This window comes from Lactuca serriola, chromosome 7, assembly GCF_051521515.1.
Source record: "Lactuca serriola cultivar US96UC23 chromosome 7, Lser_US96UC23_V15, whole genome shotgun sequence".
In the NCBI taxonomy this organism is placed as follows: domain Eukaryota; kingdom Viridiplantae; phylum Streptophyta; class Magnoliopsida; order Asterales; family Asteraceae; genus Lactuca; species Lactuca serriola.
In genome coordinates, this window is record NC_136414.1 from 63,197,893 (window position 1) to 63,269,981 (window position 72,089).

The following is a 72,089-nucleotide window of genomic DNA, read 5'->3' on the forward strand; positions in this document are numbered from 1 at the left end:
CACAAAGATACATAGTATACAACATGGTCATTGGGCCCGCATGATAAGTATACAAGTACATAACACATGAAAGGGTCACACAGACAACTAGCATACTAACATAGCATAATCATGGGTCGGCATTGGTGCCTTCGACCCGTTAAACATAGGGAGGAAACTCACCTCACACTGCTGAATCACACTGATAAACCCTTGCTACTCTTCCAACGAATCCCCGAGCTAAACAATACCAAAATTGTCCCACCCCAAAGCCAGAACGACGGAAATGTTATGGGGTGGAGGACGTCATGTCAAGTATCACAAGATATGCAATATAGTAATCAAAGTACAACGATCATTGCATTAATAGTAATAATTTTACATAGGTTACATTTAGCAACAACATCAAGAGTAAAATACAGAGAACAACATAAAGTGCAGCTCGGTACAAGGCTATCTTCGCAAAAGCTCCCGGAGTGTACCTGTCTATCGATGACCTGAGAATACAAGTTATTTTGAAAGCGAGTATCAGCATTTTTAAATGCTGGTGAGCTCATAAGTATTTAATGACATTAGTATAAATACAGGTTTCTCTTCAAAATAAACTCATAAAAGGTGGTGATTTAGAATCTACTGAGTGTTAGAATTCTTTCCAGAAAATACTACATTTTCAAATTAAAAGCAGTCTTCTACCAAGACCTAATCGTTCTACATTTAAACCAAGGAGTATCTCTATCCAAAGCAGTCTTCCACTAAGACCCGACGGTTTTATGTTTTAAGGAGTAATTTCCCCATAAATACTATCATTATCAAAATATAGTTTTTACTTTAAAGGAGTTATGAGAAAAATCACAAGTAGAAACAATAGGGGAAAATAATATTATACCTCAGCAGTAATATTGCTGGCTAAGGTAAATAAAACATAGACTCCAGGAGGGTATAGAATGGATGATACGCCTGGCTCAGTCTAAAGGGAGTAAAACATAGACTCCAGGAGGGTATCCAATGAAAAATACGCCTGGCTCAGTCTAAATGGTGAATAAAACATAGACTCCAGGAGGGTATCGAATGAACAATATGCCTGGCTCAGTCTAAAATGTGAATAAAACATAGACTCCAGGAGGGTATCGAATGAACGATACGCCTGGCTCAGTCTAAAAGGGAACAAAAGGGTTGAATGTGAACTCGTATGTAACCATGCTGATTGACGATCGAATCCTTAATGACCCTCCAGGTCATGCGTAGAGTTAGTAACATTATTCACCCATGGGCCTTATCGGCTCGGACTGTAGCTAGCAGTCAGGATACGGGAGTGTCTGTCACGTATAGATCTATACACATGATGTCCGCTCTCCCTCCAGGAGACTCTGGTTACCCGGCGATGGCGCTATGAAGTGTCGTATCGGGAAATAGTGTGTCACGTTCTATTTAAAGTATTATAAGAATAATAGTATAGACTCACGAATGAATTGACTCCTGAGTGATTCTTCGTACTAGAGAGAGAGAGAGACTGAGAGAGTGAGGGTGAGAGAGAGAGAGAGAGAGTGAGAGAGAGAGTAAATAGAATCTCCTAACTATTCCTATAATTGTTACTGGTGTTCTAGACATATGAATAATGGAAGGATGCATTTGCTACCCAACGGAGATGAACTGGCTGAGAGAACTTTTATGACTACATATGTATACATGATATATAACCAATGTTTAGATGACCTTCGGACGGATAACCGATGCTCTAAATCGCATCCAAACAAGGAAAAGGAATTTAAGCGAAGTTAGCCTTCCTAAGTCCTTCAAACATTGCTTATATAACTATACATATATAGGCATGCACTTTACAATATACAAGCATAAAAGAACTTTTGGTAAAACCTTTGGAAAATCTATCAATAAGAACTTATGACTTGATGTCAATTTATAAAACAAGCTTTGAAAATCTTTGATAATCTAAAAGAGATATTCATGCCTTTAACGAGATTTGAAAACGAGAGTCAAAAACCTTTAGCTGAATAAAGCAGCTTAACAAGCAAAATCTATTTTGCTATACAGTTATTAATCACATGTGATTGATCTAATAACTCTATAGTTCAACTTGTATCCCCCCCCCCCCCATAAAAGCATTTAAAATCATTTAGAAGGTTGATTCAGGGGTATGAACTCACCTGACTTGGGTGATTCGGATGAACGGACGGTATAGGATGCTATGTGTCAATTGGGGACTTGAACACACACTCGGATCCTATTTAACAAGTAATGATACATTTAAGTATCTAATTAGTCATTTAACAACCAATTATGCAAGTAAGGACATCCTAAAGCGTGGAAACACTTTGCTACAAGTGCTAGGAATACCAAGGGTTGCATATAAAGAGAGTATGGCCTCACATTGGAGTTTACTCCACAAATGGTGGCCCTTAGGGGTGTTTACTGTTTTTGGACCATAACCCCCATGAGTTTACAGCCGTAAACTCATGGTAGTGGTGCCATGGGGTGTTTAAAGGTCTTATCTCACTCAAGGAATTATGCTAGACTCAAATTAAAGGCTATGGAAGTGACTAGAGCTCAAAATGGACACTTTATGGAGTTTACGGTCCTTGGACCACTCCCTTGGGTGTTTACGGTCGTAAACACATGGGTTTACGGTCGTAAACTCATGTTTGTCCATTTCTCTTGTGTTTTGGTGGTTCTAACTCATGCATGCAAGGTTCTAGTCACTTATACGAGCATAGGAAGGTGTTAAGGGCACTTAAACACCCTTTGGACGTGTTTACGGTTTTGGGAGTCCTCCCCAAACCGTAAACCCATATGAACATGTGGAAATGATATTTTTGAGTGTAAAAAATATCATACTAAGCACACAAGAAGCTAGGGCAAGTGTACTTACGTTCTAGGAGCTTGAAGGATCGATTTTGGCCAAGAACACTAGTGTGTTCTTGGTGTTCTAGAAGAACACTTGAAGATCTAAACAAAAATCGAAATCCATGGATGAAATGATGTAAAAACATTAGATTAAGTGTTATATGAATGAATCTAGGCAAGAAACACTTACATTTTGGCGGATTTGACGGAAAAGAAATATGATACTTGAGTGGATTTCTTGAGTGTTCTTGAGGTGGAAGTTGGAAAAATGAGAGAAAATGACTAAGTGTCATATTTATACTCTCGGGGGTTTGCGGTCGTAAACTCTGAGTTTTCTCCCGTAAACTCCAAATTTTTGGAGTTTCACGACTTACGTTAAATACGACAACTCTAATTTATACTTCCTTATTTTTGGTTCGCTTGACGAATATTATTTAAAATATTCCAACGGGATTAAATCCGACCAAAAATGTTTTCAAATAAATTTGGCTAATTTTTGGATTGCTTAATTGTGGAGTTTATACAAATAAAAATTTTCGGTTGTCACAAAAACAACACCTAATTAACATTTGGGTTCCAATTAATAACCATAAATCCATGCTTGGGGGTAGAAAGACCATTTTACCCCTAACCTAGCTTGGTCCAAGACTAAGGCCCAAATTCACAATCTAAACGGGCCAAAAGCCCAATAATCAACCAAATCCGAATTATGGCCCAATTTTCCAAACTGGGCCCAAACCCCATACATGGGCCTTACCCTAAAGCCCAACAATTTTCCTAGTCCAAAACACTTGCACTCAGGTGGCCCAATAAGAACTCAAACACCTAAGCCCAAATTCGAAGCCCAAATGCAAAATCCCACCTGACTGAGTATGCGAGGCATACTCAACTATACGTTAAGCGTACACGCTATTTGGGTTTTACGATGTGCGTACAAACTTATACGCCAAACGTACTCATCCATTAAGCCAAACTCTTCATTAAGCTCTTAATGCTTAAGCCCAGAAGTCCAAACCACAGATTTGAGTCCTAATAAGTGTTTATAACCATAAAGTCAATGACTTGGTGACTTTACATGCCCCATGAAGACCCAACTTCAAAATATAACACTCTACTTTCATTAAATGGACATAAACTCATGCATGGGTGGATATAAACCTTAAAGGTGACAACTTTATGCATCTAGAACATCATAAACACCATAAGTGGCAACTCAAAGCTCCTGGAGTGGTATCAAACCACTAGATCCCACTCTTTGGGCCAAAAGGGACCAAAACTCACAAATTATAGATCTAAGATACTAATGAGCAAGATCAAAGCATTTTACCTCAAACAAGCTGGAAATGAAACAAATAAACAAGATCCACAAGCTCTTCCTTGATCCACCACCTTGCACTAAGCTTCTACTACTTGAATATGAACCAAAACACACAAAAATGAACACAATGAGCTCAAAACACAAAGGAGAGGCTTAGGGTTTCATGCTTGAGATTATAGGGACAATGCAGGCTAACAAATAAGGGTTTCATGGTCTCATGTTCATGTTCGGCTGATCCGTGATGCGTCTCAAACTCTTGTGGTCCGTGTATATGAACGGACCCCATAGAGATAATGTCTCCAAATCTTGAGAGTGAATACCACCACTCCCAACTCCAGATCATGAGTAGGGTATCTTGTCTCGTGCAGCTTCAGCTGCCGCGACGCGTAGGCTATCACTCGTTCTCTCTGCAAGAGGACCGCTCCCAGTCTTGTGACAGATGCATCACAGAACAGTACAAAATCCTCAACTCCCTCCCGGAGAGTCAAGACTGGAGCCTCGCATAGTCGCTACCTGAGGGTCTTAAATGCCCTTTGTTGCTCAGGGCCCCACCAAAAATCCACCCCCTTCCTCTTCAGACGAGTGAGGGGTACTGCAATCTTGGAGAAATCCTGTATGAATGTCCGGTAGTACCCTGCCAATCCCAAGAAGCTCCTAATATCCGACGGAGACTTCAGAACCTCCCACTGCATAACCGCCTCGATTTTGGCCAGATCGACCAAAATCTCCTCCTAGTTAACGAGTTGTCCAAGGAACTGGACCTCTCGTAACCAAAACTCGCACTTCAAGAACTTAGCGTAAAGTCGTTCTCGTCTCAAAACTCCAAATAGCTCCTGAAGATGCTCCTCATGCTGCTCTCGGGTCTTGGAGTACACCAAGATATCATCTATGAACATGATGACCGAGAGATCGAGCATCAGTTTGCAGAACCGATTCATCAGATCCATGAACACCGCCGGTGCATTGGTGAGCCCAAACGACATCACCACGAACTCTTAATGTCCATAACGAGTCCAGACGTGGTCTTCTCCACGTCCTCCTCCTTAACTCTAACCTGATGGTACCCAGACCTTAGGTCTATCTTGGAGAACCAAGATTCTCCGTTCAACTGACCGAAAAGATCATCTATCCTTGGCAGTAGATAATGGTTCTTCACCGTCAACTTGTTCAACTCCTGGTAGTCGATGCACATCCGGTGTGAACCATCCTTCTTCATGACGAAGAGGATCGACGCTCCCCACGGAGAACTGCTCAGACGAATAAACCGGTTGCCCAGCAGTTCCTGCAGCTATTATGACAGCTCCTGCATCGTTGGTGGTGCCAACCGGTACGGTGCCTTGGAGATAGGGGCCGCACCTGGCACTAGGTCGATCCTAAACTCGACCTGCCTCTCCGGAGGCACTCTGGGTAACTCCTCCGGGAACACGTTTGCAAACTCCTTGACCACTAGAACCTCTAAAACTGATATCTGATCCTTGACCCGCGTATCCACCACATACGCTAAATAACCCGCATACCCATGCTGAATATACTACTAAGCCCAGGCAGCTGAACAAAACCTTGATCCCAATCTTGTGCCCTTGCCATACACAATCAGCTCTCCCCCACTTAGGGTTCGAACTACCACTCACTGACCCTCGCAGTTGATCATGACACCGAAGCGACTAAGCTAGTCCATATCCACAATCACACACACACCCCCCATGGGAATCGGAATCAAGTCTATCGGGAAAGATACCCGAAGATCTCCAACACGCAACCCGATAGAATGAAGAAGCGAAAACCCATGTTCGTTGGCGATAGAGACTCGCAACGGACAATCTAGATCTCCTATTGGCAAACCGAACTCCCTACTGAATGATTGAAAGACAAACGACTGAATCGCTCCCAAGTCAAATAATACCAAACCAGGTAAGGAGTTCACTAAAAACGTACCTAATCACAGGTACAAACATATAAGCATAAAACATATATAATCAGTAAGATAAGGGATATAAACATACCATCAACCATGTCTGCTGCTGCTTTGGCCTCCTCTAGTGTAAGCTGGAAGGCACATCCTTAAGCCCTCGGGGGCGCTGCTCTACTCTGAATCCCATCAGTAATCCTCAGTGTAGCCCGTGTTGGAGCCTACGCCGGCCTAGCAGCAAGTTGTGGACAGTTCGTCTTCACGTGACCAACCAGATGGTAGTGGTAATTGATCCTCTTATCCTGAATCGGGACTGTCTGGCGACAATCCCTCACAAAATGCTCCTCCTTGACGCATTTGCAGCACGCACTAATCGATCTACAAACCCCCGAGTGACCCTTCCCGTACTTGCCAAAGAGCGAACCTACTGTCCTCCCGTCCTGGAATCAGCGGTCTTAAACCGCTTTGACGCGGGCTGTAACTGCACCGGGGCCTGCCTCTGCTCTCTCAGCTGTAACTCAATCTCAAGATCCCACCGCCTAGCGGCCTCCTGTAACTCCAACAAAGTATCACATTGTTGGGTCACAACAAACTGGCGGATCTCAGTCTTGAGCATGCTCGGATAATGTGTCATCTGAGCCTGCTCATAAGTAAACTCCGGGTAGAACATCACCCTCTTCTTGAACATACAGGTGATATCCGTCACTGTCTCAGTACCCTTTCTCAAATCCAGAAACTCCTGAGCTAACTGCTCCCGCTCGACCCGTAGGAATGTAGCGAGCGCGGAACACATCCCCGAACTGCTCCCGTGTAACTGTAGTTCTTTAATCATCAGTATAAGACCAAGTCATCAACCTCCACCAGTCCTTTGCTCCGGGCCTCAACAGGTTTAGGGCACATCTGACCTTCTGGTTAGTAGGACATGAGCATGTGAAGAAACAACCCTCCACATAAGACAGCCACCTCATGGATCTAATCGGATCCTGAGTCCCATAAAAAGTCGGGGGCTTCATGTTATCGAAGTCCTGGTACTGAAAAGCCCGACTAGCTCCTCCCCCTGTCGCCGTTACAATTGATGTAGTTGTTGTGGCAGCCGTCTCAGCAAGTTCTGCATAGCGCTCTTCGAAATACTTAACCATAGCAGTCTTAATAGACTCAAACATCTCCGGCAGCTGTGCTCGGAAAAAAGTAGCAACCTCATCATGCAGGATCTCTCAAATCCTGGCGTCCAGCTCATCCGACCTCATCTGACCAACATCCTCGGGCACTGTCGGTCCCTCCTGACCGCTATCTCCTCATCCTGATCCGGATCCAGTCACAAAACGTCTCGTAACCACCATACTAAAAATACATCAGGAAAATATCAGATAATCTGTATAAATAACAGGGAACCAACTCCCAACTAAACCCTAGGGGTTGTGACTTCCTTGCTACGCGTATGGGTCCTGTGCTTTCAGTAGTATGGGCCCATACTACCTTCCACACCTACCCATATTTGTCTCAAGTATCATAACAACACCCTAACAAAACACATAAACATAGCGAGCGCCCAATCCTCACTCATAGAGGAATGCTAGAGATCTCATACCGGCCTACCGACCTTGAACAACCCACCCATGAAACTTCTACCAACCCTACAACACTCACGTATGCTAGCCATAAATAACGTTGGACCCTATAGACTTTCAAATACCTGATCCTACCCTAAGCCCTTCATTAAACAAGAACATGAAATAAGGTCAAACCAAACATTCTCAGGCTATAAAATCTTAATTACGTACAGTCGTGATGCATACACTAAGTAACTACAGTAATGATGTCAATTTCATATAAGGAAAAACCCTAGGCTATCAAGAATCATATAATCATGCAATTCCTGAAGATCCCTAGCCTAATACTAGCATGCTGTTCTAACATATCACAAAATCAAATAATCCGTAAGGTATTTTGGGGTCTACTTACTGGCTCCAACTGATCGTACACTTGCATCCTCCTTTATTATTTTGAAAACCATTTGAAAAATCATTTTAAAATTCTTGTCCTTAGTTTGAGACTGGAGACACACGAGTGTTTCCTCCAATTCACTCAAACTAAGGCTCTGATATCAACTTGTAACATCCATAATAATCATGCCAAATTTAAACTTTTTAAAACATTTCAAAACCAATAATTATTAGAAAACTTGTTTTCAAAAGAATATAGTGTCAGAGTATCCCAGAATCAAATCACAAAAACATTAGGAGGTGTACGATCACGACTTCACCTTCCCGCGATCATCAGAAGTACCAGAAACAAAATCAACAACTATAAGCCCGAAGCTAAGTATTTTCCCCCAAAATACCAACGCCATACAATCATAATCATATCATATAAACAAACAGCATGCATAATGAGCCATCAACTGTAACGCCCGTAGATCCGGGCTAGTCAATTTAGTGGCGATAAGTGTCGAAAATAACTTTTTGGCAAAAGATATTTATAATAAATAGTCTTAACCAAGTTTTATAATATGTCTCAAGGTTTCCGTACATATAAAGAACACCGAAATCCGAGTTATAACGAAGAAGTTATGACCCGTCGAAGTTTTACGGCAAAATCGGCACGACACTGGGAGACGTAAATAGTGAATTTACAATAGAGTGAGATTTAGCCTTAGTGATCTAAATGGAAGTCATAGAATATGTTAAACCAAGAAAATCCATAAAAAGAACGCCCAAATCTGACTTCGTATGAAGAAGTTATGATTTTTCTAAGATTCGGCTTAGCAGTGCACGACCCGAAACTCGAATTATAGTTCGAGCCGTTTTTGGCTTACGTGACCTAAATGAGAGTTGAATATCTCATTAATAGGAACTCAAAGGTAAAAATATAGACGAAAACGAAGTCCGTATGAAGGAGTTACGAATTCTTCGCGGTCATTTAACAGTCTAAACGCCTCCTACTGTTGAATTTGAGATCGGTCAAGAATTAGCCGACGGAGTCTAAATGAAAGTTGTAGATCTTGTTTTTACCTACGCATAGAAAAAAATAACGTCAAAAACGGAGCTCGTATGCAAGAGTTGTGATTTTTCTAAGTTTGAAGGCTGATACGCGATAGGGGGTGACGTGGCACCACCAAAATTGGACACGTGGCACCACCAGAAGGCCACCACATGCACAAACTCGGCGAGTCCATCAGATATTTTCACTATAAATAGAGGTGTCGGGTCTAGCCTCTTCTTCACACCTCCCAAACCTTCTTTCTCTCTCTACACACACTCTCTCTAAGCCTCCTTAAGCCCCCTAAAGCCTAGGCAAACCCCCTAGCACCCGAAGGAAGCCCCGAGGCTCCCGGAGCGCCTGACGGCTCCGACGAGAAGAGCATCCGGCTCAGAAACTCTGCTCCGGCGGAGCCCAGTCTCGAAGGAAACCTGCTGTAAGTGAGTTGCGCCTAACCTATCTTTAGTTTAGCTTATGTTTTAATATAGTAATGTTATTAGGACCTTATAATAAGTACTTGGGCTATTATTATGGGTTATATAAGTATCGTTTAACGATTATATAATAGTAATAATAGCTAGACTATTAATTAGTCGCAGTGAATATTAGACTAAACCCTAGTGGCAATCATACTAGGTTTTGCCGAAGGAAAAATGTGTTAAGAGTAATGAAGTGTTGACCAAGCGCCGAGTCACCACCTACTCAGGTGAGTGCATAGTTACTTTCAGCTTACACATTGATATGAAGTATTTTAAATAAATTACGTGCTATGTGTGCATATTATCTGAATACTTGCTATCTATGCTGGATGAACATTTTTATACATGTTTTCAATGATTTAAATTGTATATGTATTTTATATCTACGAAAATGTTGGGGTATGACATGGGTAGATGTGTTAGTTGCGGTATGATAAAATGAAATAATGAGAGGCCTCGTTATAGATGTTATTGATGATCCAGTCATCTAGCGGAGTATAGATGACGACCACAGACTATTCTAGACAGTCCAGTGGAACACTAGCAGGCTCGCAACCTGTAGGTGTTTATTTGAACTATGTGTTTATTTGAACTGTGTGCTCACCAGGTGTACTTAATCCCCCACATGGTTGCCTTAAGGACATTTATTGCTGAGGAATCCCCTTAGCAGTAGTGTCCATCCCGATGATAGTCCTTAGACTAGGTCCCTTGTGTTAGATGTTTTAGGGACGTAAAGTGAGGATAACGGGAATGGGTAATCGGGTTTGTTTGGTTTGATAAAGCTAATAACTTATTTATTGTGGGTTGAAAACTCTATGTGCTCACCAGGCTCCCAAGCCTGACCCACTCAGTTTCTTGTATTACAGGTAGTGGCGCATGAGCATAGATGTGATGTCTTGGGATGAAAGATTAATGGATTTTAGGCCTGTAAATACGGAATAATGTAGTAAGGCCTATGCTGTATTGTTTATGCTTATGATCTGTATCGAACATGACATCCCGAGTCTTTTTAATGAAATACATTTCTACGGAAATGCTTTTGATAAATCTTTATCATATTTTGTTTTGGGACAAATTCCGCAACAGTTTTATTTAAAATGTTACTCTAATTTTTAAACAAAGCATAAACAAAATCGGTCTTTTCTGGCCGTGAAAATGGGGATGTCACATCAACCTAACTGGACCGCCTCGCAGGGCCATCAGTCTATCTGGACAGCTCTCTGATCCATCAGCATGTCTGGACCTCCTCTCAGGGCCTTCAGCCTATCCAGATCGCTCGTCGGGCCTTCGGCCTGACTAGTATGCCCTCTTGGGTCTGCAGTCTATCCGGTCCGCCCAGGGTTTGTTGGCCTTCAGCACAAAGCAGGTCTGCCTCAACCCAACCCCCAAATCAAACTAACATGTGCACATAAATATCATACACTTGCATATATAACAGTCAAACCGATCTAACGGATCAGTAATCATAGCAACATCCTATAACCAGGATACCGACCTAACCGGTCACTAACATAGCATTATCCTATATACCAGGATACCGACCTACTAGGTCACTAAGCATATCACCATCCTAACTACCATGATGCAGATCAATAAGCATATCATGTAATAAACCCGGATACAAATCTGAAAGGGCCGACATTGGTGCCTTAGACCCTGTTGATATAGTGAGAAGAACTCACCTCACAAGTAGCTCGGAGTGATAATGTCAAACTCCTCCAAATACAGCTCCAACTCCAACCCTGTATTCACCAATGATCCACTTCCATAAATTCCCAAATTACTAAAATATCCCTAGAAGTCAAATTGATCAACCCTTGGTCAAAGTCAAAGTCAACAGTCAAGGTAAACAGTCCATGTTTACCCAACTCTTCGAGTGCAGCTCACTGACTCGTTGAGTCCTTCCAGAACTTGAGAAATCGTGAAAACCCTAATTGACTCGCCGAGTTTCCAGACAACGCACCGAGTCCATGCGTGTCCAAAAGTCGGGAAAATCCTAAATGACTCGTCGAGTCGCCTCACTGACTCGTCGAGTCCATGCAAAAACCCACCACGACCAACCTTCATCCGACTCGTCGAGTTGACCATGCAACTCATTGAGTCCCTTCAGTCCATTTCTCATTCAGACGATTTCAAGATACCCCAAAGCTCTAATTGTAGATCTAACCTCCTAGGGCATGGTTTCCACGTAAAGTTGCAAACTTTACGTACATGCATGGTCCTAAATGCCAAAACCAAGCTAAGGGAAAGGTTTAACCTAAAGAGAAGGGCCAAAGTTTACTAAATATGATGACTTTATGACTATAGGGACTTAGAGGATTCCAGATCTAAGGTTACAACTTCAGATCATGACCAATACCCGAAATGCTCCACATATCTACTAAAAATGGCCTTAATCCCAAGAAAAAGGGGATCTAATGCTAGAATGATCAAGGTAATGACTTGTTACCTTCAAATAGATGCCCAAACGTTGTAGATGCTGGATTTACAAGCTTCTTCCCGTTCCAAGCTTCTCAACCTTCAAACTTCTTCAACAAGATGCACCAAAAACACTCTTTTAGTCTCACAAGCACAAGGAATCAACAAATAATGGCTAGGGTTTCTTCTTTGGGTAATGAAGTGGTTAGGGAGGCCATAAGAGGCTAATTAAGTTCTTTATATAGGGGCAAATCCAAAAAATTAGGATTTCATTTTCTAGCTCCTACTCGTCCAGTCAGGGTCCTCAACTCGTCGAGTAGGTTCAATAAATTACGCGGTCTGGTTTGACTTCTACACGTAGAGTTGGGGGAACCAACTCGTCGAGTAGATCCATAATTATGAGTATAAAACTTTAAATTTGTACCTAAGACTCGGGGTGTTACACTTTTGCCGTTGGCTCGATCATGTACGCTATTACATGTACTCGCCCTAATGTGGCTTTTGCGTTGAGCATGGTTAGCCGATATCAAGGGAACCTCGGTAGAGGTCACTGGACAACAGTTAAGAACATTCTTAAGTACCTACGAAGGACTAAGGACTTGGTCCTTATTCTTCATGGGAGTGATGACTTGAGAGTGACAAGGTACAATGACGCCAATTTTCAGACCGACAAAGATAACTTCCGTCTCATTCGGGTTGGGTGTCTACCCTAAATGGAGGATGAATGACTTGGAAAAGTTCCAAGCAGGAGACCGTGGTTGATTCTGTTGGATTAATGTCTAAGTCCATAACTATATTTGGTATGTACTTGACCCGACCCGGCATGGTCCATTTGGGTTGCACTTCACCGACACAATTTATATGGATAATCTTTTGAGAATAGTATGTTTATGATTAATATTAATATATTATAAGTTCTAATATATTAATATGGAATCATATTATTTAATTAGTATTGATCAAGAATTAATTTAGAATTAATTAAGTGATCAAAATGAACTAATTAAATATGGACTCTTATATATATGGAACAGGCCAAGTTCATTTAGGTTGGGCTAAGCTTTCATGGATAGTCCATGGAGCTTTAACCCATGGATCCTAGGAAATGAAAGGTCATGGGTATTAGGGTTTAACCCTAATCCTCCACACTATATAAAGATGTCCTTGGTTGGTGAAATTGACACTAGTGTGGGTACACTAAGAGGGCTAGCCAATTTCACTAGAGAGAACCAAGTATCCATATTCTCTAAAGTCTTTCAAGGTGTTTTGGTGATTTGTGATTCCATTTGAGGCTTCCACACTATTGGGGCTAAGCTTTTAAAGCTTGAAGACATCAAGCTACACCAAAAGGTATGTCATCTAACTAGTCTGTGTAGTATAGTTACCTCATAGTATGCTAGTTAGGATTAAAGCCTTGGAAAGTTCTTATTTGCATGTATAATAGAGAAAACATAGATCCAAGGTTTATAGGGTTGCATGTACACCATAGGAGTGTTAGAATGCTCAAAACACAACAGTGGTATCAGAGCCTAGGCTTGTTTTATTGTTATACTTGCAAAAGGAGCAGAAAAATTGAGTTTTGATATTGTCTGCCCAGCAGACTCGCCGAGTCCAAGGCAAAATGCATCTAACTCGCCGAGTTGGTTCGTGCACTTGACGAGTTGGACCCCCAGACATCATAAATTCAACTTTTTTGGCTGGAATTGGACTAGGAACATTACCCTAAGATGTTTTTGGACTTATAAACTTGTTTTTGATGTGGTAATGTTCATGCTAATCCAACTTCAAAGAGATAATTTTCAATAGATTCATGTTTTGTATTAGTTTAAGGTTTAGACTAATTACATGAAAAAGTTTGATTTGAATTATCTTGTTCTTATGAGTTGCTTAGATTAATAGAAAAGTTGAGTGAAATAGTTGTTTTCAATCCAAATTAATCTAAGAGTTGATTCTAAAATGTGTTTTTGTAACTTATCCTCAAGTTATATGAAAAGTCACATTTAAGTTTCATAAAACTCATAAAAGTTGGCAAAGGTTACAAAATGAAGAGTCTAGTTCTAATTAAATGGTTTTATGACTCCATAACTTGTCCTCAAGTTATGGAGGACCAAGAGTCTCTTCATTAAATAATAAAAAAAAAGTGTAACCTTAATTAATTCCATAAGTTATAAAATAAAGAAAAGTTAATTCTTTTATTAGTTTAAAGTCTTCCATAACTTGTCCTCAAGTTATGGAACTTGAAGAGTTTTTTAATTAAAACTACTTTAAACACATAAGTTATGGAATAGAAAAGTTTTGAAAGTTACAAAACTTGCCCTCAAGTTTTGGAATTTGAAAAGTTTTCACTTATGAATACTTTAATTCCAAGTTAGCCCTTAGAATTTTAAAAGTTAAAATTCAACCCTTATACTTTATAATATTATAAGTTAATAATATATATGTATAAGAGTAAAGTCAGTCTTACCGCTAGTACGCCTCATTCACGAAGCCGGTCTATAAGGTGGGTATAAGGTTGTTGCCTATAAAATGGCAACTTAATGAGTGTCCACTCTCACCCACCGCTTGCTTGACTGGTGGAGGGTCGTTAGCCGAACGGATTTGACAGGACTATAATTCTCCCTTCATTAAAAGTATTAATGATATATACTAAGTAACTAAACTCTTAATAATACCCAATCTTAGTTACTTAGGAAAATGTGAATAAGGTGCTAATCCATGAAATTACACTTTGCACTTTGTTTAAGTCGGTTAGTGGAGCGTGTGTGGTTAACCGGCACACTAACTCGTATTTAACAAGGTAGGCAAAGGGCAACTTAATGTTTATCATAGTATCAATGGAGCGTTTGTGGTTAACTGGCACATCGATTGAGGGGTAAACACTTAAGGGTACCCAGTAATTTGCATGGTTACTTCACACCTTGTTTTGTGATCCTCGACATCCCAGTCACAAAACCTGAAGGGTACACTCGAGATTGAAACATGCCATTGAACCGTTCAATGAATCTCAAAGATCTAGGAGTTTCAAATCCAATTAAAACCTAATTAATTATTTCATTTTCATGGTGGAAATTGGTGAATCGTCATTCACCTACCTTCAAATATTCTATATCTTGGATTACGGCATCCCTCTTCCAAGTTATAAAATAGTTTGTTGGGTCCTAGCCTTAATATTTCATATTGGGTGTTATATTAAGGACTTTAAATCAACTATCTTGAGTATCTCCCAAGAGATGTCAAGTTCAGACATCTATGATCTTCCCAAATATCTTGGAACTTCTCTTCCTCCACCTCCTACAATTATTCTCCCTAACCCAGAAGTTCAAAGTCACTCAAGCCCTATTGGCAAGGCAAGGTCTAGGTGTGATCACATCTTGGAGATGAAGTCACATGCTGACAAGCCGGGAGAGTTGGGTGTCAAAATTTGAGAAAGTTAGTGGTTCAATCACTTTCTAAGTCACATAGTGAGTTCCTTTGGGACTCCTGTGAAATAGACCATGACAAGACCCTTAATGATCTTATCTATTTGCTTGGTGCTGCGAAATCAGAAATGATTTAGTGTACTAGTAAAGCAAATTTGATTAGGAGATCAACTTCCCAAAAACTTTATGGACAAGGACAATAGTGACACAGGAAATCCAGAAATGCATTCTCTTCCAAATGGAAAGGGATTGGCCATAGTCAACTTGGTTGACCAAATGGTAAAGAGAAAGGTTAAGTCTGAGATAGTCGCATGTACTATTACCTAAGGGTCCATATATTTCTATTGCCAAAGGAAGGGGCTTTGGTTATGAAGCTGCCAGCTTACCTAAGGATGGTAAAGTCAATAATTTTGACTTTATTTCAGGTAAATTCCATTGTCTAACTTTATTAAGTTCCTACTTGGATATTCTTATTACATGATGTGGCTGGGTCACATGTTGATGTTATAAGAATCAAAGAAAAGTAAAGAAACTTAAAGGAAGTATATGCTGATTCTGATCGCGAAGATGGATCGCATGGTTCGGTGATCAGAATTTTGAGCATGTGCTTAAGAGTTATGATAGATTGCTTAGGAATAGATAACAACAAGTTTTCATATACATTTGCATTGTAAGGATTAGTTTTCCCGCAAAGTTTTAAAATAAAAGAAAAATTTTTATTTTTGTTTATTTTAAAATATCCTTACAATGGCATTTGTAGAAAAAGGAAAAGATGTTGTTTATATGATTCCATTGATAGCAATATTGGAAATATGAATTTGATTCTTTCATTTGTGGTAGTGTCTAAATTTACCAAATAAGGAAAGATTCTCATCACCCAAGTTTCAGTTGGATAGAAACTTGGAATCATGCAAGTTGGATAGTATGATGAATGAGAACTTTCGAGCATTGGAAAATTAAGACGAATTACTTGTTCACATGGATGTGTGAGTCAAGATAAGGACTAAGGGATCAAGTACATTTTCTTATGCACTTGTCAAAGTCCACCACAAAAGATGGATAAGACTATTCGTCATGATTTACTAAGTTTTAGTAAATATGATTATACTTACAAGCTTAAGTATAATTCTGAAACATTGGAAGATTTTCAATGTATGACAGAACGAATAAGAAGAATCAAATTAGGCAAAAGGATAAAAGTTTCTCAAATCTGAAAAGATGGGAGAGTACTTTAGTATCATGTTTTAAGATCATCTTAATGATTTTGAGACCTTATCAAAATTCATCCTCTAAGTGCATTATGATAGCTAAAAAGAGGAGCTATGAATTGTTGAAGTGGTCAAATCAAGAAGATGAGTCATACTTCGTTTCAAAACAAGTCTTAGAGTCATACTCCAAGACTGTAAGTTGAGTGACATATCTTAAAGAAAGGTTTAAAACACTTGTCAAATGTAAGAGTAAAAGTTTTCTACTCTTGTATATTTGAAATTGGTAAGTTGTGATGTTTTGGATAAAACAAAGACCAACTAAGGCTAATTGTGTTAAGTGTTTGTCTTGATTAGAATCCACACACTATCTCTTGAATATTTGGCAAGAAAGTCTTATAGGTCAAGGAGACAGTGGGAGTCTAAAAGATCCTGAAAGGGTTCAAGAAGCAATCAAGAACAAAAACCTCTATTTCTTCACTAGCACACGACTTGAGGTTTATAACCTATCGTGTTGACATATTCTGTGCCCATTCCAATTAAAGTTGGCTTTGCATATGAGTTCTTAGAGTTCTCAATTGGTTGCACAACAACTTGGAAGCAATGGCAGGCCCTTGAGCTGCCAGGTGGCAAGAAATTGAGATTGCATGTAACATCCCAAAATATCAAGAGTAGAGTTGAAGGGATAAAACAGTAAGTTGTGAAAGAGTGACTCGGCGAGTCCATGGATGGACTCAGCGAGTAGAGTCGCGACTGGGTCGCGTGCTAAGTAGCCGACTCGGCGATTCAGTGAAGAGGACTCGGTGAGTAGGCGCTGATTGGAGAAAACCCTAATTCTCGGGGTTGAGCCCTATATAAAGAACATTATGTTTTCCTCCCAGCCTCCTTATCACCCCTTGAGCCCCAGAAAACCCTAAATCGCGGAGAAGCACCATTGTTGAGTGGATTGGAGCTTGGAGAAGTAATTGTTGAAGGAATTTTGGGAGATTGAAGGCTTGGAGCAAGGGGCTTTGCTTGGATTCAAATTACATTGCAGTTGGGGCATCTCTTGGAGGTAATATCTCGTTCTTGGGCTGTTATTATGTGTTTCTTCATTTTGGGGTTTGTGGGAACTTGTCTATGGATGTAATGGGAAGTCTAGAGGTTAGATCTGAGGTTGCTACCTCAGATCTGGAAGGGAGAAGAATCAGAGAGCATGAAAGTCCCTGTGTTGGAGTGTTTAGTGAAGCTTTCATGTCCCAAACCCTAGCCCAATGTGCAAATGGCCTAGATCTCTTTGGATTCACGTAAAGTTTGCCACTTTACGTGATGGATGAGTGGTAGGAGGCTAGATCTATGTTTTGGAGCAATTGCATGGCCTGGAATGCTTCTGAATGGATTCAGACCGGTGGTACTCGGCGAATCACATGGGTGTACTCGACGAGTTGGATGAAGATGGCCTGGAACTCGGCGAGTTGTATGAACAACTCGGCGAGTAGGTTGATGATAGTCTTGGACTCGGAGAGTCTGTTCTTGGACTCGGCGAGTCTTGTCGAAGAGTCCCGATATTCCCTGGTTGAGTCGAGAATCGGTGAGTCAAGGGATGACTCGGTGAGTTGTGTGCGAGTGGACTCAGAGTTGTTGGACTCGGCGAGTCTCGGAGTGACTCGGCGAGTTAGGTCGCGGATTGAGTGAAGTTCTGATTATAGAAACTCGGCGAGTCATAGAGTTGACTCGGCAAGTAGGGTCAGTCAGGGGTTGACTTTGACTGAGGACTTTGATTTTGACCAAGGGTTGACCGTTGACTTTTAGGGTTTGGTCAGCAATGTGGCCTTTGGGCCAAGAGAGGGGTAAAATAGTCTTTTAACCTTAAGAGGGTGCATTGAGAGGATTGATTCTAGTCTCGAGAGTTATAGTCATGAGAGTTTTGCCTTACGTGTTAGGCGGTGGCGAGTTCGAGATCCGAGTATGGAGATATCTGCTTTCTGCTTGCTAGGTGAGTCTTCTCACTATACTTTACCTTGAGTAGGTAACCAGAGTTATGTGACAGAGTATTTGTATGCTATGTATGTTATGTGTTGTACTGCATTATTTCTATGTGATTTATGTTGTGCATGTTTGCAGAGTTGGAACCGAAGGGTTCCTAGAGTTAGAACCGGAAGGTTCACAGAGTTAGAACCTAAGGGTTCACAGAGTTTGGGTGCACGGACCCATAGAGTTATAGCCTCGAGTGGCTTATATGTGTTATGTGTGTGGTATTTTGGGAAACTCACTAAGCTTCGTGCTTACAGTGTTTTGTGTTATGTTGTTTTCAGGTTTCTTTCAGTATCACGGTATGGCACCGGCTTGATTGTACACACCAGAGCAAGAGTCATATTTTGGAGGATCCTGGTTTTCTATGCAAGTGAAAATGGAGCTATGTTTTGTAATTCGATTATGAATGAGATTTTAAACAAGTGTTCTAAGAATAAAATGATTATTTAAAATGAAAATTTTGTCTTGAAATTTACGGTGTTATATTGCACAAGTTCAATCCATATGAGTTAGGATTTGTCACTAACCTAGTCTTGTGATTATGGTTTTGACAAATTCATATGTGTAGGAACTCATACACCATTAAATCTAAGTGTCATAAGGTTTCTCTCCGATTCATGAAAATGATGGCGAGGAAACACTTTCACTAAGTAGATTTTAGCTAGATAGCAATTGTGACATTTGCATTCGCAAAGTCGTTAGTGGAGCGTGTGTGGTTAACCGGCACACTAGCCTGGACTTGTGAGAAGTGGCAAAAAGGTCTAACCATTATGATTACGGCATCCCTCTTCATAATTGTTTAGACACACCTATGAGCTATCTAAGGGAAGGTGTATGATTTTGATAAAGTTTTATAAAAAACAATCTAGTATCAGAAATCTGAACTTTAGTAAGAAAGTCAGCTAATTTCTGAGTACATGTCAACGCTAGTGGGAGCATAAGTGTTATGCTAATAATCATCATGTTAGTGGGAGCATGATAATTATGATAAGTATTGCAAGTTAGCAATGTTAATTATAGAAAACAAAAGTTTCAATTGGGAAAAAGTTGTTTTGCGATAATTAAGGGAAAGGAAATTATACTTCATCTCAAATCTATAAGCTTAGATCGTGAGGTTTTAATCATTTAGTCAAGGATATATATATGAATTTCATGTTGGAATGGCTCAACATAAGGAAATTTTCTATATGGGTCCATTATTTGCGTTCTAAAATTCGATTATGATTACGGCATCCCTTTTCATAATCTGAATTATGAGAACTTGGCAAATAGAAATGGAAATATTATAGCAAAAGACTGGTTTAGTCTTTATGTGAGACATCATGAATCGTGTCCCATATACTTCGGATATAGGATCGATTACATGTGCTATATTCATCCTTTCTAAAATTTTCCAAATGCCTGGGGCATTAAGAAGGGAAAAGGTCTAGAATTGGATATGACTAAAAATGATTAAGCAATTGTTGAGGACAATCTAAGGTTTACCAAAGATTGGTTGCTCAAGGACAGTTGGAAGTATAGTATTAATTCTGGAAGGACCATATTGACATAATCTGTAAGGAGGCAACTCTTGTTCAGATGTGATAGTCAAAATGGAATCTGGAAATGTTTCAAAGTTAGAAATTATTTAATCTGTGTAAGATTAGGAAACTTAATGCAAGAAGGATATTTCCAAGGAGTTGATCTCCTTTGGAATGCTCTGTAATGGTTGTTGTCAAGTCTTTTTGAATTTGTGCATAATCATTACAAGAGGATCAATGCATATAAGTTTAGAATTTAACAGATTTTAGTAAATGGCATGAATTTGGAATTCTTGCATTTGCAGTAAGGATTTGGGACTGTGAAATGAGAATCATTGGAGTTATGTTCAATTGATCGAGTTCACAAAGTAAGGATCATAGACAAACATAGAGTGCATACTTGGTGTATGGCAAAGCTATTGTTTAAGAAAAACATAGTGTACATGCTTGGAGCATGGGACAACTAGTGTTTTTAATTCAAGTATAAAGTTGATAAAACCGAAACAATGAATAAAGAGTAATCAGTATGGTGATAAATAAAAGAGTTTATTTATATTCATAGGGTTTGATACCATATTAGATTCAATTATTCTTGTGTTTCATTTTGCATGTTTTGACTTCCAGAATAAACTAGGTTATTCTTCCGGAATGACTAAGTTATTCTAACCATCCACAGTCGGTCATATCTTGGAAGTAGATATGAATTAAGACTGTCATGGGTTGACTTGTAGAGGTCTAAGATGTTGGACAAAGGGCTACAACACTCATGAGTGCTCATAAGTTCTGAGTATTGGATTCAACCCGCGCTCATTGGAATCACTTCATGGATTTTATCACGAGTGATCATGAGATGATAATATCTTATATTCTTCAAACCTAGAGATATGAGTTGTTACTATGAGTTGGTTGTACATTGATTGCACGAAAACGCATTCGGTAACTCGGTGTTATAAAACGTGCCTTTGTGTATGATTCAACAAGTAGTCGAACAAGCCATATGAGTCGAAGTTTATCCATTCCTTTTACCTTCGGGATAAAAGCGATATTTGTGGGCCCCTCGATGATTTAATGATGAAACATGTGAGTGCTTGGCCAAGCCAGGACTGATTTGATTTGTTCAATCAGTCAGTCGTTATGAATCGGAAATCGAGAAACAACAAATGGACAGAGAGAATGATTATAATCCATGTCTCAGTCCATATGATATCTAGAATGGAGGAATATATGACCCCTTATCTAATGGACAAGTTCGTTGACAAGATCAGAGTTCGACAGCGGCTTTAAGAGCTACGATTGCCAGTTAGGTTTTGAAGTCATACTCAATAATAGTTTTAGACTTATCCAAGTGGGAGATTGTTGGATTAATGTCTAAGTCCATAACTATATTTGGTATGTACTTGACCCGACCCGGTATGGTCCATTTGGGTTGCACTTCACCGACACAATTTATATGGATAATCTTTTGAGAATAGTATGTTTATGATTAATATTAATATATTATAAGTTATAATATATTAATATGGAATCATATTATTTAATTAGTATTGATCAAGAATTAATTTAGAATTAATTAAGTGATCAAAATGAACTAATTAAATATGGACTCTTATATATATGGAACAGGCCAAGTTCATTTAGGTTGGGCTAAGCTTTCATGGATAGTCCATGGAGCTTTAACCCATGGATCCTAGGAAATGAAAGGTCATGGGTATTAGGGTTTAACCCTAATCCTCCACACTATATAAAGATGTCCTTGGTTGGTGAAATTGGCACGAGTGTGGGTACACTAAGAGGGCTAGCCAATTTCACTAGAGAGAACCAAGTATCCATATTCTCTAAAGTCTTCCAAGGTGTTTTGGTGATTTGTGATTCCATTTGAGGCTTCCACACTATTGGGGCTAAGCTTTTAAAGCTTGAAGACATCAAGCTACACCAAAAGGTATGTCATCTAACTAGTCTTTGTAGTATAGTTACCTCATAGTATGCAAGTTAGGATTAAAGCCTTGGAAAGTTCTTATTTGCATGTATAATAGAGAAAACATAGATCCAAGGTTTATAGGGTTGCATGTACACCATAGGAGTGTTAAAATGCTCAAAACCCAACAGATTCAACGTGCGAACCAGAGTACATAGCTGCAAGCGAAGCGTCGAAGGAGGCTATATGGTTGAAGAACTTCATTGGAGACCTTGAAGTTGTACTAGACATAAAGGAGCCCATGGAGATTTTCTGTGATAATGAAGGAGCGGTTGCCCTAACCAAGGAACCAAGGGATCATGGCAGATCCAGAAATATCGATAGAAAATACCACTTCATCAGACTTCGAGTAGAAGAAGGACTTCTCGTAGTCAAGAGGGTATCGTCAGAACAGAATCCTGCAGATCCTCTCACAAAGGGTCTGAGTAGGATTAAGCACATTTAGCATGTGAGGAGCATTGGTCTGAAGGACGATATTAGTTTTAGTGATTAGATAGATATTTTAGAAACTTGTAATAGATAAATGTAATTGACATTTGATGATTAAGTAATGGAGATTTATTTGTGAGTAAAGTTTACTATCTTGTGTCAATTGTTTACTATTGTTTCACTTTTGCATGTTTTACTTCCAAAATAATTGGATTATTCAAATTTAGGCAAGGCTATCATGAATTGATTTGTAGATTGTCTAAGTGCTTTGACATAGCAAAGGTTTGTTGCAATGTTCATGAGTACTCCTGAAATAGGATTTGAGTATTGGATTAAACCCACGCTCATTTGAATCACTTCATGGAATTCATCACGAGTGATTGTGAGACGATAATATCGTATAATCTTTAAACCGAGATATATGAGTTGTTGTTTGCAAGTTGGTTGTGCATTGATAATGTGTAAACACATCAATAGCTTGATGTTATAAAATGTGTTGTTGTGTACGATTTGATGAGTAAATAGTACAAGCATATAAGTCAAAGTTTATCTGTTCCTTTTATCCTAACAGGGTAAAATCGATATCTTGGACCCCTCGATGATTTTGTGTTGAATTATGTGTCGGGCCCGGTCAGGACTGAGTTGATGTGTTCAATTAAGTCCCTTGTCAAACAAATCAGAAATCGCGAAACAAACTGTTGGACATTGAGAATGATTATGTTCCATGTCTTTGTCCACACGATATCTTGCAGAATGGAGGATTGTGTTCCCTTATCTAAAGGACGCGTTATTGACTAGGTTAGAGTTCGACATCGACTTTTGAGAGCTACGATTGCTAATCAGATTTCGAAGTCATGCTTACAATTATAGTTATTAGACTTATCCAAGTGGGAGACTATTGGATTAGGTGTCTAAGCCCATAACTATAATTGGTATGTACTTGATTTGATAGTAGCATGGTCTTTTGAGTTGCCTTCACACTGGTGACTAGACAGTATGACTATTGAGGAGAGAGGTTGAGTTATTACTAAGAATAATAAATTGGGTTATAAATATGATTTATTAATATATTTTAAGAATAATATATTAATTAGAAATCATATTGTTAATAAGTTTTAACCAAAATATAATTTGGAATTAATTTTGGGATTAAAGGGACAGACTGAAAGTGCAGGGGCTGTTTTGTAATTATTTGATAGTTGAGGCTTCGGGCCATTGGATCACCCTTATTAGGGATGGGCCGAAAATCCCTAGAAGGTTCTAGGAATTTTCGCCCAAGGCCTAAGGTAAGGAGGTCCATGGACTTGCTTAGGCCCCAAGCTAAGGAATTAGGGTTTCCACCTTAAAACCCTAGTTAGCCTCAAGTATAAATACACCCCTTTGGCACTAGATTTCGTCCACACCTTGTGAAACCCTAAGAGTGCCTAATTTTGGAGCATGCTACCCTCTCTCATCTCTCTCATATTCATGCATTCACCCCTAGTGTGTTTGTGAGGCATTAGAGGTAATACAATTGTGGTACTTGTTCTCAAGAGCAAATGAACTTCAAGAATTAGTTGTTATTACTACATAGAAATAAAGGTATCTGATCTAATCTTTCATATGTGTATTTTGAAAATATTAGATGCATATTAGGGTTTTCCTTTGTGTTCTTTGTTGTATGTCTAATATAGAAAATATACATCCAAACTAGGGTTGGTTGCACACATATGATTGTTAGTATAAAACCCATCAATATGTTCATTTGAGTACTCCATTTTCCCCTCGTATGCTGTCCTTGTTGATCCTCGTCTGCCGCCATGGAATCACTGAAGCAGTATATTCAACTTGTTGTTCACACATTGATCCTTCTGGGGTAAGTTCGTTGTATAGGACCAGTATGTGAGGATCGACATGATGGGGTATATTGTCTTATAAATATGATATATATATATATATATATATATGTGTGTGTGTGTGTGTGTGTTGATGATAACAGTTGGTTTTGTAGGTATAAGATATATGAATAACTATCATTAAAACATCGTGAAATTGAAAACCATACGTATCTCACCAGGTTTTCCAACCTGACCCTCTCATTTATATGTATCATAGGTAGCAGTGTTAAGACTGTTGGAGGAGTGATTGAAGAGAAGACCTACAATAGTGTTCAGGACCGTTAGGTCTTTACACTATAACATATGTTATGTATCGATTATGAAATCCTTAGAGTTTTATTTATTTTGAGAAAATCAAAATATTGTATTATAATGGGAATTTCCGCAAATAAAAGATATCATGATTTTTGAAAGCATAAAGAAATTTTTTTTGGTTACGAAAATGAGGGATGTCATAGTTTGAGAGGTCGGTTACTACGAAAGAGGTAAAACAATATGTATAGGAGTATGGTAGTGGTAAAGCATTGGGATCGAATGGTTTTAAATTTGAGAAGGATGTGTTACACAAATCGAGAATTCCCTCGGATTGTAATTCCTTTGTCATTTCAGGAACTGAAAAATCATTGATATTGGTGGTGGAAGAAAGAAGTAATGTTAGAGCTAGTCTTTTATTTTTGGAGAAAAAAGAATTGATGGATGTTTCTCAAAAGGCAAAAACCAAATGGGATAATAAAGGGGATGAGAACTCAAAGTTTTACCATGGTGATCTTAATAAAAAAAGAAGACAACTCACCGTAAAGGGTGTTAAGGTGGATGGTGAGTGGGTTATAGGTCCTTCATGTGTTCAAAAAGATTTTTTTGAACAGTATGATAAAAAATTTAAAAAGATTGATGTCGTCCTGGTTATTCATAGAAGCTCTCGATTTAGAGAGTTTTCTATGTCTTCTTCGTTAAAGCTTGAGAGGTCGGTTACTATGAAAGAGGTAAAACAAGTTGTATGGGAGTGTGGTAGTGATAAATCATTGGGACCAAATGGTTTTAATTTTGCTTTTGTAAAAAAGTATTGAGTGATTCTTAAGGTTGATATCCTTGATTTTGTGAAGGACGTATTACAGAAATCGAGAATTCCCTCGGATTGTATTTCCTTTGTCATTACACTGATTCCAAAGGTGGCGAGCCCAGTGGTGATTAATGATTTTCGCCCGATCAGTCTTATTGGTATTCAATACAAAATTGTTGTAAAAATTCTCGCTATTCGTCTTTCCAAGGCAATTGGAGATCTGGCTAGTAGTGAACATACTGCATTTATTAAAGATAGACAAATTTTGGATGAGCCATTAATGGTAAACGGAATTATCGAGTGGTATAAGAAGAGAAAGAAAAAAAATAATGATATTTAAGATTGATTTTCTAAAGCATATGATTCGGTCACCTGGGATTATTTGGAAAGGATTATGGAGTTTATGAAGTTTGGTAAAAAAAAGCGATGTTTTTTGGATTCATGAATGTTTGATTTCTACGAGAGCTCGGTACTTCTTAATGAATGTCTTTTTAATGACTCCCCTCTTCAGAAAGGTCTTAGGCAATGAGATCCTCTCTCTCATTTTCTTCTCATTTTTTTATGTTAATGATGTCATAATTCTTGGTGATTGTGATAGAAGTAATATGATCAATATGGTGACTATTCTACAATTTTTTTTTCTTGTTTCCGGATCGAACATAAGTTTAAAAAAATATAACATTTTTGGTGTTGGGGTTAGGTGGGAAGAGGTGGTTAATTTTGCTCAGTTTGTTGGATGTAAACCTGATAAGTTGCCTTTTATATATCCGGGGATTCCAGTCGGTCAAAATATGAACAATATTATTGGTTTGAAGCCTATTCTCCAAAAAGTTAAGAAGAAGATGTCTATGTGGAAGGTTGATACTCTTTCGATTGGAGGTTAATCAGTTTTATTAAGATCTATTTTGGGCGTGGTATGAAATAGTCCCATCTTCGTCTCTCGGGGTTTCTACTACTAAGTAGTGCTTCTGCTATTCAAACATAGAATCGATTCCTGAAAAAGCCCTATAGAACTCATTAAATGTCACTTTTCCTGATGTCGGTCACAGTTGCTAAAAATTTGGAAGCTTGTCGGGATAAGATTTTTTTTGGGTGGAGATGATGATCACCGTAAATTTCCTTGGGTGAAATGGGATTCGGTTCTTGCTGATATGTCTCAATGAGGTCTTAATATTGGAAGTTTGATTGCTTTCAATTTCTCCGTGCTTAAAAAATAGAAATGGCACTTCTTGAATTTTGATGATTTACTGGGTAAAAGTCATGTAAGAAATTTTTTGTAATCAGGGAGATCTTGATTCCAAGTATAGATCAAACCGAGGACAAGGTCCTTGGGCTTAGATTCTTGCCTCTATTTCTCGTCTTGAAGATTATGGTATCCTCCCTTATTCGGTAGCTAAAAGAAAACTAGGAAATGAGACTACAATTCAGTTTTGGAATGATGTTTGGCTTGGAGATCAAAAATTGTCTACTAGTTTTCCTCATCCTTTTCATTTAGAATTAATTTAAAATTGTTTAATTTCTAATTGAAAATCAACTTTAGGTTGGAAGAGGTGTTGGCGTCATGATATCCGTGGAGAGGAAAATTCTCAGTTAAATTTGAATATAGCTCTTTTAGATGTAAATCTGACAGATAATGTGGATACTAGCGCCCCGCTCCTGAGTTTCAATTAACGAAAAAACAGAACATAATTGAGAGGATTTGGAAGGAAAACAGAGAATTTTGGTTGCTCCCTAGTTTTTTTTAAGAAGAGAAGAGAAGAACAGAACGGATTGTAGAGGAATTGTACCGCTCTAAACTTTCCTCCCAAATCGGGAGGAATTGGAGAGAAAGAAACGCATGGGAGATAAAAAGTTAATTTATGACGAAAATACCCTTAGCCTTGATGATAAAAGGATATGCCCCTGTCTTCTATTCTACCTTCTTCATCATCGTCTTCTATTCTACCTTCTTCATCATCTAGCCTTCTGCCTTCTCCAACTGGTACGCACAATTTCTGTTTTTTTTTTTTTTTTTTTTTTTTTTGTACAGCTTCTTATATACAATGTAATTTCAATATCTAATATTTTTCAATAATATTGATTAAGCTCTTTATAGGTAAATATTATTTAGTAGATGGGGGTTTGCCTCATACGAATAAACTAATGGCGCCATATAGAGGTGTTAGATATCATTTAAAAGAGTACTCCATGCGTGGTCCACAAAATTCTAAAGAGTTGTTTAATCTTCGTCATGCTTCTTTACGTAACACCATTGAGCGAGCTTTTGGTGTCCTTAAAAGAAGGTTTCCTATCATTCGAAGTACAACGGAACCATTTTACTCTTGTGAAACACAATCTGCCATATTTTTGGCATGTTGTATTCTACACAACTTTTATTAGATGAAGACCGTGACATAAATCTTGAAGATGAGGTGATGCAAGAGATCTTAAACGAACCACAAGAGCAAGATCGTCGTAATTCAACATAAACAAATGAGGGTAATAGAATGGCAGAGCAACTAAGGAATTCAATTGCAAATGAAATGTGGGCAAATTATTTGACACATTCAAACAATTAAATTGATATGTAAAACAAGTTTCATTTTGATACATTTTGTTTTCAATTTCACATTGTATTGATGATTGGTTTTTGAGATTAATTATGTTATTTACCCTTCATATTTTTGATTAGTATTATCCTTCATATTGTGGTCTAACAATGTACCATTCTTTAATTTTTATTCCTATGTGCAAAGTCATCATGATCAAACAAGAAGCTGGTGGTAGTGAAAAGGAACAAGTTAAATGGTCAGAAATAATGGATTATGCGTACATCCAAGCGATGATTAAACAATAAGAGACATGCAATAGGGTGAGTGGTAGTTTCACACCAACTGCATATGCTCAAATGGTTGAGGAATTGAACACAAACCATCAAATGGATATTACCAAAAGTCATTTGAAGAATCGCTACAAAACCTTAAAAAAAACATTTTTCGCAATGGTACGATCTGTTTAGGGGAATTTCAATGAGCGGGTTCTCTTGGAATTCGTCTACTCAACTAATAGAAGCGGAGGAAGAAGTATGGGATAATTTAATAAAAGTAATTGTTCCTTTTATGTCTATGTTATTTTTTTTAAATATTTTATGTTATCGTTTGCAATACTAATTATTTTTGTGTTGTTATACAGTCAAAACCTGAGGCTGTGTCGTTAAAGACAAAAAAGATTGCATACTTCGATGAGATGTTGATGTTATTTGCAAGGGATAGGGCATCTGGTGCACATGCTGAGACAGCGAAAGAAAGAAATGCCCGATTAAATAAAAATGAAAATATTCAAGTTGAAACAATTAAAGAAGTTGATGACATGTTAGCTAACAATGAAATTCATTTGGAGAACGAATATGTTGATCTTGATGATAACATTCAGGATGTTATTCCACCTCCTTTTTCACAAGAACAGTCTTCATGTGCAAAAAAGTGTAAGAGTAAAAAGAGGAAATTTGAAGACGACGAAGAAGAAGAAGATATTAACTCAAAGATAATGAAATCGGTTGATAATGTGGCTGGTGCTATCAGGGAGGGTAATATAATTTTTGATAGAGTTTATCCTCGGGAATATACAGGGGAAGAAATTTATAGAGAATTGGAGTTGGTGGGTTTGGAACCACATGAATTACCGAGGGCTCTAAATTTTTTGGCAACAAATCAAGCAAAAGCTAGGACATTGTTCAGTTGTCCCCTTCAGATACGGATGGGTGTCCTCAAAGATATGATGGGTGCACGTGATTAAATAACCTTGGGTGATTGTTACTAGATTGATCTAATGCGTTTATGATTTTGGTTTTTTTTATTTTTTTTGAGTTGTTTGTGGTTTTCGTTTTGCATCTTGAAAACAATTGAATAACATGCGGTTTCCCTTTTTACAATTTACTTTATGTTAAAATAAAATTGTTTTGTTAATGTTTTAAGTAAAGGGGAGGAAGGGAGAGTTGGTTTTTTTGGGGTAGGGGGTACGGTAGAATGAATGTGGGGATGTAAAGACTTAATATTTACTCAAAAACATAAAAGGGTATAATTGTCTTTTTTTACTTTCTTTTATTTCCTTTAATGAACTTGGGAGCACCTAAAATGAATACTCTCTTTTCCTTTCTTTCGAACTCGGGAGCACTGAATACTTTTATTATTTCCGTTCCCTTCCTTTTCTTTTCTCTCCTTGTTCTTCCTTTCTTTTCTTTTCTTTCCTTTAATGAACTCGGGAGCAGGGTGTAGGTGTTGGAGTATAGGATAAGAATGAAACTTCTCATTAGCGGATACTAGAAGATGGATTGATAAAAAGATCTTACCAAGTGTTAATAATTCTAGCAGATGGAACTCGTTCATTTATAGTAAAGTTAATATTTTGGTGTGAGGAATATTCTGAATAGATTGTTGACTCGTTATAACCTTGACGCTCGTGGAATTGATGTATTGTGTACTTTGTGCCCGATATGTAATCTGAAAGCAGAACAATTGGATCATCTATCTGTTAGGTGCGAGGTTGCGGCTATAACTTGGAATGAAGTATTTAGATGACTAGAAGTTCAATTTACTCCCTTTGATTCTATTACGCAACTTTTCGAGCAAGTGGATAACTTACACATACAATATGATACTTGCGGAGGTTTCGGATAAAGTTTTTGGTGGTGGTAAGATCAGAAAAGATATTAGTTTTGATTCTACGAGATAATTCTTTTTTTCTAGATCAGCAATACTTTTAAAAAACATGTTTTTCTTTGGAATTTTGGTTGCATTTTTCTTTAAACAATTTGTAATGGTTTTTGTTTGTTCTCTAGCTTCTTGTTAGAGTTTTTTTCTTTTGATAATATGGTTGACTGTTAAAAAAAATCATATTTAGAGATTATCAGAAGTTACATATTATTAAGGGAATTAAACCCTTTATAGTTTCTTGTTGGCAAAAAAAACGTGACATACAAGAGGGAATAACCGAATAAGGGAACGAGATTCTTGCTGCTTGCTAGTGTCCAAGGAGGAAGAAACTTCTTTGAATATAAAGGATCGTATAGTCGTAGAGAAGATGATCACATAAATCATCAAAAAAAATTATAATTTGGTAAATAATTATTGTATTAAATATGATTAAATTAAAAACTATATCATTCTAACAATATAAAACATTTTTAGCGACTTTGACCCACATTTCAGTTTTAGTTGTTTTTTAAAATGTATCTTTGACCTAATAATATTACCTCTGGTTAGAAGGGTAGATGACAATCCTGTTACTACAAATCATTAGGGACTGAAAGTGTAATTAGTCAAACATAGAAGGGCAGTCAGTCACTTGAAAGGAAGAAAGTCCGTAACGACACCGTGAGTGTAATTTGAAGTCGTGAAGAAATCATGTATGATATGATGTAAACCATTTTGTATTCTTAGGGAGAAAAACATTATATCGCCATCTTATATTTTCTTTGTTCTTTTTTAAGAAGATGCCATGTTTAGAGATGACAATGAAAAGGCCAAAGGGGTATGACACGGGTATTTGTGTATTGGTGAGCGGTGAGCCTGAATCTTATACATATATTGTAAAATAATATTTCTAATTCGGTTATGTCTTGACTGTATGGTATGAGGTTTGTAAATAACTATCGGTTTGTAGATATATATAGCTCACTGTTTATAATTTTAATCGATTAAAATTTACTCAATGGAATTTTTATTACTTAAAACAAGATAATAATCATATCCAAAAAATAAATCGATTTCTTTTAATAATTATAGTTTTTAACAACGTCAAGAAGTTTAATATCTAATAAAATGTTACATAAATATAATCCCACATCATCCGAAAGGTTAATATTTTAAATAAAGATTTATAATATTAAAACCAAATGACCTTTGCAATAATATACTTTTATGCTTCGAGGCTTTGGCTACGCAGATTTTGGTTTTGAGAATTTGCCCACAACATTTTATTTTGGCCACAAGATTTCATATATTGAAGATTTGGTCATTGGATGTTTTGGGTTTCAGACTTTGGCCACAAGACTTTCACATATTGACAGCTTTGGTCCCTATTCTTTCATGTTTTGGCAGGTTTGGTCCCTAGACTTATGGGTTTTCAGGCTTTAGCCAGAAAACTTTCGTATATTGGCAAGTTTGGTCATAGATTTTTGTATATTGGCAGGTTTTGTTCCTCCGCAACCGCAAAGCGGGAATAATATCACTCTAATTATAAGTTTATAAAAATATAGTGTTCAAGCTCATTTAATTGGACGGACATGTTGGAAATATGGTTTAGTGGCACTTGGAAATCTAAGAATCGTGATAATCACTTTCTAATCGAAGTATTTGGGTGGCACTCCCCAAATCCTTAATTGGATAAGACTCAGATTATATTAGAGAGAAAGAAAGATAATGAGAGGATATGATTTTGTGAGTACCAGAAATGAGACCAAAAATTAAATTTAGATATTTGTCTGAAAACTGTCATATAACAGTTTAAAACTGTCACAAAAACCACCAAAACGGTCATAAAACGGGTCAACTGAATAAAAGTCAAAATTGGGTCGATCCGGCTGCCACCCCTTGGACTCCGCTCCCAGGGGCACCGCCCCCGGACCACCGTTCGTTCAGGGGTTTCGCCCCTAAATGACAATGTACTTTGATACTTGATCAAACTTAAACAAGTGTGTACTCCACACCTTCCTTACTTGTTTAATATTTATCAAAATCACTTTTGGTCAACAAAGTAATCTCATTACACTTAAATAACATTGATGATAACAAATCACCAACAGGGTATAAGTTCAATACCATAATCATCCCAAACCCACACAATGCTTTAAAAGAAAAAATCCAATACCTGGTCTCATAACCGTTACCAGGCCCCAAACTCATCCCAAAAGTTTTAGGTTCAGGTACTTCGTCTTCTTTCTTGGGGTGGCACGGACAACTACTCAATATCGTCCAGAAGTGTAAAATTTTGTAGAAAACATTTTTGTGTTAATGTGCAACTACAAAAAAATTGTGCACCTATAGGTTCAAAATTTTGAGAGAAAAAATAGCCCAATATTTTCCTAATAAGTAATAATCCAATGCACATAGCTCAAATGTTTGTGTTTGTATGATCCGATCATCAAAAAGAAGAGAGTGAGGGAGGCCACGAATTAGAAAAAGAAATAAACAAAAAACGCTGTAAAGCTATGGCGACAATCGATTTAAATTTTCTTTTTATTTTTTTGTTACTATGATCGAAATTCTTTTAGCTGCCAATACTGCTAAAAAAATCTTGACTCCGTCCCTATAATCTCTAATCATAGCCATGTTATTCAGTAGTTTATACCTGTTTTATATGGTCAATATATAAAGATGAAATCATAGCCATGTTATTCAGTAGTTTATACCTGTTTTATATGGTCAATATACAACGTTCATCTTTATGTTTAATAAAGTTTATTCTGTATCATCCTACATGACCTTTTAATTTCTAGTAAACAAATAATTACTTTAGTCGTTAAACTATCCCACATAAAATTATAATATAACCAAAATCTAAGATCAAAACGATATACACAAACGATGTATACCAATTTAGTGTTGAACATATCAATCATAACGGAAAAAATCCGTGTGTTCTATATATGATTATATCCTATGCATTTTACTATCGTAGTCGATATCTACTATCTAACACCGAGTCACAAACTTCAAAAAAAAAAAAAAAACAAATTCACAAAAAGAAAAAAAAAAAAAAAAAAAAAAAAAAAAAAAAAAAAAAAAAAAACACATCAAAGTATAAAAATTCCCCTTCCTACTTTGCTAACTGTTCAAGCACCGGAAACTTGTTCCAAGTCTCCTCCAACACGCTCACTTGCATCGGTGGCAATGAAAATACACTGACAGTCGAGCTCCTACTTCTTATTTCTTTCAAAACCCGTAAAGCAGAAATCGTGCTTTTTGTATATAAACTCTTCATGTACTCAAGCTCAGCATATTCTCTAGCGCTCAACTGTCCTGCGCTTCCCGAGGTGTTGGCGACATCAGTGTCGCCAGCACCACTACTATCAGCTTCCTCTTCTGATGAAGCTGACGGTTCAGTTAGAGGGAAGAGCAGGTCTAGTAGTGCCTCACATTCTTTCACGAGCTTGTAAAGCAAGTCTGTGGTGAAGAATGGTTGTTGCAGGACTTTTTGAATGTAGGGTAAACGAAGAACGGCTCCGGTTCTTTTATCGTATTTCTTCAAAATCTTAGCTACTCCTGTTCGATTAAATATAAATATTAGGTCGTAAAATTCGGGGAAAAAAAAAGATTTTTAAATTAAAAAATCCAATATTTTTTTTTCAAGAAAAATATATATTTACCTGTGTAGTTTAGCGCGCTATAATTCTCCAATAAAACCATTTCTCCATGGAAATCAACCATTTCTTTTCGGATTTTTATCATCTCTTCACTTGAATCCTTTGCTTTTGCCACATGATCTTGAAGTTCCTGATGTAAAAAGTTCGTTGTCATTTTTTGCAATTAAACGGAATAAAGTTTTTTAAAATATAGTTATTAGATGTTGTGGACCTAAATAAAAGTAACGTAGGAATCTTTCTTGTGGTAAAGCATCAAAAAGTATAGAAGGTTGCAATATTCATGGGCCGAAAAGTAATATACATTCTAATCAAAGGGTAATATTGTCAAGGAATCTTTCTTGTGGTTCAAATTGAAAGAATCTTTGTGGAAAAGAGACATCCACTCAAGAGGAATCTTCTTCAACAGAATTAAATGATTGTAACCAATGCATGAAGACATGTACATGGTTAGCAAATGTACAATATCATAATGCAGAGAATATAGAAATTGCTTCACGTGGCTACGCGAGGTTATGTTTTTATGCATAATCATGTTGTACATTACAACTCATGGATCACGATTAATATGCTCAATGAGTGACAAGAACAGGAATAGGGATTTGTACTTATGCAGTGTAAAGTTGTACCTTAATGTACTATTATATATGCATCATGTACAAACATGGTATATGTATGGGCGTTCGCATTCCATCGGAAAAAAAAGTGAATAGCAGGAAAACTTGATGAAGAAATTTACCTTTAATTTGATGATGTACTCTTCCTCTTTCTCAACGAAGAACGAGTTAAATTTCTCAATCTCCTTCTCCAACAAATCAACAAAATCAATCTCCTCCTTCGACATTTCTCCAATTCCGCCATCACCCACCGTCCAATCTCCGGCAACACCGCCGGAAACCCGCTGTCTTTTAGCTTCCCTGTTACAAACATCGCCGGATTTCCCTTGTGGGTTGATTAGCTTCAATTGTTTCTTGAGGTCCTTGTAAGACAAGAACTTATCTCTCCATTCAGGCAATGTTTGTTCGATCTGATTGCTCAGACTCTTGCCGAATTTCATGTCGCTCTTCAAATGGGTATGATTTTTTCTTGATTACGTGAAATGGGTTTTGATTTTTGTGGGGATTTGGGGAGATGGGTATCGATTTTTTGGGATTTATGGAATTGGGTGTGTGAATTAAGTTGAGGTTATGGAGGGGAAGGTGGTGGGTGAGGGTTGATATGAAGGGGAAGCATATGCGGAGGGGCGGAATTGGAATATTCTTTTGGTTTATACGAGAATATCTCTGGTTTAATTCCTTCTCTAGAGACAAAGAAAGGGTATTTTTGGAATAAACATACTTTAAAGATTAAACTTTATATATACATATCCCAATTAGTCACACATTTTTATTTATCGAATTGAATATAAAGTATAAAGAGTAAATTTGATTTATGATACACATTAAAAAAATTATTAACCGTTTTTTCCTATTCATAATAAGTTTATTTAATAACAAAAATATTATTTACAAGCTTCATTTCCAAAATCATTTACATTAAAAATGATTATTAGAGTTCATGTATAACTTTAGCTCCTAATGTGTACTAATATGTTACAAAATAAAAATATAGATCATAGATTGCTAAAAAATTATTTAAATTAATTACATATTATTAGTCTATAAAGTTGTAGTTTCTCGGAGAACCCTTCTTAAGAATAAGTATTCTAGAGGAAATAGTATTATGATATGATTAAATGATCCTTTTCCGTCTAACGTTGTTTGTTATCGTGTAGTGCAATTTTTTTATATTTTTAAATAATAATAATAATAACTGGTTTGCAATAGAAAATAATATAATATTGTAAAAGGGGATAAGATTTTTTATATGTATTTGCAATTTAGATTTAAAATATGTAATATAAAGAAAGATTGACTAATGTTACTTTGACAGATTGGGATCGAGTATCCGGATCTTCTAGTGGATATGCTAAAAGTAAAGAAGACTCTGAAGATAGTGAAACGCTTTAATGTATATTACACGCATTTTAAGAAATATACTTTTCATTATTAAATAGAATGTTATGTTATGCTTAGAGTGGAGTCGTGTACATGGATGAGAACGGTATCGAAACCTAAATAAAAGAAATATAGGAACCGAAAAACGAGCAAAAAATATCAGTTATGTTTCAGTTTTTCAATTTCAAAATCGCAAAAAACCGAACTTCTAAAGTATATTATCGTTTTCCGCATTTTGAAGTTTCATTTTCATATTGTCTCATGATTTAATTTACCATTACAATAAAATAAAATGAAAACATTGTTGCCAAAAAAAACCAAGTCTAACAGCCCTTGTTTAAAGATGTGTAAGCAAACTACCTCTTCTTTTTTTTTTTTTTTTTACAAATTTAACTATTTTTTGAGGCTAAGTTGTAGTCAAGATAGAGGGCTACAACATGGCCATTCAAAGTTAGGCAAAATTTATAAATATTGCTGAGAAAAAAACATACAACCCTAATATAGTTTACAGATGTGTAACTCAACTATTTCTTAACTAATTCAATTGTTTTTGAAGTCGAAATTGTAGCCAAAACAGAGGACTAAAATCTAAGAAAAAGTCAGTTAATTTCGAGCTTGTATGAAAGAGTTATGTTTAAAAGTTAGTTAATTTCGAGCTTGTATGAAAGAGTTATGTTCATTCACAGTTAGGGCAAAATCATGCATGTAAGCTCCTATTCATCTATATCCCCAATAAGTTCATTCAAATCTTCTTCAAATATTCTGTATTACCATTTAAATAACATTTTGAAAGTTACTATGATGTAATAAACAAAATCATGCATGTAAATGTTATTCAAAACAATTACACAACAAATGATTATTATAATTAAAACGTGAAGTATATATTAATTATCCAATGTAATGTTTGATCTCATCTTCGTTACGAAGTATGTAAGTATGGGAAACATGCAACTCCTCATCAGACAACATTCTATTACTAAATCTTTCATAGTGACGACCATGATCTGAACATATATCTAAAATTTCATTTTATCATCAGGTTGCTCATCTCCTCCTCCATCATCATTTCGAGTCAACTTTCTATTACGTGTAGGGACACCAGTCTCGAGCTTTATTTTTCACATCTTTTTTCAACTGATTTAGATATCTATAGTAAATAATATGTAAATTAACTTATAGTTACGACTTACAAAAATAGCAACATCCATTTTGATGTAACATATAAACCTTTCAAATTGATACATCCAACGATATTGGATGGTACCAGCTATATTCGCTTCGTATGGAAAATGTCCTGGTAAATGTTCCATGGAGTTAAAAATACCATGGACAAAGATAGTCTCTAATTTACATAAAATTACTAGGATCTAGACTTCAATCCTTTCCATGTCTTTTGTTGTGATTGATGTTGTTGTTAATGTTTTGAAGAAAAGACTCAACTCTGTTAATGCTTCCCCCACATATTTTGGCAACATCTCGCGAAATGCAATTGACATCAATCTTTGCATAAAAATATGGCAATTGTGGTTTTTATTCCTAATAGTCTACATGCGGTTAAATCAACACACCTCCCCAAATTAGAAACATAACCATCGGGGAAACGTAATTTCTCCACGCATTCACATATGAATTTCTTTTGATTCTTGTCTAGAGAATAGTATGCTCTTTGATCATCTTCGACTCCTTTTTTCTTCCTACAATAGAGTTTCAGATCTCTTCTTGCTGCTGCATTGTCCTTTGTCTTCGCTTTGACATCCCTTACAGTGTAAAAAAAAAAAGTTCTCAAATACATTTTTCACAATATGCATAACATCAAAATTATGTCTAATGAAGTTTGTTTTCCAATATGGTAAATCCCAAAATATGCTTTTTTCCAACCATGATCGACACATGCTTTGTTTACATCATCAACATTTAGTTCAGTCACGTTTACCAAACCTAACTTTTCAATTTCCCTTAAAGTTTGTTCACTGTTCTTAGTTGGAGGAGGACCTTCTCTCACTTCACGATTCCTTTTTAACTTATTTTTATCTTTTCTATATGAGTGATTTACCTGTAGAAATCTACTATGGCAGTCAAACCATGACATCTTATTACCATTCTTTAGTCTGAATGCTTGTGCATGTTTCCCACAATGTAGACATGCTAGCTTACCTGATGTAGACTGTCACACCCCCAAACCGAGACGGTGGAAACGTTCGAGGCGGAGGACGTCATGTACAATATCACAACAATTGTATAATAGTAATCAAAGCAACAACAGCCATTGTAATAATAATATAGAGTTTACATTGTATTCAATTCACATATGATTGACTCTAAAAGTAAATAGCAAAACAAAGAGTTGAAGCTACTCTGCTCCGTCTTCTCGAAACTTGTACGTGTATCTGTCTACTAGTTTCCTGAGAATACAAGTGGTTTTGAAAGTGTCAACATTAAAGTTGGTGAGTTCATAATCATTTGTATTTAGAAAGTATGTTCTTTGTTCCTTGGAAAAACCTTAGTATGTTCCTCCAGAAAATCCTATATTTTTTTATGTAAAGAAATGTAAAAAGATGTGACCCATACTAGTTCCTTCTACGAGTACTTAGTGTATACAAGTATATACAATCCAGATCGAACAGACAGTCGATTGTGTGGTTCTTCCCTAAGCCCAGAACTAAACAAGGAACATGAAATGAGGCAGAAACCACTCATTCCATGGTCTGTCGGATCTTTATTATATATAACCCTGACATATTCACTAGGTACTTACAGAGTTAACAGTAAAAGTCCTTTTTGGAAAGGTGAGTGTGTTCTTTCATAAAATCCAATATTTTCTTAGTAAAATGAGATGTAGCCTTTAGGCCTTATATTACATTCCCATTTTCACGGCCAGAAAAAATCGATTTGTTTATGCTTTGTTTTATAAAATCAGAGTAATCCTTCGATTAAAAGAGTTGCGGAATTTGTTCCCAAAACAAAATATGATAAGAATTTATCAAAGCATTTCTTTAAAGAAATGTATTTTAATTAAATAACAAAATCTTGGGATGTCATGTTCCGATACAGACCAAAAGCATAAACAATATAAAATAGACCTTACAACAGTTATTTATAACTACGATCTATAATCCAAAATCTCTCGTCAAGTCCACTAATTTATATTCTTGTGTCATTACCTGTAATGCAAACAAAACTGAGTGGGTCATGCTTGGGAGCCTGGTGAGCATATATATCACAACTAGGAATTCTAATGCTTTGTAAACATTAAACAAGGATAACATTGTAACTAAAACTTGAGAGCATGTATGATGCTTGTTCAATGACAACAAAATTCTATCAAACACTCTATAAAAACAACCAAATAGTCAACAAAAGGTTGGAAACTCTAGGAATCCCGGTTTAAGTCCATTATGGACTAGGATTTCCTTAATGGGTCTAATGGACCAATAAGCTTCCAATTTGACTATTTTGGGCTTAGAACTCTTAAATGGGCTCTAATTGGACCCACTTTCATGATATTCAACATTTTGGGCCATAATGGGCCTAAAATGAAATAAATCACCCTATTGGGCCGAAATTGTTTTCCATTTACACTTATGGATCCTTATTGGGCCATATCTTATTTAATTAGCCCTAATGGACCATATATCCCTCCTTTTATGCTAAGTTTGGGTCGTAAATACACTTAAGGGCCCAATGGGCCGAGAACCTTTTCTATGGGCTTATAATTTCGTACAAGGCCCAAGCTCATCCATAAATGACCATTTCGGCCCATGTATATATATAAAAAAAGAATGAAAATGAGAAGAATGGTGGGGAGAATTAACTAGGAGATGTCACCTCCCTATTATTCAACATGTAACAATGCTATAATTTCCCATACTTCCATGCATGTCAACTCATTATATCTCTCTTCTCCTTCTTCTTATTACTTGTGGCCGAAGATCACAACACACACACATACATTTCATCAACTCCTTTCAAACACACACTCTCTAGAAAAGCTTCATCTTTTCCATTCAAATTTTCGAGATCTTGGAACATTTCAAGGAGGCTCTTCCATAAGAATCATCATCCTAGGTAAGTTGATGCTTGGATCCATAATATAGTCTCTTTATTTCATCATGAATCTCTTCTAAACTCACACAAACTCATGATCATACTCCTAAAAAACTCTAAGTTCGAGATCCACCCAAGATGGCTTACTAGGATCAAAATCTTCTTCATTTCTTCTTCAATACCGAATCATCAAAGCAAAGGTGAGTTCATACCCCCTTGTTTTCGGAGTTTACTTGTTTTTGGGGGGAGAATACAAGTATAATGTGATGATCTATGCGTGTTTGCATGTTATATATGAATCCTTTAGTTTTTGGTTGTGATAATATGAAATATTTGTTATATTTCGAGATCTATAACAAAAAGAGTGAAATAATCATGAACAAAAACATAATAAACAACATATATCATGGCTCTAAGGGTCTTTAAGTTTAAAAGTGAAAAACAAAACCAAAAGAACCTTACAAGTGTCATTTTTGCAAAAATAACAAAGATGGGGTATAAATTGTAATTTGTCGGTTTTAGGAGGGTTATAAGTTGATTATTTTCATAAAGGCTGATTTCTATGAAAATAACACTTTTCAAAGAGTCAAAAACATAAATTTTAGCTTAATGGGCTTAAAAGTGGGCCTAATGGGTTTTGGGCCCAAAGTTGTGAAAAAAATGAGCATTTGAGGGGCTGAATTGGAAAACTTAACAAACTATGGGTCTAAAATGTAAATAAACTTTTTCACGGGGTAAAAATGAGTTTATTATCAAATTTGAACTAAAAATGCAAAGTTTTTGATTTTGGGGTCAAAATTGTAAAACTTACGGAAATTGGGCCAAAAATGTAACTTTTTGCAAATAAAGGCTGGAAATGACAAATGCATTATTTTTGGACTGAAATTACTATTCAAATAAAGTTTGGATGGAAAATATCAATAAAAATGGTTTAAGGACCAAAAATGTAAATTTTCGTGAAAAGGGACTAAAACTGTCATTTTTATAGAAAAAGGTGTCATAATGGTTAATCTACATGTTTTTGGTCCAAATAAACGATTATAATTTTTGGGGTTAAAAATATCAAGTTTATAACACATAGTTTTAAAAATATATATACATATAATAAAAACTTCGTTATAATTCAAACGTTAAAATGTTTCGTTATTGCTAATAAACATTTAACATACCACGAATACCAACAATACAAACTTAAGCTTGATAAAACATAAGCGATTCAAAAGTTGGGCTCAAATACCTTCTATATGTGCTATTGGGCCTTTGTGGCATAATATCATGTTGATTGGACCCGATATATTCACACATGTTTATTGGGTCTCCTGTGACCCAATTACATGCCTAAGGGACCCTCAATGGCTTTTACATGCTATTGGGCCTCAGTGGCCCGTTGGTATTGCTAGTAAGGTCCAAATCAAACATATGCATGATGGGCCAACGTGTCTGTCTCATACTCGACCGATTAGAGAGCGCCTAGGAAATGGAGAAAAATATGAGAATTTGACCTAATCGGGATTTTTACAACACTGGTTAAAACTACTTAATTAATTCCAAAATAATCTCCAATTAATTTATTAATTACTTAATAAATTAAGAACTTATTTTTTTCTCCATTTCCTTATAGCTTTCTTTTATTTTTAATTAATTAAAACAATTAACATAAAATATATAAAAATATATAAAAAGAAAAACAAATATAAGGTGTATAATAGTATTTTTAAGTCGTTATAAATTACTAAAAAGATACAAAATTAGATCACTGATGCACTATCAAACGTTTTGGACCAAAATCACATATTTTTTACAATCACATTGACCATTTTTACAATTTTGTATTAATAATATTTTAAAACACTTATCACCATTTCATATGGATAGAAAAATAAATAAAAAGAAAACACAAATATATTTAATTTCTCTAAAAGTAGACTTAATTCAAATCCTGAATCGTATACAAATTCTCATATATCATTCATAGAACGTAGATTTTCCTTTGACCAAAATCTTGTTGCAAGTGTTCTTGTGTATTATTAATAAATAACAAAACATTGGATCAATGTTTATAAAATCAAACCAAAAAATCACCGGAAGGAAAATTATGAAAACTGAAGCGAGAAAGTAAGATTGTTTTCTTTCACCAAAAGAATAAATGAAATACTATAAAATCAAATCAAAGACCTACAACGCCAAGTCCGCATGGCCTTTATGGGCTGGGCCACACACAATACCAAGAACCAAAGTCCGCATGGCTTTTATGGGCCGGGCCACATCAATTCTTGAGAATTGGGAGTGGATATATTTTTTTTATTTTTTATTTATTGGCTTCATTTACAAAATTTAACAATTTAATTTATAACTTTGAGCATTAGTATTTATTTAGTAATAAAAGTGTCACATAGAGTGAGGGTGTGTTCGGCATGTAGCTTTTGAAAGCTTGTAACTTTTATCTTTTAGGAAAAAACTCAGAAAAAAATTGTTCAATAGTAAAAGCATCCAACTTTTAGCTAAAACAAACCAACCAAACCCAAAAGTTACACCAAATTGCGTTTAATAAAAACTTTTTTATAATTTTGCAAATTGAATTAATTACTTTTTTTTTAAATTAATGGTGTGTTTTAGATAAGTTGATTTATGAAATTTTACATGTTTTAAAATTTTTCAGGTATTTTTGCTGAACACTCGTATACAAATAAAAACTATAGCTTCCAACTACCAGCTAGATTTACCGAAAACGTCCTAGATCATTGTATTATCGGTCAGTATAGATAATAAAACATCTTATCAAATCAATATCTAGACGTTTGATATGGATAGAATGTATAAATTTGTGATGTTTATTGATCTCCCGAAAATGTATATATACATAATTCTCAAATGTAAAATAACGAAAGTATAATCAAATTCAAACTCTAATATGTATCTCTAAATTAATATTTAATAATAAATGTCTAGTAGTCCCCCCACAAGTGAAACCGGAGGTTGACAAATGTTGAGATTGATGTGGAATTCATTGAACAAAATTCAGGAAAAACCTTTGTTAAAGACTTCAACAATTTGATATTTAGAAGCAACAAGAAGAACTCAGAATTTGCATATTGCAACATTTTCTCGGACGAAGTGAATATTTATTGCGATATGCTTTTTGAGTTGATGTTGAACAAGATTTCCCACCAAATAAATAACACTAACATCATCACAATAAACACTTGTTGCCTTACTAGCAAACAATGTAGATCAAGGAGATGAACTATTTTCTTCTAGAGGGTAACGTAGATGAATGATTTAATATTTGATGATGTAATAGCGGGATGAAACTTGGTTTTGTGGCCATTATTAGTAGAAAACGAGTTTGAGAGAAATCACATATAGAATGAAACAAGAGAGAAAGGTGGATAGAGTGTTCATCTAGAAAAGAGAACAAAAGAGGAATTGAAAATGACATATCTTTCACGACAAGCAATACGAGAGAGAGAGAGAGAGAGAGAGAGAGAGAGAGAGAGAGAGAGAGAGAGAGAGAGAGAGAGAGAGAGAGAGAGAGAGAGAGAGAGAGAGAGAGAAGTATGATACCATGATAAAATATGTAAAATTGTAAATCGTTGATGATTACTGATTTCCAATGACGCAATGAATGTATTTGTACAAACAATTTTCAAAGGAAAGTATATTAATATACAAACTATATATAACTATCTCTAAATCCTTGTTCATTTGGTTAATAGTACATGTCTAATACATATGATATTGTAATGAGTTCTTAATAAGCCGATTTTTGTTTTAACAATCAAATTTGTTATTTAATAATATAAAATAGTTTCGTAATAAAAGCTGGCATAAAATAATTTAATTGTCTGTATAATTTGTAATTTTATATATCAGTTTAAATAAAATTGTTGTGTTTTTATATGGAAACTATTAAAGAAATAAGTAACCAACCACATTTTCCCCCTGTTTATTTAAAAACTCAGTCTCGTTTTCCAGAACCAACAAACCAACCATTAACACATTCTTCTATACTTCAAACTTCCAACTTCCATCGCGAATTCTTTAATCAAAACCCATCTCTTCTCTTTATTTTTTCGATTTCTCTCACACCCATTTCTCCGATCTTCCAAATTCTGCAAAAACCACCCAAAAATCCCGTCATGTCATCAATCTTTGCTTCAAACGGAATGGTCTTAGCGACGGCCATGGCCGCCGTCTCCGGCACCGTCATCCTCCTCGCCTTCCGCTTCCAGAAACAACCCACCACCGCCGTCGCCGGAGCCACCAAATTCTCAATCACCAACCACCCAAGACCCTGCATCTCCATAGGTTCGTGTTTCTTTCATCCTGAAATCATCTTGACTTTGATTTGGTCAAAATTCCTTAGGCTGTTGACTTTTTCTTTTCTTGATTTTGACCTTTTCTATGATTTGGTGTAGGTGGGACGAAGAAGAGGGTGAAAAAGAAAAAGAAGGTTCACTTTGCAGAAGATGTGATGGAACCAAATGGCAATGGAGAAGAGTTTAGAAAGAGACTTCAAAGTAAGAATTTTAATAAGTTGAGCACTATTTCGTCATTGTTAAAAGATGAAGGGAGTAAAAAGAAAATAAGTATGCCTGCCAATAGAATGGCTCTTTACGCTGGAATTCTCAGAGATCGTAGCGTTCAACGATTGCCTTATTCATGACTTCTTTTTCATTAGTCCCTATTTTTGTAAAATGTACAAGATTAGTCCCTTACCTTTCATACTTTGTGAAATATACAAGTTTGTGCGTAGTGTTTACTTTTTTGTGTTGTACCATTTGTAAAAAATGAAAGGGGATTTCTGTAAATTAGGGATTTTGGAGAGTGCAATCTATAGAGTAATCTTATCGCAAAGTTATATGTACGCTATCATGTAGGGATGTTATTCGGGTCGGAACCGATCCGAACCCGAATAAACCGAAAACCGAATAAGGGTAATTATATGAACCGAAAACCGAACCAAATAAGCAATACGGGTTCGGTTCGGTTCGGGTATTTTTCAATTGGTCGTACAAGATGATTAAGGAGCCAAATAACCCGAACAACCTAAATAACATTTACAATGTGATTATAAATAGTGTATTTTTTATGACTTTTTTAGCTTATGATAAACACAAATAACACGGATTAACTATTCTTGATATATAAAATGTAAAATCCAACCACCACATTCTTAAGATATAGTTATTAAGCAACATATTAAACACTAATATCTAAAACACCCAAAAATCTATCTATAAGTATATAAGTTAAACATTAAACATTACTTAGGTATTTTGGGTAACGATCAATAGAACACAACACGTTATTAACTTAAAAGTTGATGGTTTGGCTATCGATGAATATATGGTATAGATTTAGAAGTACAGGAGAGAGAGAGAGAGAGAGAGAGAGAGAGAGAGAGAGAGAGAGAGAGGATGAGTTAGTCATTCTAAAAATATCACATACCCCTAATGTTGGAGATATGGTTATCAACACAACACGTTATTAACAATACAAATGTTGCATGAGCCTATTGGATTGCACACAAAGTATAATCATAAATGTCAAAAACGATAAATAGAGATATTAGTTTATTATTCGTCATTGATATGATGGTTTAATTAGAAACTAATTAGATAGAGTGATTAGTTTATTATTCATTATTAATATATATACTAGTTAAAGTGAAATACCTAACTTGTAATAAGACTTAAATGGATTATGGATGGTTATTATTTATAGTAATGATCTTAGCATGACTATCAAGTCAATTTCAAGGATACAATCCATCAAATAATATTATTCCTACCTTAAGAAAATCTAAAATTCCTCACCTCTCTCTCCTTTCTCTCTCTAATGAAAACCCTAGCCACCAAACTAAGGTTTTGGTTTTTTAGTTCTCTAATATTTTGAAGAAGCCAAGACAAAAGAAGATTCTATAGCCTTTTGGGAAAAGATTTTGCTTAAAGGTTGTCTACTTTAGGGTGTAACTATGATATAGGAACTCTACTTTAGGATTTTAAAATCATCCGAGCAATGTTGTAACACCCTATTTCGAGTCGTTTCACAATTCAGGGTCGTGACCCGAAGATCAAGTATCATAAGGCTTCGAGCTTTGGGGAAAAAGAAGTTTAGACCTATTTGGATGTGGGTAATGTAGATTATGTGATCCAAGACTTCGTTTTGTGCATTGGAGTCAAAGGGTAAAATAGGAAAAGTGGTGTTTCAGACTTCTTTTATGAATTGAGAATTTTAGTTCGACGAGTTTTAAGTCAAACTTATTTAGATAGGGTTGTAAAGCTCCACAATACCTTTCCGTGGATATAAGGATCATCGAAAATGGGTTTGGAATGAAGAAGTTATGCCCGTTTGATGTTATAAGGATCTTGGGCTAAGCCGCGTACGTGACGTGTACGTTGTGTGTACTAGTGTATGTTAATTGGGGAGTTCCTCTCTAGTATGTTGGGCGTACCAGATGAACGTTGGGCATTTATGATTAGACCCCAAACCCTAATTTGAGGGTTTTAAGCTCCTTAACTTCCCCAAACCCTTTCCATTCTCAGCCTTTACCCCTTCATTGTATTTCCACGAAACCCTAACCCTATATTGAGCCTTATGAGCAAAAGAAGGTGTTTTGAGTGCTTTGGATTATGCTTGGTGCATCTTGGAGAAGAAGGAACTCATTGGAGAAAATTTGGTTGCATTAGAGCTTGTAGATCCAGACCTTGTTCACATTGATCTTTCTTATATAGGTATAAAGCTTGAAAATTAATGATGCATTTGTTAGATGTAGCTAGTTTTGGATGTCATGAGCTTTTGGTCACTTCAGTGCACAAAGTTTAGATCTTGAAAGTTTGTGACCATGTAATGGATAAAGTTGGAAACATTATCCATCTAAACATCATATTGGTTCAAATCTAAAGGTTGGAGACTTGGACTTAATGGATTAAGTTGAAAAAGATGCACTGTTGGTCCCTTTGAGACTTAAAAACTAGATCTTGGTTATTTGGACCATTCTAATGGATAAAGTTGGAAACTTTATCCATTATGGAGCATTAAGGAACCATAAAATTTGATCTTGGTCCTTCTATCCCTTCCATGCAAGAGTTATGATGTCTTAATGGATGAAAGGAATTAAGAGAATAAGCACTTAATGGAAAAGTGATATCTGACCGAGTATGTTGGGCGTACCTTTGAGTATGTTGTGCGTACTTGTGTGGAGTCTCATTTTTGGATGGTGAGTACGTCATGCATACAAAATGGTTACGTTGGGCGTACCCAGCCTAAAGTTTGACTTCTTGACTTTGACTTCCGTTGACCGTTGACTTTTTTACCACGTTTGACATTGGGTCAAACTTTAGAATTTGGGCTATTAATTAAGATTTTATCTGTATATGGTGTTAGTAGATTTGTGGGTACAAGCAGTGTAGAAAAGGGATCGTATCTTAGTGTTTCAGAGTTCTTTGATTCAGGTGAGTCTTCTCACTGTGCTCGTGGGTCGAAGGCACTAATGTCGGCCCATTAAATTGTGTATGTAGGATGTGTGTTGTCCGTATGACTCTTGTATGCTTGCCTGTGTGGTTGTATATACGTGTTGACCAACTGGGTCTTATTTTTGTTACTGTGATATGTGATATTGTGCATGCTGAGACTTCGAGTAGTCTCCAGTGTTGCTGATAACTCATAGTTCTTTATTTGTGTTGTGATGTGTGTGGTATTTTGGGGAACTTACTAAGTTGTGTGGGTACGGTGTGTGGTTTAAATGTTTTCAAGTTTTCTTATATTAAAGGAGGTGCACGACTCGATTGCATCGCATCCATTGGAGATTTTCGCACATGATAATATTTAACGGTATTCTGATAAATTTTTGAATCAAATGGTGTTATCTAGATCCTTGTTGTTGTAAATCAAATAAATACTTTATGTTTAAATGAAAAAAAATTGGGTTGAAATATGGAATGTTACAAGTTTGTATCAGAACCTTGGTTTGAGGGATTTGGGCATACTTTAGGGTATGCTTGAACTCAAACTGAGGAATTGGTAAATTTTTCTAAAAGGAATTGATTTTCTAAGAAAGTTTTTTTTAAATAAAAAGGGGTGTGATGCATGCAATCAGCCGAGCTGAAGTAAGTATTTCCCAAAATACCCATACATGTTTTATGATTGATGTTTGATATGAGTATATGAGAATTGCATGCTAGATTAGGGCTAATGAGCTGCTCAGTGTTGCATGGTAGGATGTCTGCTTAGGAGATATGCCTTTTAAGTGTGATGTATGAGATGTTAGTGATGCAGGATGGTGTGTAGGTTAAGGATCTCCAGGAATTGTGTGTTAAAATGCATGATACTTATGATGCCTTTTTACCTGTTATTTTATGCTCGAATGTTTCTTGCTTTGTGCTATGTGAAACCTATATTGATGTTAGTTAGCTATTGAACAAATAAGGTAGGTGCATGCGACAAGGGTTAAATGGGTTTATAATTTCTAGTTTGGTCTATTGTGCGGGTCTTTTTTGAGTCCAACCGTTGTAGTGCAGGATCTTTCATTCGAAGAACTGTTTAATCCTATTGTATTCGTAAAAACTGTTTAATCCTATTGTATTCGTAAGATAGTTAGTTGACATTGGTAGAGGTTTCTATCGCAACTAATAGCAGGGTGGAAGTGAGTATTCCTAGTGATCTTGTGGGAGTGATAGGTTCTATCGCAAATAATAACAGAGTGGGCACTTGCGTATGAGGAAGTCTAAGTTGGGAATCTAGGCAATTTGTGATGGCTTTTCGAAGCATATAGCTGTGCTAATACACCTGGCAGTGGTGGAGTTCCTAGAAAGCATTCGAGTGTATGCATGTATGGGAGAAGAATCCTAGAGTGAGGGAGAGAGCCTAGGATGAGCAGTAGTGTATGCCTACTGTGGAACGAGTATCTGAGATTGATAGTGGCCTGGTGTAGTGGCCTAGGGACTTTGAGACACTTTTTGGGACACGTACAAATATGTGTGGAAGGTAGTAGGGGCCCATACTACTGAAAGATCTGTATGGGAATCAGGAAAGGTCAAAAGGGTTTCTAAGGAAAAAAAATATGGGGTAGACAGTGTGGTTTAGCACTAGCATTAAAGGTAGTCTTCCTCGTCGTTGTCATCCTATCGGCTACGATTGTGCAGAATGAGATCGGTAACCATTGGGCTTGAGTGTCCGTGACAGATTGGGTTTGATTGGTGCAGACCTGTAAGTTTTAGTTGTATTCAGAGAAATCGGTGGCCTTGCTTGAGGAAGTGTTAGCCGGAGTCATGGGACTCAAGAAGGGAACTTTTAGGATGAACGGCTTGAGGATTTCAGCCTGAGGATGAGTGATCAGCCGATAGTTTGTGATGTCATTTTTTATGACAAGGATTTTTTTCCTCTAATTTTCTATATTAGGGGAAAGAGGGAGCGAGTGTATGACTTAAAAAATTGGAGGAAGACCCAATGGAGGAAACTTGATGGTTGCGGTATCTGCAATAATTTTTCATTGTCTTTGTTGTATCTCGACTATGATGGTGATGCCACTTGTTTTAGAATTGACTCTCACAATGGGGTGGTGGTTATGGATTCGGAGGCGAAGTGTGTGTTAGCCTATTTTTGTTCCTAAATAGAGAATTAGTGTTATGAAGGGACTATCAGAATTGTTACTGGTGCATCTGTATGGGATTCGTGATGATAGAGGCGATTATGACTGGGAAGTTTCCGAGGTCTCCATCTGAGATTTAGAATGTCCTTGCATTTGTTGGGCTAATATTTGGGAGATCATCTTGTGGTGTGTTATACATTCCAAGAATCATGGATGATATGTATTTGGCTGAGTCGGTTTGAAATGTGGTTTGACTGCATCGTCAGCTGGTGATAGTTCGAACCCAAGTGGGGGAGAATTTGGTATGTCACTTAGAAGAACATCGATATGTTGAGTTCACAGTTTCAGAGAAATTGGTTATAAGGATCGGTGGTTCGGATATGCGATGATTTTGTTCAAGATGTGGTTAAGACGAGGTGCAAAGAAAGTTGACATTTTCGGTATGTGCTCAAGAATGCACGATTTGTCGTCACGACAGGAAGTTGTTAGTCAAGGAGTCCGTTGTAGTCAGTGGTTCTTTTGGGGTCGCCAATGATTAGGTCATGAGTCATTTGGGTTGTTCGGGTTGAATTTCGGTTGATGAAGGATTTGTATGCTCAAGGTATAGATTGCTACTTATCGTCTTCGATAAGCAGTTGTTGATCTGTCAATCAACTTTAGAATTTGGTATGTATAGGTCTGCATGGGTTAGTTCAGTAGAAGAAATAATTATTGGGTTATGGTCAGTGCATTCTCGATCGTTGGTCGTTCTCATTTATCGTTAATGGTTAGGATGCTTTGAATGTTTGAGCTATATATATTGGAGGTCAATGGACGTGACAACCTACCGTCAAGATATTTTATGGTATATCTTGGCTTCTGGGTACGCTTGCCCTTAATTGCTTGGTTGTGGAATTATTGTCTATAGCATACTCGAGTTTGATTTGGTAGTAAGTAGAGCATTGAAGTGAGTATCTATTTGTTTCAATTGTGGGTCTTTCAGGTTCCATGTCATCATTTGGGATTGTAAAAGGATGTGGAATTGTATCAAGGGAAGGTACTATGGATACAATAATATTTCGTTAAGAGTAGTAAGGTGTTCCATCTGGTTTGGGGTATGGGCACCCGACATTGTTGTGTCATGGAATCTTAGTTCAATAAGTTCAATGTGGTAGTGGCTGAGTAGGGAAGGTGTCGAGGGTCCTTCGGTAATCCAGTGATTACGAGGTTATCAAAATGTGGATAAATCCGAGAGAGGGATGGTCACTTTGGAACCGTCAGGGATAGTTCCAAGTGCGAGCCACTTTAGAATTTGTGCCCTTGTCAGAGTTTTTGATAGATATATCCGCAGGGAGCACCAGGGTTCCTTGAGGTTGGGAAGAATCCAAGATAGGACAGGATTGCGAGTGTGGAGCAGACTACCGTTTGGCCGGCGGGGCCTTGAACGGCTAATCGGGTGGTGCAGATAAGATATTGTTTGATTAAGGATTAACTGGGAAGGCCAGTAAACATAGTATCATCCTAAGTCAACTAGAGAGCCAGTTCTGGTTGCAATAGGGTTCATGGTTAAGCAAGGAATAGTGTTCTTTGGTGCAGGTGTGGGGGTGATGTAAGACTGTGGAACATCCATAACATTCCCCATGTTAGTGTGCGGTTGTAGGAGTGATGTAAGACCGTGGAGCAGCCATAGCATTCACTAGGTTAGTATGAAGTTGTGGGAGTTATGTAAGACAACAGAGCATCCGTAGCATTCTCTAAGTTAGTATGCGGTTGTGGGAGTGATGTAAGATTGCAGAGCAGCCGTAGCATTCACTAGGTTAGTCTGTGGATTGTGGAAGTGTTGTAAGAATGCGGAGCAACCGTAACATTTGCTAGGTGGTTAGGCGGTGGTGACAGTGATCAAAGTGTATGACTTGGCTTATGGAATTCTCTAGGATGATTTAGATCATCACAATTTTGGGTGAAGGGTTGTGAGTGGGCCTCAACATTTGTAATACTTGGGTAAATCATAGTCTGGGTTGGGGCCGAATGTGATGTGAGAACTTGGTTCGGTTTGTAGATATCACTAGGGTAAAGCGGACTTGGTGATTGTTCATGCATTGGTTGATTGAGTTGTCCTTCTTCCGGAGTGAATGACTGATGGAGTCATGTTGGCGGATAACCTAGGACCACCCGTACCTATTCAGTTTTGATTCTGAAGCTGATATTGTTTTCGATCAAGATTTTTTGGTACTGGTAGGGGTATGGGTGTATATGTGTTCGGGTACCTGTAAATTTGTTTAGAACAGATAAATTTGTTCGGTTCGGGTTGTGAAGTTGAGTCTTTGTGGGAACATTTTGATTGGTTCTTTCTATCTGCGATTCAGATATCATTCAGGGTTTTTAGTTTCAGGTATAGCGGTTGGATAATCCTTGGCTTAAGGCAAATCTTGATTTTCATTCTTTTTTAGGGCTTGTGATTTCTGCTAATCTAGGTTCAAAAGCAATAAGGGAGGGCGGTCGTCCGAGTAGGATGACTTCTCTAGTCAGATTTGGGATTCAGGGAGTTTGGTCAGGATCATTTGGTTTGACAGAGGAGATATTAAGGAATGATTTCGAGGATGAAATCTAATTTAAGTAGGGGGAGAGTTGTAACACCCTGTTTTGAGTCATTTTACAATTCGGGGCCGTGACCCGAAGATCAAGTATCATATGGCTTCGGGATTTGGGGAAAAAGAGGTTTAGACCTATTTGGATGTGGTTAATGTAGATTATGTGATCCAAGAGTTTGATTTGTGCTTTGGAGTCAAAGGGTAAAATGGGAATAGTGGTGTTTCGGACTTCTTTTATGAATTAAGGATATTAGTTCGATGTGTTTTAAGTCAAAATTATTTAGATAAGATTGTAGAGCTCCTCAATACCTTCCCGTGGATATAAGGATCATCAAAAATGGAGTTGGAACGAAGAAGTTATGATCATTGGAAGTTATGATGATTTTGGGCTAAGTCACGTACGTGGCGTGTACGTTGGGTGTACTAGAGTATGTTGATCCGATCATTCTGTTGAACCTATATGCTCAATAATAAATATTGAATAACATTTCTAATGACATATGATCCTATAGGGTCACACCTTAATCAATTTGGTACTTATTGAATATGTATTAAGTAATTTGTTATTAATAAATAAATTAACTCTTGTATTTAATTAGAGAAAAATTTTTGTTCTGTGAAAACAATATTGTAAGAAGAAAAAATAGTCTTTATATGATAAGTTATCATATAATAAGTCATGGACAAAGTTTTGGACACTTTGGTTAACCATGATTAAATCAAATACTTACTCTACCATGGTTAAAAGACTAGTAAGCATTTTTTTGTCCTCTTTAGGCCTTATGGCCGAAATGATGAAGTGGGATGGAGGTTGCTTGTCAACCTCCATCATCTTGTTGCCATACCTCTAGTTTGTAGCCCATACCCAAGAATATTATATTCAAGAAGCGATACTTTCATGAGTTATATATAGAGGGTCTTATACATGGAGAAATTACAAGTTATTTTAGTCTTCTTTCTTCTCCCTTTTCTTGCACAAAACCAAGTGCCTAAGAGCTAGAAACTCACTTCACTTTGAAGTTGTTACTTGTCTTTTGATGCACGCTTTGTATCTTCCTTTTAGTGCTTAATTTCTTAAACACTTAAGTCTTAAAGAACAAAGTCATACAAGAGGAAAACTAGCATTTTCAATACCTTATTCTTGTTGGTGGATTACTTGTAGAGAAGATCAAGCTTCTTGTTCTTTCCATCTACTTCAACACCCCAAATCCAAGAGGGTCCAAAAGCATCAAAGGTTGTTATTTCTAAACACCCTATGGTTACTGTAACATCATTCTAAACTCTTTGAAATGATCCTTGATGGTTTGTTTTGTTGTCATACTCGAAATTTATAAGAAATTTCAAAGCTTCCGTTGCCAGTTTTTTGTGAAAAACTATATATTTATGCAACAAAAACCCTTCACATTCCTCTCTGGTATGTTGGGCTTACTAGATGAACAATGGACATTCACGATCAGATCCCAAACCCTAATTTAAGGGTTTTGAGCCCTATTTAAGCTCCTTAACTCCCTCCAAACCCTTTATATTCTTAGCCTCCACCGCCTTCAACGTACTCTCATGAGACCTTAACCCTATTTTGAGCCTTGTGAGCAAAAAAGGTGTTTTTGAGTGCTTTGGAGTGTGCTTGGTGCATCTTGAGAAGAAGGAGCTCATTGGAGAAGTGTTGGTTGCATTGGAGCTTGCAGATCTAGACCTTGTTCACATTCATCCTTCTTCTAGAGGTATAAAGCTTGAATCTTGATGATGTATTTGTTAGATCTAGCTAGTTTTGGGCGTTATGAGCTTTAGGTCACTTTAGTGCATAATGTTTAGACCATGTAATGGGTAAATGTGACAACCCAAATTCTTCATTCAGTAAAACCCTAAAGTCAATCATTTCAAATTATAAGTCAAGTTCACTTTTATTTGGTTTTAGAAAATTTAAAGTTCGTTTGATTATTTTAATAATTAATCTTTAAACAAACGGGTGAAAGGAAATGCCGTCTTGGCTCTTGAAATTTCAAAAACCGCAAGTATCACGTAGTTAAGAAATTCACGGCCAAACTTTTATGTTTGGGCCAAAAATTTCTCCAAAACCGTAAACTCGTGCCTTAAGCATGAGTTTACTCCCCAAAGTGCCTCATTTCTTTCTTGCAATCTCAAGAGTAAACTCCCAAACTCTCTCAAATATCATCCCGGTTTTCTTCGAAATCTTCAATCTAGTAAGTGTTTCTAGCTTTCTTAAGTTGTTATATGACTTAATCTAGTGTTTTAACACACTTATAACCATGAAATCCTTCAAAAAGGGTTAATCTTCAATTTACACCAAGAACACCAAGAACACACACTTGTTTTCTTGGCCTTTTGGACCTTTTCGAGCTTTTAACTTGTAAGTGCTTCTATCCTAGAGTCTTACAAGCTTTGTTACACCTCTACACATCTAGAAATAGTCCAAGAACACCAAGATCAAAGGTGTTTACGGTCCAGGAACACCTTGGACCGTAAACCCTATTTAGGGTGCCAAAGTGTGCTTTATCTTATCCTAAGCCTTGGGTATTAACTTAGAATCCTTCCTTGATGTGTTTAGCACATGAAAACCACCAAAATCCCTCATTTATATGTGTTTACGGTTTGGGGATCTCCCAAAACCGTAAACACCCCAAAGCGGTGTAAAAATAGCCCTAGTCCCTTCACAAGCTAAGGAAACTAGTCTAGATTTGTTCCTTGTTATGCTTGGGACTTGAAAACATCAAAATACCTTAGTCTATAAGAGTTTACGATAGTAAACTCATGGAGAAATGGTCCATGGACCGTAAACTCCATTTAGGAGTGTATTGATGCCACAAAACATTTCCTAAGGCCTAAACATGAAGTAGGAATGCTTAGAATGGCTTAGAAGACTTCAAACCAACAAATGGTCAAAAGGTTATGAGCTTACGGCCATAAACTCAATGGGATATGGTCTATGGGGAGTAAAATCATGTTAGGGGTTCCCTTGAACCCTAAAACCCAATAGCCTTGCCCTAAAAACACTTAGATACACTCCTTAGTACTTATAACACTTATACAAAGTGTTTATCATGCCCTAGGATGTCTTACCTTTGTTTATTAGTTGTTTAGAGACTAATTGGGTACACAAATGTGATATTATATGTTATCTAGGATCATAGAGTGTGTACAAGTCTTCACTTGACATTTAGCATCCTATTTCAGTCCGTTCATCCCAACCACTTGCTACAGGTGAGTTCATACCCCTTAATCAATGTTTTAAATGTTTTTAAATGTTTTTATGGGGGGGGGGGGGGATACTGTAACGCCTGTGTTTCCGGACTTGTCATTTTTAGCAAGGTAATAGTCTAGGTTAACCTTTGTAACCTGTTTTGAAATAATAAGATTGTATTATTTGAGTATTATGTGTTTTGTGCTTAATTGCTTAATTATGTGGTTGGATTAATTAAGAATAAAAATAAGCGTTGAAATTTAAGTGTAAAATAAACTTGATATATTTGTTTAATGTTGTAGTAGTTGAAACGAGGTTTCCGAATATATATAGAACGCCCAAATCTGACTTCGTATGAGGAAGTTATGATTTATTGAAGTTTCGACTTAGCGGTATGCAGCCCGAAATGCTCGATTTGAGATCGAGCGGTTTTTAGTCGAATCGATCTAAACGAGAATCGAAGATCTCGTTGTTGGTATCGAAGCGATAAAAAGTTAGGCGAGAACGGACGTCAAACGAAGAAGTTATGAATTTATAACGAAGTTTTTCTGTCCCGGACTATTAAAAATAAATAATAAAAATAAATTTAAAATTAGCCGACGGAGTCTAAACGAAAGTTGTAGAGCGTAGCCTCACCTTCGCGTGGATATAAAGAACGTCGAAAATGGAGTTCGTATGAAGAAGATATGAATTTCCGAAGTTTATTAAATAATTTGTATTTAAATTTAATTGGAAAATCCGACATTATCCGAAGAGGAGTCATCGGACTCATCCGAAGTACGCCCCGCGTACACCGAGGAATGTCGACACTCGCACTCGAGCACTTCGGATACGTAAGCAGTGACGATTTCGGAGCAGTACGCCCCGCGTACTCCGAGGCTCCGGCCTCCTATAAATAGGAAGCGAGGGCAGCCGACTCAATTGCTATTTTTCTCTCTTCTCTCTCCCGTTTTGCATCGATTTGCATGCCAGAAGTACCCCGATGCCCCGGTATTATTCTCGAGCCCCGAAGCAAGTCCCGAGATCCCGAAGATCCCGAGAAGTGCGATTCCCGAGCCGAAGCTCTGCCCGAGAGAAGTTCGATTTTTGTGAAGATCTTCCAGGTCTGCTGAGGATTACTACTTCTACAAGCCGTAGTGCTGTCTGATCATCTTCTGATCAAGTGAGTGTATACTACCTTTCATAAACAAGATAATAATACAAGTATGGTTTGAGTGTATTAAGTATATTGTTGTTTATATGCGTGAGTGTGTGGTTACTTTCTTCTAACGCATAATTATAAAGTATTTTATACGAAATACGTGTTATGGGTATATTTGTGTTATATGTGTGAATGTATATTCACTCTCTTCTATCTCATGGATCTGATTTGTTTTTTATGAAATATGTGTTATGTGTGTGTGCCTCATCTGTTATGTGGAATATGTATTGATTAAAGCATGCTATACAGGTTTTTAAACTATGTATAAAAATGTATATTTTTATCTTCTAATATGTTGGGTAGAACATGGGTAGATAAGTGGTGTGTAATAAACAGATGAGAGGCCTCGTTGTTGTTTGATTTAGTCATCTAGCGGAGTTTAGATGACGACCACGGACTTTTCTAGACAATCTTGTGGAAACATTAGCAGGTTCGCCACCTGTAGGTGTTAATGAACTTGGGTGTTCATTCGCTATACTCCATCCCCCTCATGGTTACCTTATTTGACTGATATTGCTGAGGAACCCCCGAAGCATGTGTTGTCGCCCCGATGAAATATTCTTAGACTAGGTCCCTTATGTTAGTTGTCTTAGGGACATAAAGTGAGAATAACGGGAATGGGTAATTGGGTTATTGTTGGTTGGTGGAAATTAAATATAATTATTTATTATGGGTTGAAAACCCTATATGCTCACCAGGCTCCCAAGCCTGACCCACTCAGTTTTATTTGTATTACAGGAAGTGGCGCAAGGGCATAAGATGGATGAACCATCAAGTTGTTTTGTTTACAAGTATGTATATATATATATATATATATATATATATATATATATATATATATATATATATATGTTGAATGACTTGTAATGTTATCGTTTATGCTTATTGGTCTGTATCGGAACATGACACCCCGAGTTTTGATTATATAACGAAAATACATTTCTTTTATGAAATGCTTTGGTAAACATTGTTTTATCATGTTTTGTTTTTGGGAACAAATTCCACAACTCTTTCAAATCAAAAGGATTTACTCTGAAATTATTTAAAAGCATAAATGAAAAATCGGTCTTTTCTGGCCGAGATTTTGGAGATGTCACAGATACAAGTAGAATCATTCTAGTTATTATATCAATCACATGTGATTAATAAGCAACATTCAAATGATTTTCATAAACGTTTTATATGTTTAAAACTCCTTATTAAACTGTTCATTATACACTGTATGTTTCATTTGAAACTCATTTACAATTATGTTTCAAACAAATGTTTCTTTATACTTAAATTGTTTTATCAAACAAATACTTTCAACCCGTTTTATAGGCTGACATCAAGTCGACCTTTTCTTAGATAGTAATCATGTTCAAAGGTGTTACAAAAATTATTTTATGCTTTTATATTGTCAATTACATGCCTATGTATGTATAGTTATATAAGAAATGTTTAAAGGACTTAGGAAGGCTAGCCGCTTTATTTCCTTTTCCCCGTTGGGATGTGGTCTGGTAAGGTACCGGGTATCCGTCCGAAGGTCGTTTAAATATTAGTTATGTATCATGTGTACATATATAGTCATAAAGGTTCTTCCAGTCAGTTCAATACCCTTGGGTAGCAAGGGTATACTTCCATGTTCATACGTACCAGTTATATTACTATTAAGCTACCATATGGGTAGTTTAGGAAGATACTAATACGTTTACTAGAATGCGGAATCATACCACGAGTCAGTTCATTCATGAGTCTATACATGCTAGATAGAGAGAGAACACACATTACTGCTAGTACACACAGTACATTACTATACATGCTAGATAGAGAGAGAACACACGTTACAGTTAGCACACGCAGAACATTACAGTACACTACTATACTATTACATGATTACGTTTACATGATTACGTTTACATGATTACGCTTACATGAGTACGTTTACATAGATACGTTTACATGAGTGCGTTTACATATACGATAATAGGACAGACATCACTAGGTGCTATAGCATGGAACGATTTCAGGATCTATCTATACCAATGAATCACAATGCATTGTGATAGTTATATTGGGTATACATGATCAAATTAATGTGGATGTTCACGGCTTGCAAACATGCAGGGGTCGTGTATAGGTCCCAAAATCTCTTTGACAGGGGAGCGTCTAGCCTGGGATCTAGCCATCACATTATGCCTTATCCCTCAAATAAGGTAAAATTAGTACAAAAGTAGTCACTTATTACAAATACTACAGTACTTACGAGATTACAATAGATTTAAGATAGTTAGTATGGTTGTAATTTTGATACTACACCATAGTACTATTTCATTTTCCCATTACATTCGCTTCGTGAACATTCACACGATGCACGGTAATTTAGAAACTATATTTTGGATAATGATAGTCGGATTTGGGAAAATACACACTCTTACAAGAGATACACACACATATACTAGATGCCTTGGTAGAAGGATACTTTTAGTAGGAAACATATGGTTTTCTAGGATGTACAAAACGTTTTCCAATACTTACAGTTCATATACATACAAATACTTACATTTCATATACGTACAAATACTTACATACAAATTAAGACACTAAAATACTTATGATCTCACCAGCTTTAAAGCTGATACTCTCTTTCAAAATAACTTGTATCATCAGGTCAACAGTAGACAGGTACTGATGCAAGGGTTAGAAAAGATGGTGCTCGTTCAAGACTCATCTTTCATTTTGATTTATACTTTAGTGTTTATCATAATTTGATAGAACACACTTGTATTAAAATTATATTATTAATGCAATGGATGATGTTGTTGCTTGTTTATTACTTTTCATTATTGTGATACTGTACATGACGTCCTCCACCCCAGAACGTTTCCGCCATTCATGGTTTTGGGGTGTGACAATAAAGTTGGAAACTTTATCCATCTAAATATCATATTGGTTCAAATCTAAAGGTTGAAGACTTGGACTTAATGGATTAAGTTGAAAAAGATACACTTTTGGTCCATTTGAGACTTAAAGACTAGATCTTGGTGGTTTAGACCATTCTAATGGATAAAGTTGGAAACTTTATCCATTATGGAGCTTCAAGGAACCATAAAAATGTGATCTTGGTCCTTCTATCCCTTCCATGCAAGAGTTATGATGTCTGAATGGGTTAATAAGTTAGGGTTTTATCTTTTGGACCTTTTCTAGGCATGGAAAGTCATAAAGGTGGGAACTTTATGACTTAGAATGATGTTATGGGTCTAGATTTGAGTGTTGGATGAAAGGAATTAAGAGAATAAGCACTTAATGGAAAAGTGCCATATGGCCGAGTACGTTGGGCGTACCTTTTAGTACGTTGCACATGCTCGTGTGGAGTCTCATTTCTGGATGGTGAGTACACCATGCATACGAGCTGAGTACGTTGGACATACTTATCATGAAGTTTGACTTCTTGACTTGTTGACTTTGATTTCTGTTGACCGTTGTCTTTTTGACCAATTTTGACCTTGGGTCTCACTTGAGGATTTTGGGCTATTAATTAAGATTTTATCTAGTTTTGGTGTTAGTGGATTTGTGGATGCAAGCAGTGTAGAAAAGGGATTGTATCTTAGTGTTTCATAGTTCTTCAATTCAATCGAGTCTTCTCACTGTGTTCGTGGGTCAAAGGCACCAAGGTCAGCCCACTAAATTATGTATGTATGATGCTTGGTGTCCTTGTGACTCTTGTATGCTTGCCTGTGTGGTAGTATATACTTGTTGACCACTTGGGTCTTATTGTTGTTACTATGATATGTAATATTGTGTGTGTTGCGACTTTGATTAGTCTCCAGGGTTACTGATAACCCATAAGGCGTGTTGTTTGCCCACTGAGACTTCTAATAGTCTTTAGGGTTGCTGATAACCCATAGTTGTTTATTTGTGCTATATTGTGTGTGGTATTTTGGAAAACTCACTAAGCTATGTGCTTACGGTGTGTGGTTTAAATATTTTCAAGTTTTCTTATATTAAAGAAGGGACACAAGTCGATTGCATCACTTCCACTGGAGATTTCCGCACATGATAATATTTAACGATACTCTGATATGTTTGAATTAAATGGTTTTATCTAGATCCTTGTTGTTGTAAATTAAATAAATACTTTATGTTTAAATGAAAAAAAAATTGGGTTGAAATATGGGATGTTACAAATGCATTCTTTTAATCCTTTTTATTGTTTATTTCTTTCTTGTTTTCCATAAACATAAACCATTTATTTGTATTTTAGTGGATGATTTTGCTATGCTTCCGTTTGCTTTACTTTGTGTTTTGAAAGCCATCAGAATCCAGTAGTGGTATCAAAACCATAAGTTTATGATTACTTGCAGAATAATACACAAAAGGGAAACTACGTGTGTGATATATATATATATATATATATATATATATATATATATATATATATATATATATATATATACATCAAAATTCATGTCTTTTAATAAAAAATGATTTCTTATATATTTAGTGAGTATCACATATGTTTTGACTCGTAGTATATGTTGCTTAGATGGTTTTAACATGAAAACCATACAAATAATTGTATGAAATTTGCTTATATGTTTACGTTGTTAAATTTCTTATTAATAAAATAGAAACATATAAACAATGATCAATTAATATAAAAGCACAACCTTTTTGACAGACCATGTTGCTATCGGGAAAAGTAATGTTACTGATGTTGAAGGTGATTTGTTGTTAATGCAATAGATTTGATGCTTTTTAGAACAATTATTATTGTTGTCGGGAAAAGTTTTGTTAATTATGTTGATGTTGATACTATTGCGAAACTTCTTATTTTGCGTTGAATAAATGTTGTTGCAACACTTGTAAATAAGTTTCGTAGAATATGATTTAACGCAAATGTCAAAAGTGATGTTTTTTTGTTTTATGAATTAAGTAAGACATTACTTATATTAGACATACGTTTGTGATGTTTTGGTTGTTGTTTGCATTTTTTAATTATTTTGCATGACCTACATTATGTTTGACTTTTCAATATAATGTAATTTTTCATTCATATTTATTTGTAAGATATAATAGAAATGATAGGAAAAATATATTGTAAATTAATAAAACTGAACATAAACAAACATGATTCATGAAGATTGAAATTTTAACGGACGTCCATTCCAACATCACATCAATGATTGTGGTTTCACTGAAAGTAGATGATGTGTGGTTAACTATATATAATTATGATTAAATTTTTAAATTTATAAGACTAATTTTATCGCAACTAAAATATAACACACAATAGGCGGTGTACATAATTGTATAGAAGTATAGTTGAGGTAAGACTATGTGTCGAACACAAAGGGAATGAGAACGATTCAAATCCGAAAATTTAATTATGAATTAAACCATGAATAGAAAAGCAAAAGGGGGATTTGTTGAAATTCTATTAAACTAGACTAGAAGCGAAAATAAAAATAGAGACTAGATATAGAGATACAGAAGATAAAGATGTTTTCACTTAGATTTGATTATGCCTTTTAGTTACGGTGGATTCCAATAAAGTGCAATTAATAATAGTAATATTTACTAATTCCTATACTAATTACTTATCTTGATCTGATAAACTAACATTATAACTATTAAGATAATTAACACAATGATCATGCACTTAACTATCTAATAATTATTATTAAGTTCGTATCATGAGAGATTTGATTGATTCAAATGATCCTGATGGGCATGGTAGTCAATTCAATTCATAGATTTGGTTGTCTAATGCACTCATATATATTAAAGTTAACAACTATATTAACTTAACCTTGGGATTTGGTTCATCTCTAGTATCAATTGCTAATGGTTATTAATAGCTTGATTCAAGCCAACAAAATCATATTGGTCCTTTAAACTTTATTAACTCAGGCATAGGCAATAAAAATCAACAAAAAACACATGAATATTTAACCAAACTAACATGATAAATTTAATAAAACTAATATTATGCTTAAAGTAATCACACCAAAACTTCAATGTTACATCTACTCCATTGAAAGCAAAAGAGATTTAGCCATAACCAATAAATAAAAATAGAAAAACATCACCAAGGTGTTGCTAAACGTGATCATCAAGTAAACCAAAGGGAGATACAAATGCTTCTAGCTTCGTATTCTTCAATTTTTCTCTCCAAAGTTCTTCCCTAACCTTGAAATCGACCCAAAAGGTTTTTGGACAAAAAATCTTCTCTGGAATGTTGCAACAAAGTTGCCTTAAGGCTGCATTCCCATTGTGGGTGGAAAAATCACATATTTATAGAATTTATAATTACGCAGCGTCTAAGTCAATGTAATATGATTTTGAGTCGAAAATCTCTAGCTGAACGCGACGCGAGTAAGGAATTTACGTGACATGTAACTAGATTTTTGGAAACTCTTCAAATTTGGTCCTTATCAGCTTCATTCTTGTCTCAATCCTTTTCGTTTGCTCCAAGCCACAAATTTATATGTATTTATCCAATTCAAAGCATTATCGGTATGTTTTATCTTTAAATATATGAAATAAGCTCATAAATATTAAGATAATTGCCTAAAATATATGTATAAATATAAACATATCAAAATACCCCCATACTTATTATTTGCTTGTCCCTAAGCAAACTAGAATCATTCAAGTCATAATCACAGTTCAACTTTAATATTATAACCAAAACTTCATTTATCAAAATTACACCAAATAACACAATTCAAATCCACTAATTATATCTAGCTTTAATATGCATATCTTTGTATAATCTTAAATATTTTCCAAGTTTTAAATACTCACAATCCTCATAAATGATCCCTACTTAGTTTGAACAATACTCATTTATGCATCCCTTCGAATATACCCTTTAAAAATTCCCTAACCTCATGGTATGTTTGCCAAGTTCCTAAGCGACTAAATTTAAATAGAAAAATAACATAAAAATAAAAACTTTAACTTTACCCTATGCATGTCATGGCAAACATTAGCCTATTTTTCACTTGCACACTTTTGAAATACTATTGGCATTGTGACTTATTTCATCATCTCTTCAAAAATTTCATACTTTGCGATTTCTTATTGATTCATAACTTGAATTTTAAACAACTCTTTTTTTTTTTTTTGAGTTTTTTCATTTTTTTTTTATCATTTTTCACTTTCTTCATACATAACATAAACTAGAACATATGCTTGGAAACTTAACTTTAATCTTTATTGGATAACAATATAGTCTAATAATTAATGACCCGTATAAATTTTCAAGGGTTTATTTCTATAAACAATGCAAAATATATTGTATCCCTCAGACTACACAAGTTTACATTTTTATCTCATGATTTCACTAAAGTAGAAAGCCAAAGATATACTATAAAATATTAGCTAAAAAATCCTTAGGATTGGTTTCAAATTAGCTTATATAACACTAATAAACTCTATTTTCATGCAATTTTATTAAAAGAAAAAATTATTATACACCGAAATTTCCTAATTCGACCCCTACTTCACACTTATTTCATACAATGTGGTCATTGTATGCATATAAAGAATTAAAACATACAAAATTTAAAGGATAGAAGGAATACACTCCCTTGGGGATAGTAGTGACAAGATTGAATGATTTGTTGTGGCTTGCTTGCTCGATATAATAGTTGAATCGTCTTGTTGAACTAATTTTGGAAACTAAATTTCATTGCTGATAACAGTGGACTCTTGGCAATAAAATATTTGGCGGACAACTGATCTTGTAAAACTCGAAAATATATATGGCAGAGATACTTACGCGGTGCGTTCAATGAAAGTCTTGGAACTCAGATTGCAATAAGAAATTTCTCGCGACAAGCGAAGAGAATTGGTTTGTCGTGGCATTCTAAAGTTTAATGCCATGATAAATAAATCGTCATGGCATGTAGTTAGGAATTATATGTCGCAATCTTCAAATGTAGGGAAGGATACTGTGATAGATTTAATGGACGCAACGTGGATAATAGTGGCTCGCAGTGCGTACTTATGAAAAATACAATTCTTCATCATTAAATAAATCGACCAATCGGAAGGTGATCATGCTCTTGACTAGCCCCTCATATATGCATATTCCATTTGTAACAGTGATAGCACAACAATCGTCAGTTTTGTTCCATGTCGAATGTGTATCCCACACTTTTATTTGTATGTCACGCCTAGTGCCTTCCTCTCGTAATAATCCAACCCATTCTTGTATCTTGTCCATATCTTAGCTAGAGAATAACTTGCAACAAAAATAAGAATCATCAAAAGCACTTTTATTCAAACTAAGTAAAATTTAAAAACAAAAAACAAAAAACAAAAAACAAAAAGAAAATTCAAGCTAATTTTCAAAAGTTTGTTTGCCTCCCGATAAGCGCTCATTTTTTGGCAAGTCTTAAGTTGGTCTCCTAACTTAATAAACTTCTAATATGGGTGTTTCTAATCCATATGTTGCATTCAATATTCCTTTTCATCCAATTCATAAATTTTGACTCTTCATTTCGAAAATTGGCCATACGAGCTTGTAATTATAGATCTTAAAAATTCCAACTAGAAGTACAATTGGTTGGACACTGGTCAGAAAAGGATCGTACTTCAAAACATTCTCTAAAAATAGAATCGTCACTCCCATAAAAAAGAACACAATTTCTTTTAGCAGGGGGTACACACCGCGTTTCCTGAGTTCCATCTTGTTGCTATTCTTCGTTCGAGTTTTTTTCTAGTAGTCTTTCCATCTCCTCCAAATTGGTTTTTTGGATCTAATGGCTCATCATCCAGATCTAGTGCATGTAACTTACACTCAAGAATAACATCAAGTGTATCGAAAACTATACACTCTACTAAAAAAATAAACATAAGAAAACAAAAACTAAACTATATACAAAGTTCAACTAACAAACAAATAATTCAAACTAAATGAAACCACTCTCTGATAATGACACCAAAGACTTGATGTGCGGTTAACTAAATATAATTATGATCAAAGTTTTAAATTTATAAAACTAAGTTTATCGCAACTAAACTATAACACACACCATGCAATGTACCTAATTGTGTATTAGTACAGTTGAGGTAAGACCAGGTGTCGAACTCAAGTGGAACGATTATTATTCAGATTAGAAAATTTAATTATTAATTAAACTATGAACAGAAACGTAAAAGGGGATTTGTTTAAATTCTATTAAACTAGAATAGAAACTAAAATAAAACTAGTGACTAGATTTAGATACAAAGAAGATAAATATGCTTTCACCTATATTTGATTACACTTTTCAGTTATGGTGGATTCTAATGGAGTGCAATGGATATTAGTAATATTCACCGATTCCTATACAAGTTAGTTATCTTGATCCGATTTACAAAATTATAATTATTAAGATAATTAACATAATGATCATGCAATTAACTATCTAACAATTATTATTAAGTTCTTATCATGAGATATTTGATTGAGTCAACTGATCCCGATGGTCATGATAATCAACTTGATGCATAACTTGGTTGTCTAATGCACTCATGTATATGTAACTTAACAACTTTATTAACCTAACCCTTCAATTTGGTCGATCTCTAGTCCTAATTGCTAATAGATATTAACAACTGCTATTCAAGCCAACAAAGTTATATTGGTCATCCAAACTCTATTAAGTCGACTATAAGGAATAAACAAATCAACAAAACACATACGAATATTTAACTAGACTAATATGATAAATTAAACAAAACTAATAATCCGCTTAGAGAAATCACACGAAAACTTCAAGGTTACATGTATTCTAGTGAAAGCAAAAGGGCTTTACCTCATAACTAGTAAATAAAAATAGAAAATCATCACCAATGAGTTGCTAAATGCGATCATCAAGCAAAATAAAGTGAGATCCAATGTTTCTAGTTTCCTGTTCTTCAAATCTTTGCTCAAAAGCGCTTCTCCAACCTTGAAATCGATCCAATAAGGTTTTTGGATGAAACATATTCTCTATAATGTTGCACAGGTTTCCCTAAGACTGCATTCTCATTATGGATGAAAAATTACATATTTATAGAATTTATAATTACACGACACATGGGAATTCAGGCCGCAACACATAAGTCAAAGTAATCCGATTTTCAATCGAAGTCTTCATCTGAACGCGACGCGTGTATGGAATTTATGCAGCATGTAACACGAGTTTTAGCAAGTCTTTGAATTCACTTCGTATCGGCTCTATTTTTGTCATAATCCTTCCATTTTGCTCCAAGCCATAGTTTATATGTATTTTTCCAATTCAATGAATTATCAATATCTTTTATCTTTAAATATATCAAATAAACTCATAAATATTAATATAATGGCCTAAAATATATGTATAAATAATGTCCTATATAATAGGCACATCAATTTGTAATTTTTTTGTTCAACCCTGTTTTTCCATGTAAAAAAACACCTAGGAATAAGACAGTTGTGTTTTTGTTTTATTATTTGTCTATGATTTGCACGCTAGAAAATATTTTTAATTAAAATTATAACAAAACATTTGTTAGCAAGTTAACAAATGTCATTTTCAATTTGAAATAGGAAAAATATAATTTGTTTTTATTAAAAATTTATAAAAAAAATGTTTAAAAATGCTATTTTGCCAAAACTAAAAGTTAAAATGTTTTAACTAGAAAACCAAAACATGTTTTCACAATGTGATCGCATGCTATCCATCGTAAACACACACTTGAACTTTAGATGTGGGAAAGTGCATTAACCAAATAGTGCGGTTGAGCTTTAGGGATAATGAAGTGTATTTGTGATACTTAGGACTATTGGGTCGGATATCACTTTTTTTTATGGATGAGTTACTATATATCCTTGTGATCCATGTAAACTTGACAAAAGAAAGGATAAGTTTGAAATGGATTAAACATGCTAAAAGACATAATGTCAATGAATCTTGCAATAAGAGTTTCATAGAGATTGAAATTGGTAACATGGTTACCTACCTAAATAGCTTTTTGTGTATACATCGAACCCTTTCTAACTAAATTCATGCGGTTATGAAGTCAGGAAAGGTTGAAATCATGAAAGTTCACACTGATCAAAACCTTATGTATCCATTTACCAAGTTAATGCCAGTAGCAACACATGAGAGTTATCTTGCGGATATTATATTTCGTAGTGTTGATACTTTTGTATTGATATTTAGTATTTTGGATATTTGGACATCATAAGGTTTTGTTTTTGTATGCTTTAAAATTTTAAGAGTAAAATTTTATCATTTAGCATTGTTGTGCTCAAAGTTTGCATATTTTACTATTTTCTTGAATTATTTTATAACTCCATATTTAGTTATGGTTATGAGAGTGATCATATTTAATGATATTGTGAATGGTTTATAGACATCCATGATATGTGATGTGTCTTAGGTAAATATCCAAAAGAAATCACATATATTAATAAGATCGAATATTAGATTGGCCACCTCGAGATTGAGCTTCATGGATCAATGCCATTAAATTCATCTTGAACATATATATCTAAGTGAGTGGAGCTCTATTTTATAAGTATGTCAAACAATGACTAGAAACATGATAGTTATATATGTTACTATATCACAAAAACTTATGAAAATGACATATAGTCAAAAAGAGATTTGTACCTCCAAAATATAGGGTATGATGTACCATTGTCCATCTTGGTAGAATTAAATAAGTATAAAGTGTATGTCTATGCCAAACAAAGAGTTTAACCTTATATGATTACATTTCATAAACCAATAAAACCTATAGAGCAACATAATTATTTAATTCATTCCTTGTTATCCTTAACAACAAAACAAAGTAAAATAGTTTTTATTGTATTCATCCACCAAAAGTTTAGTTTTGGTTTTATGGAGACAAAATAACTCACACATGATTGAGGACAGTGACATGTTTCTAGATTCTTACACTATTTATATAGTTAGATAATTTTTTTTAAGCAAGTGGGAGTCTTTGGGGAATTATGTGTAAGAAATAAAAATATTAACTATATTGATGATTATGTGTAAGAATATATGGTCACACACTAAAAGCCTTAAAGGATCCAAAATAAATAATAAATGTTTATTTGATAATGAGACTATGCTTAAAGATCTTAATTTGATAAAAGAATGATGATTGGGAAAATTCCTAGTTACCAAAGGGTTTTCAACACCATAAAATGCAAGTAGGTCTTTAAGACAAAATTGGACCCCGATTATTAACATTGACGCCTTGTTCCCGAGTTTAACAAAAGAAAAGAAGAGAAAAGAAAAGAAAGTTATGAGAGAAAAGAAGAGAAAGGAAAGGAAAACAAATTTTTTTTGGTGTTCTCGAGTTGGAGAGAAGTGGAAGGAAAATGAATCATTTTGTTCTTTCTTTCCAAATCCTCCCAAATCGGAAGGAAAGTTAGGAGGGAAAGTGATCCTCTCATTTCCCTCCACTTCCCTCCTTTAATGAAACTCGGGAACACCAATTTCTTTTATTTTCTTCTCATTTCCTTTCCTTTCTCCCATTAAGTTGAACTCGGGAATGGGGTGTGAATGTCATATAGTTTGATTGATCACTAAAGGGTATCCACAAAATATGTTGTTTATTACCAAGAAACATGCTCACCCGTTTCTCGAATTGACTTCATTAGGATCATAATGGCCCTAGTAGCTCAATTAGATTTTGAGCTACATAAAATAATTATCAAATAATTTTCTTAACTAAGATTTATACAATGATATTCACACAACCCAAGAAAACAATTGCATTTATAAGAGTTACGAACATCCAATGTGTAAAATCAGGGAATCAATATATATGTTGAATCACACTTCGTGTCAATGATATCTAATATTCGACAAAATGATGAACAATAATGAATTCATTAAGAACCAAGAATATCAATGTATATACCTCAAGATCAGTGCGAGGAAATTTATCATACTCGTATTATATGGAGATGACATTCTCTTAGTGAGTAATAACATTGATATGTTGCACAAATCGAAACACTTATTGTCACATCACCTCAATATGAAAGATCTTGGTGAAGCCTAGTATGAAATGGGTATATACATACATCGAGGAATCCAAAGGGATTTAGACTTATCCTGAAAGAGTACTTCCGTTCAATTCCTTCCATAGTTAAGGCACACATTTTCGGTGGCATTCTAGCCTTTATCAGTTAAATCATGGTCTAGATCGCTACCAAGCTGCTAATAAAGTTTTATAATATTTTCAAAGGACTAATAATAATAAACTTGTTTAGAGAAATGAGTAATAACTTATAAGTGATATGTTTTTTTGACTATGACTTTGCAAAATGTAAAGATAAATAGTCATTATTGGCATAAATCTTTATGCTACCAGTCAACAAATATCATGGGAAAGTCATATATAAACGTTGACGACTATATTAACTATGATGACAATATTTGTTTTCATAGATAATGAAACTTGTTATGGAATGTTGTTGAGAAATTAAATCACATGACTCATGATCATAAACTCCATTTACGGACCATTAAAAGAAAACTTATTGCTATAATTTTGCCTCTGTAAGTTTTCCATTATCAATAACTATAGTGGAATGGGGCTTTACCTCGATACAAAATACTTGTTCTTATAAGAGCATGTTGGGGAAATAATATTTATATCGAACACATTAACACATATAATAGGCTAGCATATTAGATAACGAAAGATCTATCACCTAATTATTTGAACATGCCATCAATATGTGTTTAATCCTACACATATTATTATGTAACTCTAGCATAGTGCTTTAATGGAACTTTTAATTTTATTAATTCAATTACTTGATTATTATTACTCCATAACATGAAAATTATCTATATTAATAACTTGTGCACAATTACTTTCTATATAGACAACTATATAATGCATGATCATTTAACTCTGAAGTCATTTGGCTTAAATTAATTGTAATTTTCATTTGAAGTACCATAGTATGAAGTACCCTGATAAATCAATATCTTTATTGTCATATGTCAATTTCTTATTCAGTTTGTTACATGTCGTTTTATGTTATTTCCGAATTAAATTAAATCTATATGTCAATTTATGTTTTTTTTTTTAAATTTACATAAAAAAAAAACTAATTTATATATGGAATGTATTCATTATATAAAATGTGATAATAAATGCCAAAAATGTGTAACATATTTTAAGTTATTTTTATTACACAATGCTAATTAATAATATTGACATTATTACACATATCCCATAAATTTATGTTTGGTCGATTTTTTTTGAAACGTCAAATATACTAAACTACCCTTAAATTATTCCATATATGTCCACTGCAGGACTTAAACCCTCAGCCTCAAGAAGGGAGGACAACAACGGATACCGCTAGGCTAAAAGCCTTATATATATATATATATATATATATATATATATATATATATATATATATATATATATATAGAGAGAGAGAGAGAGAGAGAGAGAGAGAGAGAAAGAGGAGGGTTCAATTGAGAAAACAAAAGGTTGAGAATGGGGAATCATTCTCAGCCACTCATTTATTTTTGCCGCAAAAGCCACCGTCGTACCAGCAGAAATGAGAAAAGAATAGACATGTGTTTTCCAACAAAACATGTTTCCTTAAACCATGCTAATCATTACCTCAATATATACAAAAACATAGTTTTTTCGTTTTTTTAATTTTTAAGAAGCTATTTTTATTGAAAAATGATTTTAAATATACCAAAATTCATGATTTTTTATTCTTTACAAATAGACATCCATATTGATATAGTTTTAAGATAAAATAAAAAATTTATTTTTTTTATATTTTCAGCTATCGTTATTCATAAGTGAATAAAAATGAATCAGGTTTTTACTACAGTACATTCATTATTCAGTTATGAATAAAAACTATGATTATTTTTTTTTTTACAATTTAAGTATCATTCATATATGAATATAGTATATAATAAACATAGTATATTCATATTTAAATATTAGACGATGCATTCACTTATGAATATTACATAGTATATTCACTTGTGAATATTAGATAGTATATTCACTTATGAATATTTGACAATATTTTCATATCTGAATATTACAGAGTATTACATATATATCACATGTGAATATTACATAGTATATTCATTTGTGAATATTAGATGATATATTCACTTATGAATATTACACAGTATATTCACATATGAATATTACACAGTATATTCACATATGAATATTTTAATGTATTTTCACAAATATATATAATTTTTATATGTTATTCACATATGAATAACATACAAACTTGCATATTTGTTTTTTTGTTTTAATAATCATATACTGAGAAAACATATTCATATATGAATATAATGTGGTATTTAGTTCATGCATTTCATCAAACAGTTGGAGTGCATACAATTTAACTTTTTTTTTTAAAATGTTAAAAACATGATATTTTGACTATTTAAATCTTACAAAAGAGTAGATTGATAGAGAATTATATGAAATTTTTCAAAAAAAAATGATTTGATATTTTTCTAACCTTAATTTTCAAGTTTTATTTGATAATTGATATTGAATGAATGATATGAAGTGGATTTTTGTTGATTATCGATGATGTTGATCTAATAACGTTGGGAGTATAATTAATCATAGATGTTGAAGATCTGATCGTATTGAAGCACAATTGAAGGTTGAATTAAAAGAACCAAAAATGAATTTTTGTTGTTAACTGTTGAATCGTGTTGATTAT

General features: G+C 35.3%; 2 protein-coding genes and 1 pseudogene across 2 annotated transcripts; 2 read left to right on the plus strand and 1 right to left on the minus strand.

Annotated features, from left to right (window-relative positions):
* The first annotated feature begins 28,179 nt into the window (after positions 1-28,179).
* Positions 28,180-29,213, plus strand: LOC145062316 (uncharacterized; annotated as a pseudogene).
* Positions 29,214-32,991: 3,778 nt separating this feature from the next.
* On the minus strand, positions 32,992-35,031 carry LOC145062317 (SPX domain-containing protein 1-like). Its single transcript, XM_079009935.1, has 3 exons — positions 34,517-35,031; positions 33,784-33,910; positions 32,992-33,679 (listed from the first exon to the last, which is right to left on the minus strand). Exons 1-3 carry the CDS (start codon positions 34,832-34,834, stop codon positions 33,234-33,236), a joined length of 891 nt encoding a protein of 296 aa, XP_078866061.1. The 5' UTR covers positions 34,835-35,031; the 3' UTR covers positions 32,992-33,233.
* Positions 35,032-43,772: 8,741 nt separating this feature from the next.
* On the plus strand, positions 43,773-44,641 carry LOC145062455 (uncharacterized). Its single transcript, XM_079010058.1, has 2 exons — positions 43,773-44,129; positions 44,240-44,641. The coding sequence occupies exons 1-2, from the start codon at positions 43,961-43,963 to the stop codon at positions 44,485-44,487; spliced, it is 417 nt and encodes a 138-aa protein (XP_078866184.1). The 5' UTR covers positions 43,773-43,960; the 3' UTR covers positions 44,488-44,641.
* The last annotated feature ends 27,448 nt before the right edge of the window (positions 44,642-72,089 follow it).

Bases quoted from the DNA above. Each gene is read 5' to 3' on its own strand.
- LOC145062317 (XM_079009935.1), bottom strand. From the start codon at position 34,834: ATGAAATTCGGCAAGAGTCTGAGCAATCAGATCGAACAAACATTGCCT. The intron at 33,911-34,516 runs GTAAATTTCTTC...TTTTTACATCAG, and splicing joins AGTACATCATCAAATTAAAG to GAACTTCAAGATCATGTGGC. The intron at 33,680-33,783 runs GTAAATATATAT...TTAATCGAACAG, and splicing joins TAGCGCGCTAAACTACACAG to GAGTAGCTAAGATTTTGAAG.
- LOC145062455 (XM_079010058.1), top strand. From the start codon at position 43,961: ATGTCATCAATCTTTGCTTCAAACGGAATGGTCTTAGCGACGGCCATG. The intron at 44,130-44,239 runs GTTCGTGTTTCT...GATTTGGTGTAG, and splicing joins AAGACCCTGCATCTCCATAG to GTGGGACGAAGAAGAGGGTG.